This window comes from Mustela erminea, chromosome 17 (assembly GCF_009829155.1).
Source record: "Mustela erminea isolate mMusErm1 chromosome 17, mMusErm1.Pri, whole genome shotgun sequence".
Classification (NCBI taxonomy): domain Eukaryota; kingdom Metazoa; phylum Chordata; class Mammalia; order Carnivora; family Mustelidae; genus Mustela; species Mustela erminea.
This window is the reverse complement of record NC_045630.1, coordinates 65,799,228-65,854,860: the sequence shown is the minus strand read 5'-3', so window position 1 is coordinate 65,854,860 and position 55,633 is coordinate 65,799,228. Positions and strand designations below refer to the sequence as shown.

Below are 55,633 nucleotides of genomic sequence, written 5' to 3'. Positions count from 1 at the left end.
TCCTAAGGTCTTCCAGCTTTGAGCGCTAGCAGTGCAGAGAAAGGTGGCTCTGTCCTTGCGGTTGGTTAAGTTAGAATGGGCAACTGTGAAGGATGAGCTTCAGTGTCAGAGAAAAAAAAAATCTCATCAGGGAGGAGCAGAAATCCCAAATAAGTGAGGAACTGAGGGTGAGAAACTTCTTCCCTTGGGACTTCTTAATCACAGGGTTGGGTGAGAAGGTATCAGGACTGAAAGTCCGAAGATGTTGATATGCTGAGAGGACCCTCAAGGGAGAAGCACGCAAAGGTACTTTTGAAACATTACTATTCTAGGTAAGCGCAGGGTTGCGCAGCAGTAATAGGATAATATAATAATACTTAAAGCTTTTGCTCACTCCAAAAGGAATAGGGACTTCCCACAACCCAGGCTTTCATGATGGGGGAGACTGTTGGTGGGTTCGGAGCCCCTGGCCCGCTTCATGAAGCCCAACTGGTTCCTTGAAATGCTCCAAGGCAGAAATGCCCCAGTTGTGTGGGATATTTTGTGATACCTACAGTCTCTGTCTAGTACCCCAACTCCAAGGTATCTGAATCCCCCAGGGTCCAGAGCTTGTGTGATTGGGCTTAAGGACCTGATAGGCCTTTGGAGGTTTCCTGGGAGGAGCACCCCTCTCCCCTCCATACAAGTTCCCTGTCCCCGCGCCTCCCCCGCCCTCGCTCCCCCAGGGCAGGGTTCCCTTTGTAATTAATCCCTACGCTCAAACCAGAGGGGAGGAAAAAAGTGTTAATGAGGGAGCGTCCCATACTGACTGGGCGGTCGCCGCTCGCAGCTAGAACACCGAGTAATTAAATTATTTTTGGAAGGGGGGGTGGGATGCGGTGGTGCTGGTGTCAGGGAAATCCCCGTATGCACGGGAAGCGGGGAGCGTCTCCTGCCACTAATTAAAATCAGAAATTACCCTCCCTTCTCGCAGCCCTGGGGGGGTGGGGGAGGAAATCAATCTTCCCACGTCCCAGATTGGACTCTGTGTCGCCGGGTCTGTGGCCCGCAAGAACGCACACCTCCATCCCCGGGGGTCCCGGGGGCTCCGTCTCTCACCGGCGGGTCCGAAAAAGGCGCCCCGGGAGGGAGGGGCTGTGGCTGGGCCTTGGCCGGGGATGGAGGCCTCCCGGGTCACCGCTCGGGGCAGGGGTCGCCGGGCCGCGGCCTTCCTCCGGGGTCGGGAGGGCCCCGCGCGTCCCGGGCGGCCCGCCGGCCGGGGAGCGGCGGCTCCGGGAAGAGCCGGGCCGCAGACAATGGGCGCGGCGGCGGGAGGGGCGCGGCGGCGGGAACAGCCAGGAGGCGGCGCCCGGGAGCGCGCGCCCCCCGCCCCCGCCCCCCGCCCGCTCCCCTGCCCGTCCCCTCCCAGCTCCGCCGGCGGCTCCGGTGCGATTCCCGGTCCCCGCTTCCGTGCTCCTGGGCCCCGCCATGGGAGCCTGAGCGCCCCCATCCCCGGCCCCTGCCCCCGGGGCCCCGAGGGGGACAGGCAGCGGTCTGGGACGCAGAGGGGGTGGCCGGCTCCGGAGCCCCCTCCGCGCCGCCCTCGCCCGCGCTGCCCGTCCGCGAGCACGGAGTTCGCCGCGACCCGGAGCGCTGCGGATACAAAGGCGCCGGGCCGAGCCCACCGGCACTTGGCGGCGGCGGTGAGTGCGGGGCCGCGGGGGCGCGGGCAAAGTTTGCCAGAAAAAGAAAGGAGGACGAGAAACAGGAAAGGAGGACGATCGTGCGGGGGCCCCGGGGGTGCCCGGCCCGTGGGCGGGCGGGATGGCTGCTGGGGGACGGGGCGGGGGCTCGGGGCACCCCCTTCCGGTCCGTTTTCCCACCGCACGGCGGAGTGCCCCCCCAACTTTGCGGACGGCGGGGGGCTCGTGGGGAGGGGGCGGAGCCCGGGCCTGGAGAGCCAGGGACTTTCCTGGGCCCGGGGCCCCGGCGGGGGCCTTGATGATCCCGGGGGAGCCGGCTGAAGCCGGAGACCGGGAGTGTGTGTGGAGGTGGGGGGAGAGGCAGTGCGAGGATCGGAGTCTGGAGGTACTGGAGGGGGAGGTGTTTAGGGGTGCAGACACACCTTCAGGAGTGTGGGAGGGTCGGGGCAGGTATGCATTCGGGGTGTACTGTGGAGCCTGGGACCGACCGAGGAGAGCAGAGGGGGCGTGTGTTGCTCGAGGCCAGGGCTGGCGGGCACCGTGTACAGGGGGCCCAGGGACAGGCGCCGGCGACCCTCTGCCCACTCAAATGGACCCATTTGGGGGGCCTGGGGGCTCTGCATTAGTGAGTCTTAAAGCATCGGTGGAGGCTCAGTGTGCGTGATTGTGTGTGTGTGAGTGTGCGTGTGCGTGCGCCGGGATGTGCTGCGTGTTTCTGCAGGTGGGCCCCTGGGTCTGGAGGTGTCGGCGTTTTTCTGTGGCGGCGTGTGCACCCGGAGAGCGGCGGACCACAGATCGGCCTGTGCCTGGCTGTGCATTTATGTGGATACTCGGGCGAAGGGGCGTGTGTCTGTGTGTGTGAACTGCACAGGGGTTTCTGGGAAAGAAGGGTGTAGGTATTGAGGAAGGTGGGTGTTTGAGAGCAGAATGGGGCACACCTGGGTAGGTGTGCGTGCACCTGTGCAGCGGAAGGGGGGCGAGCGAATCCGTTCTCTAGTGTGGACCCTGCCTTGATGGGTACGTAGCAGTCTGGGTACTGTCTTAGGCGTGTGTGGGTTTCTGAGTGTGTTTTGGGGGTATATCCTCCTGCCTCTGCAGGCAGATTTTCCTGGGAGAAAGCCCGAAGGGACAGCTGTCTGGATGCTTCTGAAGCTTCTCGGATGTGGCTTTCTCGGGGGTGCGAGGGGAGAGCTTTAAGTATCCAAGAACGGCAAGTGGGAGTGAGTGGGCCGTCGGAAGAGGTGCCTGTTTGGGGAGGTGGGTTTTTCTAGAAAAGGGCGTATATTGTTGGGCATAGAGAGCAGGGGTTCTGGCTGTAGTCCTAGAGGAATCGGAGGCCCTGGAGGGGTCCGGGAGAGAAGGAAGAGGGGCCCCCCTCCCCACATTCTTGGTTCTCCAGAGCCCAGGCTCAGCCCCCTAGGCCACAGTTGTCTTGGAAAGCGCCCTGCCGTGGAGTCCTTGACTTCAGAGCCCACGAACTCCGACCTGCCTCCAGGACCCTACGGTTCCTGAGGACCTGGGATTTTGGTGCGGGCTAGAGGCCAGAGGAGGCCAGAGCAGACAGCCTGCTGGAGGGATGAACAACCGGGGGAGGAACGGGGGGGGGGGGGGTCTGTCCATGGGGTTGAGAAGGGGGCGTGGGAGCTCCGGGGAGCCTGGGGTGGGGGGATGGGGGTTCCTCAAGAGTTTCTGCAGGTGCGTCTGTGTGGATCCTTAGTTTCCCTTTTCCCTGGTGAGAAGCGTGGCGGGGGGTGGGGGGGCTGTGGTCTGGGGCCCGGTCCGAGGGTGAGGACCAGGAGCTGAGGCAGCGAGGGGGCGAATGACTGTGTGTTGCGGGGGGGGGGGCACCCCTTGGAGGCCGTCCTCACCATCCTGGTAGTATGGGGGGGGTCAGCACTGTCCGGGAAGTGGGTGTACCTCTCCCCACAGAAGCAGTGTGTACCCCCTCTGCCTCTCCTCTCTCTTGTCCTTTCTCTTTTGGGGTGAAGGGAAGGGGCGGATCATGCACGCTTTGTTCTGCCCTGCCCTCCCAGACGCTGCCCTGTCGCCCGCAGCAGTGAGGGGGAGCCGCCCAGTTTTAGGGGCGAAGGTGGTGACCGCGCAAGTTTATCAGGGTCTCTGAGGAACTACACTGTTGGAATGTCTGACTCCCTAAAGGGCATGTACCATTGGAATGTTCTTTCTCTAGTCCCCAGGGCTCCCCGGCTTCCCTAAAACTCCGGGATGAGGGTAGTGGGAGTTAGAACATGTTGGGACTAGGGCTGTGGGCAGAGCAGGAAGGACCAGATGCGTGATACCCCCAAGCCGGACACCTGACGGGGCGGGCTCCTGTGGTGAGCAGGGCTCTTCAATCTAGGATGGGGGGTTCGGGCTCTCTGCGTGCCGGTGGGGCGTCCTCCCAAGGAGGCGGTGTTGTGCTCAGAGGCTGGCAGGGGCCTCTCTGGGACCAGTGGCCACACTGGCTCCTCCTGCCCCCTTGTCTTGCTCCTGCACAGTCATTCCGCCGATTCCTCCAAGACAGGCCTCTCTGGTGTGGCCCTCAGCAAATTCTGCTCCTTCAGAGTCTGAGGAAGGGCCCCCTTTCCTGGCCCTAGAGCAGGACAGACTTTTTATCTGTTTATCTGGCTTCCCAGAGGCCCTTCTGGCTAGAGGGGGGTGTGTACTTGGCGACCAGAAGCGTTGTGGGGAGAAGAGGGGTGAGCTCGGGGACGCTCCTCCTCCCCTCTGAGCTGGAGGGACTCCTCTCTGCTCTGCTGTGCCTTCTGCCCCCAGCAGCTCCCTGCACCCTCACGGCGTTGGTTGGAATTAGTCCTTCATGGTGCCCTAATGTGGGGCAAGTTCTTAAACCCCATTCTTTAGCCTGTTATGTATCTTAGGACACAGTCCTCCAACCCCAGATGGGGCGTTCCTGCAGGAACCCCAGGCCCCCGGTGATGTCCTTGCCGGGCTCTCGGCTTGCTTCTGCTTTCTCAGTTTTGCCCCTTTGAGTTCTGAGACCTCAGACAGAGGAGGTAACTTTTTGAAGCCTCACCCGTAAAACGGAGTTAATAGTACACCCTACCTCTTTGGTTTACGAGGCTAAGTGAAGGCACGGAGAGCCTCCGCACGGCGCCTGGCTCCTAGAGAGCGCTTGGTGGAGTGGTTTGGGGTCTCGCTGATCATGGTGGGGGGCAGCACTGAGTTGGGGAGCAGAGCGAGGTGTTGGCCTGGCTCACCTGGCAGACCACGTTGGGCACTGCCCGCTGTCTGCCCGGCGCCGTGGGAAGCGCCGCGGAGAGAGGGGCGGATGAAACGGGCTTTCACAGGGAGACGTGCGGAAACACGTCGAGCTGCTGCAGCCCCGTGAGTGCCGTGTGGAGGTGTGTTCCGGAGGCCTCCGGAGCCTGGAGCCAGAGTGCTCGGCCCTGCCGTGGGTGTCCGGGAAGGCCCTGGGAGGAGATGTGCCATTCGCTGGCTGTTTTTTTGAACAGGTGAAACTCACATAACATAAATTAACCATTTAAAAAACAAAAGATTTTATTTGCTAGAGATAGCGAGAGTGAGAGTGCACAAGCAGTAGAGGGAGAGGGAGACGCAGGCTCCCTGCTGAGCAGGAAGCCGGATGCAGGGCTGGATCCCAGGACCCTGAGATCGTGACCTGGATGCTTCGCGGACGGAGCCCCCCAGGTACCCCTGAAATTGACCATTTTAAAGTGCGCTTTGGCATTTAGTACGTTGGCAGTGTTGTCCAAGCGTGACCTCTGTCTGAAAGCCTTTCCCCCACACCGAAAGGAGACTTGTCCCTGCAAAGCAGTTGCACCCCTGCTCCTGGCAACCACCGGTCTTCATTCATTCAGAACATTTACTTGTTCAGGATGTTTCATAGAAATGAAATTATACAACGTGTGACCTCTTCTGTCTGTCTGTCTGCCTTCGCTGGGCACCTGCTCTTCAGGGCTCCTCCCTGTGAGAACAGGTGTCAGAACCTCAGTCCTTTTCACGGCTGAATCGTATTCCATGGTGTGGTTGGACCTTAGCAGGATGGATAGTATGAGCCGGGCAGACGGGGCGGGGCCCGCGGGGGCTCTGCAGGTCCACGCTGTGCGTGCTGAAGGATCGGGGGTGTTGCTGAGCGGCACGCAGCATGATACTGTTGGATCTTAGGTTACGGTGGGGACCTGGCCTCAGTTTCCCTGCCTGTAAAAGGAAGTCCCCTGAGGTTGGTGGCGTTGGAAGCAATAGGGAGGGAGAGTCTGGGATCCTGTTGCCGCTTCGCAGGGTCTGCGCGGAGGGTGGGACTTCCTTGCCCTTTCCTCATCTTTCCCAGGTGGCTCCGTCCTGTTCACATCTGCCGTCGTCCCTACCTGTCCTTCAGCTCTACCGGACGTCAACTTCCCCATCTCTGAATTGACCTGACATTTCTTCTCTCACCGTCTCCAGGTTGGGAGCCTTGTTCACGGGGAGGTTTTAGTAGCGGAGGTCAGGGAAAAGCCTGGGGGTGAATCCTACTCAACCCCCCGCCCCCCTGCAGACCCCCGCCCCCTCCAGCCTTCCCTGCTCTGGCCCGCCTCCTGGTGACCTGACCCAGACGGCCCTCCTGTGATCCGGAGAGAAGGGAGGTGGGTCCAGGAGCATCTTTCCGTACCTTGCCCCACGCTGCTTGGTTCGGAGTAGGAGGCAGAGGCCTTGTGTGGCGGGGCCCTTTGGAAATGAGGTGTTGCTGTGTCTGTCTGGTGCCCCTGGCGAGGCTGGTAATTACAGACAGGACGGCCGGGAATGGGTTTGGGAGAAGCAGGCTTGGAATCAGCAGAGCCAAGGACCTCGTGGTAATCAGGGTGGGCCGTGAGGGGAGAGGAGGGAGAAGCTGGGGGCTGGGGTGGGGTGGCAGACGTGGGGTCCCCTTCCCCAGCCCCTGCACACACAGCCGGGCTTGGCACCTATGGGAGAGTGGGGGGCGGGGTGACTGGAGCCCGGCCCGGTCTCTGCAACCCGGTCTCTGTAAGTGTGGAAGGAGGGAGGAGAAGAGGGGGATGGGGGGCCTGGGCCAGCCCCGCACCCTCACCCCAGGAAGGAGACGGAGCATGGGAAGAGGGGTTCTGGCTGCTCTCTCAGTCAGTGCTTGGCCGTGGTGGAATTAGGGTGAGGTCCGGGTCCCCGGGGGCTGGGGCCAGCGCTCTAGCCAGAGGGGATTCCGTCTTATTCTGGCTGGGGTCTTTCTCACAAGGAGGCCATGGGAACCACAAGTGGGACCATGGCAGGTGCACCCTGTAAAGGACGAATAGGTGGGAACTGACGTTTTATTGTTCCCGACTCCGTGATGTTCTGTATACGTTATTTTGTGGAAAACTCTTAACCTTCTGCAGTAGGAGCTCTTCCTCCATTTCACTGGCCTGAACGCGGGTTTAGAGAAGGTGAGCGGCACGTCCCCGGGGGCTGCGCTGTGTGCGCCACACTCGGCTCTTCCGTTTTCCACAGCGCCCCTTCGCCCCTGCCTCCTTCCGGTGGAATCTGACTTGCTCATTATTGCCTTTAATCTTGAACTTGAATAGCTGGCCCGTCTCCTGGAGGGTGGACATGAGTTTCTGTGTCAGCTCCAGGAGAGACGGCTGCGCCTGAGGCTGGGCCTAGGGGGTCTCCTGGAGGAGCAGCACCTCCTGGTCACGAGCCGGGGGCCGGGCTGCAGCCTGGGCAGAACCTGTTCAGGGGCCGGCCTCTTCCTCTCTGCGGGCCCCTTCACACGTGGCGGGCGCTGGCCGCTCCAGCCCCGGGGGTCTTGTCTGTGATTGGGAGGGGCCTGGCCCTTGTTGTCTGTAGTGTTTTCCAGCAACCCCCAAAATATCCCTCAGACCCCCACTTTCACCAGAGGGCTCCTGGCTTCCCGACCCTAGGCGGAAGATAGTGTGAGTCTGGGGAGGGGCCTCTGGCTTTTTAGGGTAACTGGGGGTTGGACGGGAACAGGTGCAGAGCCCGAGGTGTGAATGCGGTAACTTAAAAAACAACCGAGTGTGAACAGAGACACTTGTTTTGTCACGTGCTTTGCTCCAGGACGGGAGGTGGCAGATAGAAGGGCTGGGGTCCACGTGAGTTCTCCCGACCCCGGCTCCTTCAGAAGAGGGAGACCTCAGGTGGTGACTTAGTCAAGATGGTGGAGGTCGGTTGGTACGCAGGCCTGTCAGCTGGCCTGGTTTTCCTCTACAGGAGCTGGGTCATTTGCCGGATCTCGGCCCCTGGGTGTGTGTGAGGGGAGGGTTTCCAGAGTGGGGAGAGCCAGGCCTGCCGCCCAAGCCCTCTGTCCCGCCGCTTCACACCGTAGGCCTGCCCTGCTGCTTCTCCCGTACAGACCAGCTTTCGTGGTCTGTGGCCCTCGCTCCCAGCTCCCCCACCACATGTCAGCCCGAGGGCCGCTGGATTCCTCCCCAAGTAGCTGCTTGCCACCTCCTGCTCCATGGCAGAGGCTGGGCGAGCAGGCTGGGGGCCTCCTGGAGTCAGGGTCACGGGGGGCCTACCTGAGACGGTAGGCTATGGAGAGCAGCGTTTTGTGTTCGGCAAGGCTGGGGGTGTGGAGCGCACAGGAGCTGACCTGTGAGTAGCCTGCTCACCTCCCGGGGTCCGCCTTCTCCTGTCCCTGAGGACAACTGAGGTGCCTGTTTTCCTTCTTGGCTCTTCCGCAGCTCACCTGCTGGGCAGGTAGGGGCCAGTCCTTCGCCCCAGCTGAGGGAGGGAAGAAGAAGTTTGGAGCCTGACGGGTGGGAATTGTGGGGCCAGCCTGTTGGGTGGAAATGAAACCGTGATCCGGGCACCTAGAAGCCCTGGCTCCCTTCTCCCCGTGCCTGGCACCCTGTCTCCCCTCTGGCCCCCAACCTGGGACAGGTGCCAGAGTGATTACTCACCCTTTCTGCAGTCTGCCCTCCCCCAGCCCAGGGTACCCTTCTCCGCTGGCTGAGGCTAGGGAACGGGGTGCTGGGGTGTGGGTGCATGGTGTGTTGGGGGACAGAGACTTTCTGCCAGCAGGGTTGGGGGTGGGGGAGCCAGAGAGGAAGCCAAGCAGGTCTCTGCAGAACCTGCCTGGCCGGGGCGGGTGGAGCTGGGTGGGGCAGGCAGGAGCCCGTTGAGGTTTCAAAGGGGGCTAGGAGTGTGGGTGTATGTGTGTGTGCGTGGCAGTGCGTCTGTGGATATGGGAGGGTGCCTACATCTCCCCTGCCTGAGATGGAGGAAGACTGAGGAAGTAGAGGAGCAGCGCTTGGCTCTGGCTCCCCCAGCTCCTCTTCCGTGAGATGCAGCCTCAGGTGTCCTGGCCAGGAGCCCGGTGTGTGGGCTCTCCCCAGTGGGGCTCCTTGCACAGGGTCTGGCCGTGTGCATCTGCGCTAGAAGCACAGTCGCCACAGGGACCCAAGCACAACCATCCCTGCTTTTCAGCCCAGGGAGGAGAAGGGTCCTGCCCCCGCCCTGGGGCTGGGAGGATGGTGAGCTCATGTCTGGGGCTGTCCTGGGAGAGTGCCTGGTTCGTGGGGGTGGGGGGGTGCGCCCCAGGCCGGCCCTTTCCTCCTCCTCAGCCCTCTGAGATCCAGCTGCTCCCTCTGGTCTCACCCAGGGACCCTGGGACCCTTTTCACGTGCAGGAATGAGGAGCAGCCATGTTTTGGTGTAGGGCCTGGGTCTGTTCCTGGCCTTTCTCGCCTTGATTCTTCTTGTGATGGGGAAACCCAGCATGGCCTCCTGGGACGGAGGGCTTGTCCACCACTGAGGACTGGCTGGGGACTGGCTGGGGGAGCGTCAGGAGCCTCAAGCGGGTGGGGCAGGGCTGGGGCGGAAACCAGCCCTTGAGGGCAAGGGCTCTGGTCTGCACTGTCTGGGCTTGGGCCTGTCTGGTCTGTCCCTTGTCCCTGGTGAGAAGAGCGGCTGGGGCAGGGTTCCATGCGAGTTCTCCCCATCCTGGCCTTACAGCCTTGGCCACTCCGAGGACCAGGCGTCTCATGGAGGAACCTGGTGTCGCTCTTGAGAGGAGCACGCAAAGCCAGAGCTTTAGTGAGGTCTGACGGGGGAGGCCAAACAGGCGTGCCCGAGATGTGGCCGAGGTGTCTTTCTCTGGGCTGCGTGTTTTTATCTTGGAACATAGGGTTGCCTCTGGAAGGCCGCCTTCCTCCAGGTTAGTGCTGGATGGGTCCATGCGGTTCCCTCCTGGGAGGAGGGGAGGGAAGGGAGCGGGTCTACATGGGCCCAGTTAGGGGTTCTCGTACCTTACTGTCCTGTGCAGCAGCCGGATAGGTCACCACATTCACTGCCACCCCGGACCCCTCTCCCCACCACCAGTGGTTGCCAGGGTCTGGATTGAGCACACGGATGAGTCTCATGGCAAAGAGGAGACACCACCGGTCTGAAGAAGGATAGTTACGACTTTGCGTCTCTGCCCTGCCCCCACGAGCCTGCTGACAGGGAGGGTGCTCTGTCTTCCTTGACAGATTTCTAGTTCTTTGGACACTGGGTGGGGAGGTAGGACCCTGCTGCCACCCAGGAAGGTGGCCAGCCGGCACTTGGCGTGGAACTCACATCGATGTCCTTGGACAGCGGGGCTGTCGTGGGTGACGCTGAAGGGACCACGGGACCAGGGCACTCACACGTCCACACCTAGCTGTGGGTGGAAGCAGGAGGGGGGAGGCTGAGGCCGTCAGACCCAGGCTCTTGCATAGGATCACAGCCCTTTAAGGGCCAGTGTCCACAGATTGCTCTGTAGGAGGGGTCCAAGGAGGCGATCACGCCCCTTCCTTCCGGGTCTCGGATGGAGAAGAGGAAGGCCCTCTGTCTCAACAGTGGGCCTGTCGAGAGCGCTGCCCCATCAGAGTCAGGAGAGCTGTCGGCATCTGTCCTCTTGCCATCCTCTTCCCGCTGCGGCGGGAAGGTCCAGCCCAAGCACCTTCCGTGGTGCAGCTGGTCTACTGCCCCAGCCCTGTCTTCCCTAGAGATGAGGAATAACAGGTGCTCTCTCTAGTACACGTTTGTGTTCCGTCCCCTCCGCTCGCACCTCTCCTTTCCAGGCTGAGTCACGCCCCCAGCCCCACCCACACTGCTGCCCCGCCTCCGTTCCCCACCCCAGGCCTGAAGGAGCTGGGATGGGGTGGTGGGGTGGCCCTGGTCCAGATGGCGGGTGGAGGAGGTCGTGAGCCTAGCTGCCTGGTGGCTGGCCGTCGGTCCCCAGCACCCGCCCCACAACGGTGTGCCTGTGTCCGTGTCCAGTGCCTTGTCCACCTGAGCTGTGCCTCTGAGGGGGGCAAAGGGGCAGGGTCCCATCTCAGTCTCCCTTTTGCCCAACACCAGCCTCCCCTCTGTAACCCCCCTACCCACCCCAAGGCCTTGTTCCCTCTGCCTGTTGCCAGGTTCTGAGTGTATTTTTTCCAAAGGCCTCTGATTGTTTCCTGAAGAAACCCGATCCCAGGGCTCAGACAAAAGCTGGGGCTGCCAGAGGAGAAACCCCATTCTCTCCCCCTCTGTCCCTAACCGCGCCCCCCCACCTTCACAACCTCTCTCGCTTTGGATGCTGGGTATGGGTTCCAGGACCCGGCTGCCATCACCTAGGCAACAGGGGGCTTTGGTTGCCATGGTGATCAATGTGGGAGAAGCTGGGCAGCCGGGACAAAAGCCCCCACATTCCCCCCCACCCCTCCCCCCAATCCCCTTGGGATGGTACTGAGACACATTCCATTAATTTTATTTCTGAAAGGCCTTTGGGGGGGAGAAGGGTCTTGTTTTTGTGACAGGCTCCCTTCTCTCCCTCTCTCCTCTCTGGCCTCCTTTTAACCCCAGATAATCCATGGTGGGTTTGAGCAGGGAACTGAGTGAGTGTGATGTGTGTCGGTGGTGGGGGCAAGGTGAACGCAGTGGGACACGCTTCCCTTTCCCAGCCTCCCAACCCCAAACCAGTCCCCCCCCCCCACCCCCATCCGCACCGGCTCTTGCTGCCCTCCAGGTCCACCTCTGACATTTCCACTTGTTGGTCTCATCCAGGGCTCCCCTCCCCCACCCTCTTCCCTGGGAACCCGCCCACCCGGGAGACCCTGCAGACCCCCATTCCTGAGCTGATGAAACAAGGGCAACTTCTCCCCTCCCATCCCTCCCCCGGCCTCTCCAGACTCGGGTTAGTTCCCCGGGTGCCCGGGGGGACAGCAGGCAAGGTTCTGAGGAACCGGGCTCGTTCGGGCCACTCTGGTAGGGGAAGGAGGAGCACGTTCCGATGCTTTCTGGGGCATCTGGAGTTGGGTTGGAAGGGGTGGGTGGAGCAGGCCAGGGGAGCAGGGCGTATGCTGGGTCTTTAATACGAGGCTGGGAGGAAGGTAGGGGCTGAGGCTGAGCAGCTCCGAACAAAGGGCTGGGAGGGGCCGGCACCCTTGTCTGGTTTGAAATTTATCTGTAGGAGAAACACAATGGCATCGGCTTCCCTCCTGGGTGTGTTTGAAGTGGTCCTGGCCAGGGCTGTGTGTGTGTGCGTGTGAGTGCGTGTGTGTGCGCGTGTGAGACTTCTTTATTTAGTAGTCCCCACAGCAGGATTTATTTATACCACCTCTCCCCCAAGTCTCAGAGGAGGTGTCTGGGGATCGAGCGTGGGCGACCCTGGAGCCAGAGCGTATTAATTCCTTAACTAATTCTAACTGAGCCGTACGGAGAAGCATTTCACCCCAGGGTCCTCACGGCAGCCCCATCAAACACGCATCCTTGTTTTCCTGTTGTACTGATGAGCCTACCAGGCTGCAGAGCACAGAGAAGTTAGGTAACTTGCCTGTGGTCACGGAGCAGGTGGCCGGGAGAGTTGGGGTTTGAATGCGGAGCCTCGGACGCGCGTCCCCGGCTCTTTGTGCCACTGGCTCCGGGAGACGTGAGCATTAAGGGCAGGACGGAGAGGGTGCGGAGTCCAGACCCAGGCGAGGACAGGTCTGTTCCCCTTCATTCTCCACCCCCTGTCTGGAGCCCACCTGTTCTCTTGAACCTCCCGGTGGAGTTCAGGTTTGGGGACGAGAGTAGGCTGCAGACGGAGGGCGGGTACCTATGGAGACGTGAGCCCGGAGGAAGGGTTCTCGGGAGCTGGGCTGCAGGAGCCCCGCGTGTCGTTTGTGGACAGGGTGCCTGTTCATGGCAACGGTACTGAGTAAGGGTTCAGCTTGGGTTGAGGCTCTGTGTCTCTGTCCCCTAAACGTGTGTCAGTCACGTGCTTGCCTTGACATGGGGCTGTTGACAGGCATGGCGAGGCCATGGGGCTGCCTCTAGGTAGCTGGTAGGGGGGCCAAGGAATGGCGGGATGGATTTCATCTCCCACAGTCGGGGTGGGGTCCCTGGGCGTCAGAGCAGCGGGTGCATTCCCAAGGTCAGTGCCAGTTTCTTGCCGCGTGCCCCTGGGAGTGGGGCGGACACAGCCGGGTCTCGGTCGTGCTTCCCGTGCTCCGGTTGCCGAAGACCTGGCTTAGTTGGAGAAAAGTTCAAGACACAAAGGCAAGCCCGTTTCGGTTCTGAACATTGTTGACTTTATGACAGCATGCGACCTCGAAACGCCCTCCTGTGCTTGGTGCCACGGCATCCCTTCTGGCCCTCCTGCTCCTCCGGCCGTGCCTTGTCAGCCGCTTTGCCTGCTCTTACAGGGCCTCCCAGATCCCCCGTACGCATTCCTCTTCCCAGGGGTCCCACCCATTCCCACCTTGTACCCCGTCAGCACCTCCAGCTCAGACTTTCCCGGGTCTGGCTCCTCAGGAACCCCACTGCCTCCCTGACTGCCTGTCTCGTGGCCTTGAACTCAGCCCATCGGAGACGGAGCTCATGGCCTTCCTCTTCAGATTGGCTCCCCCTTCCCCACGTGACAGCACCGCCATCTACTCTCTTGCGCGGGCACCCCCTGCCCTCAGCCAGACCCCAGTGGCCCTGCTGATCCTACCAGCACGTCTCACAGCCGGCTGTTGTCACCTCCAGGCCTGCTCGCCTCCGTCCGCGTGTTCCCACGTCTGCTCTCTCCCCAGCCCCTGCCCGCGCAGCTAACATCCTTCACGGGCTTCCCCTGGCGCTTGGAATAAAACGTGAGCTCCTCGCCTGGCCCAGGATCTCGGATAAGCTTGGCCCCTGGCTCCCTGTCACCACCCTCTTCCTCAGCTCCAGTCCCACTGGCCGTTGCTGGTCCTTGATAGACACCGAGCTCTGCCGCCCTCGGTCTTCCCGGGCGCGCCTCCCTGCCGTTCTGCACTCTGCCTGGTTCGCTGCTGCTCCCCTTGTAGGCTCAGGTGTCCCGTTCTCTGAGAAGCTTTCCAGAAGCACTCAGTTTCTGGTCGCGGCCCCCCGTGCCGCCCCTCCTGGTTTTCCGCTCCTTTCCTGTCATCACTGCAGTGGTTAGTTACTCGTATTCCAGTTTCCTTGGTCAGTGTGCACCTGCCCCACCGGCCCGGGAATGCGGTGTCAGGTCCGCGCCGTATCCCTGGGGCCTCGCGGGGAGCACAGTGCACGCGGTCCCTGAGAGTGAGTCCACTGGCTGGCGAGTGAGGCTGGGAAATGCATGTGTGTGTGGCAGAGTCGTGCGTGCGCGACAGAGGAGGGACAGAGGAGGGGCAGAGGGGAGATGGCACCATGTTGACTGCTGGTCGCGGAGGGCTGGGCTCTGGGGGCCCCGCAGGATGTGGGTGGGGGGTGGGGAAGCAGGAGAAGGAAATGCTGGCTCTGCTCCGCGGAGCATGGAGGTGACCATGCAGAAAGAGCCCGCCGCCCCGAGCACACACAGCCAGGACCTTGCCTCCACCTTGCCGTTCACGGACGTGAGGCTTTTAGAGAATGGTTCCTGCTGCCTTCTACTCCCCGCTTGCTTCCAACGTCATCCACGGTTTCCATTCCTGACCTTGTCCCCTAGTCTGTGTGCGTGCACATGTGCCGGTGCACGCGCGCGCACACACACACACACACACACACACCCTGTCTCTGACCCTCAGGAGGAGCCGCCAGCTTGACCTGGTTGTGTGATGTAGATGCTGGCAAGATGGTGACAGGAGCCCTCCTTCTGTGGGCATCCTTGGAAGCTGTGAGTCAGGGGACAAGGAGTTGAGGGGGAAGGAGAGGCCTGGACAGCAGCCAGCTGCTTTCTGCTCTGTGAAGTCTCTGTTGCTCCAGCCTGTCAGCTGGCCAGAACCTGCTCTTTCTGAGCCTTGGGTTTCCTGGCTGAGAATAAGGAAAGCGTTGCCCTGGCTCTTGGCCCCGGGGCGTGCAGGGTCGGGTCTTTCCTAGTGGTCTTTGCCGGCCGTCTTTCCTGCGCCCGCTGGCACAGCCAAGGAGTGCTCTTTGTAGGAGGCAAGGTCAGAGGAACTGGGCGCGCTGGACAGAGCGCGAACCTGGAGGGACTCTTCTGAGGTCATGGCGAGGCCATCTGCAGCTGCCCTTTGGGGACGGTCCTCTTCTCAGCCCTGACTTCCCAGGGAGCTCCGGCTGCTAACCAGCTGCTTCCTTTTCTCAGGAACGCCGCTTGATTTTCTCTGAGACAAGCCCACCCGTCCAGCAAGATAGAGTCCCTCAGGGTGACGGTTGATTTCCTGAAGGTGCCCCTTGGCCTGAAGAAGCCGGTGCTGAAGGAGGCGGCTGTGGGGCCCCCCAGAAGGCCCCAGCCCGTGGCCCTGGAGCGCTACAAGGCACGGCGTTCGGACGCCATGGACACCGAGTCCCAGTACTCGGGCTATTCCTACAAGTCAGGCCACTCCCGCAGCTCCCGCAAGCACAGGTGGGCCCGCGTGGGGGTGATGTGCGTGGTGGAGGGTGTGTTGGGGGTGCGTGAGAGGTGGGTGTGCACGGGGGCTGCTGAGAAGACCCAGGTCCCCCCTCTGATCTTCTGTGCCCGCGCGCCTGGCCTCCTGCTGCAGGGACCGCCGGGACCGGCACCGCTCCAAGAGCCGCGATGGGAGCCGCGGTGACAAGTCCGTGACGATCCAGGCTCCAGGGGAGCCCCTGCTGGACAACGAGTCCACGCGAGGGGATGAACGGGTAAGCCTCCGTGGGCACGGGTTCCGGGCTAGGGGACTTCGGGCTGCTCCGTGAAGCGGGAGGTCCACGGATGGGGCGGGGCCTGGAAACCTGGGCTCTTTGGACAGAGGTCCTATTAGGGAGGGCATCTGGTGTCACACCTCCTTCTGCTGGTGTCCCAGGGTAGGACCCTGCTTCAGTAGAATTCAGGGAGTTTCTGTAGAGATCCCTTTGGAAGCAGCAACCTCTGCCTCCCGGTGTCAGAGAGGTAAGGTGACCTGGGCTGTGTCCTGGGAATCGAATCGCCTGGCTCCTCTGGGCTGAGGCCAGCCAGGCGGGTGGGCTGGGAACCGCAAGCAGGAGGGCCCTGCGGGGCAGGTGGGGTCTGAAAGTGTGGGCGGAGTTTCCCTTGAGCCCGGAGGCGTGGGCACGACCGCGCCCTCTGTTGTTCACCTGCGGAATCGCGTCGCCTGGTCTGGAGGGAAACAGGTGTGGGCGGAGTCAGCGGAGAAAAGACCGGGAGGAGGGGGAGAAGGCGGCCAGAAGGACACAGTCATTCCCAGAGGGCCGGTGAGCAGGTTGCTCCTGCTCTAACCTCTGTGGCCCACTGTGCTCGCCAGCAGGGAGGCCAGCAGGCAGAACGCTGTGCTGGATTAGGGCAGAGGTAGGATTTGAGGTGACTCTGGGGTTGCCTGTGTCTCATGTGCCTCCCGAGCTTCCTTCTGGGGCTGGAGACTCCCTGCCCCTTCCCCTCACAAGAAGTTTGTGTCTGATGTGGGGACTTCCTGGGTCTTGGGAGCAGATGAGTACCTAAGGGAAGTATTCTTTCTCCCTCTTTCCCAGTCCTGTCCTCTCCCTGAGACCTGGCCTCCCGAGTTCTTGAAGGGGCCCTGAGACATGGTCAGCTCACCTGCTGTGGGGGAGGAGGCGACAAACCCCTGATGCTTGGAGAGGGTAGGCAGCGTGTCTGCGGGTCAGCCTAGAGTGAGGGCTAGACCCAGTTCCTCGAGCTGAACGTGCTCCGTGCGCACACTTCCTTTCATCAGATCAGACTCCTCCCGTCCTTCGGAAGGCCCAGTCACTGACCCTGCCTGGCATCTTCCACACCCCCCAGTCGGTGTCCTGGTCCTGAGACGTTGTCCCCGTGCTGTCCAGGAGTGAAGGGTGTGGGCACTGATGGCCACTGGGGGACTGGGAGCTCCTCTGTGGGATGGTGTCTGGCCGCAGCAGAGATTGCTTGAGTGAACCCCACTCCGAAGGACACTGGGGCCCTCAGCCCGTCTACCCCCTTGCGTCCAGCAACAGGCAGCTGCTGTGCTGCGGGCCGACCAGAGACCCGGGGTGGCCCTAAGTGTGTCCGTCCTCCATGCCCTACACTGATCACTTGCTTTCCCCTCCTCGCCCCCCAGGGTCCTCTGGCCTTTGCCACGCTGCTTTGTTTCAGGTCACCCCCTTGGTCAGAAACCTAAAGTGGCTCTCGAGGTCTGGGGGGTAGGTGCTTCTAGCTTAGCCCAGTTTGCATGTGGTCTGCTCCCGCTCCAGCTGGCCGTGCCTGACTCTCCTCCTGGTACAAACACCTTGCATGTCCTCGGGGCACCTCAGCTCCCCCTGCCAGCCCCCGAACGTTCGAGTGGTCCACGGGGGCCTTGTTAGAATGCAGGTTCCCGCACAGTCGGCATGGGCTGGGGCCTGAGACGCGCGTTTCCAGCAGCTCCCAGGAGGTGTCCGCGCTGCTGGTCCACAGACCGTGTTATGGATATACAGGACTTAGGGATTGTTGAGTGAATTCAGTGATTCTCAGTTTTGGATGAACGTGAAAATCATCAGGTTTTTGTTTTTTTTATTATTTTTTAAAGTTTCTGTTTATTTGAGAGAGAGTGTGAGCCAGCGTGAGCCGGGGGTTGGGCAGAGGGAGAGGGAGAAGCCGACTCTCCACCGTGGGCAGGGCTGGACCCCAGGATCCAGGGGTCACGACCTGAGCTGAAGTCAGATGCTTAACCGACTGAGCCACCCAGGCGCCCCCAAATCATCTGGGTTTTTTTAAAAAGGTGGTTTTCCTCTTGGGTGAGATCTGGGCATCGGTGTTCTTTCCCGAGTTCTCTGCTGTGTGCCCTTTGGTCCAGGTCTCAGAGGTCCCAGCCCTGCAGGGGCCAAGCTTGGCCAGAGTGGATCTTGGTAATGCTTGGGTGGTTGCACACTGGCTGATGGCCGTCTCTTCTCTCTTGTGCTGGCTGTCTGTCCGCCCTCCCTGCCCCTCCCCTTCTTCCCCCTCCCCTTCCCCACCTCCCCTGTCCTCTCCTTCTCCCCTCCTCCTCCCCCCCTCCATTCTCTTCTCCCTCCTCTTCTGCCTCCGGCTCCTCCTCCCCAATCCCCCTTCGATGCCTCCGCCCCTCCTGCTGTAGGATGACAACTGGGGGGAGACGACCACAGTGGTAACGGGCACCTCAGAGCACAGCATCTCCCACGATGACCTCACGCGCATCGCCAAGGACATGGAGGACAGCGTCCCGCTGGACTGCTCCCGTCACCTGGGTGTGGCGGCGGGGGCCACGCTGGCACTGCTGTCCTTCCTCACGCCGCTGGCTTTCCTGCTGCTGCCCCCGCTGCTGTGGCGGGAGGAGCTGGAGCCCTGCGGGACGGCCTGTGAGGGCCTCTTCATCTCCGTGGCCTTCAAGCTGCTCATCCTGCTGCTGGGCAGCTGGGCCCTGTTCTTCCGGCGGCCCAAGGCCTCGCTGCCGCGTGTCTTCGTGCTGCGCGCGCTGCTCATGGTGCTGGTCTTCCTGCTCGTGGTGTCCTACTGGCTCTTCTACGGCGTGCGCATCCTGGACGCTCGCGAGCGCAGCTACCAGGGCGTCGTCCAGTTCGCCGTGTCGCTGGTGGACGCCCTGCTCTTCGTGCACTATCTGGCCGTGGTCCTGCTGGAGCTGCGCCAGCTGCAGCCCCAGTTCACGCTCAAGGTCGTGCGCTCCACCGATGGCGCCAGCCGCTTCTACAATGTGGGCCACCTCAGGTGTGGGCGCGGGCCTGGTGGGGAGGCTGGGGGTCTGCAGGGGGCATGGGAGAGAGCCGGGCGTGGGGGCGGCGGTGAGGAGCTGGGGGGCCGCAGGCCGCAGTAGGGACTTTGCACGTGGTAGGTTTTCAGCAGCTCAGGATCCCGGGGCAGGTGGGGCTGAGACTTGGGAACCGGGAGAGAACAAGCAGTGAGCCACTGGGGACCTTAGAGAGGGCTGGACCAAAGAGGAAAAAGGTGTGGGGCGCGAAACCAAGGCACAGCCTTGGTGAGCCCTCAAGTGCGCAGTTGCTGGGATGAAATGACCAGAGGACGGTCTCGCAGAGGGAGAGATAACGGGGGAGTTCCTCTGCCCCTCCCCCGGCCCATGCGGAGTTATCTGGAGCACCTCCTGGTCCCGGAGGGAATCTTGGGGGACTCTTGGTGGTCCTTTGTGGGGATCCAGGTCCCGTGCCCTTTCTTCCCTGGGCTTCAGTGCAGCAGGGAAGGACTAGCAGGCCCTGCCCCCCAGGGAAGGCTTGCGAGCCTAGTAAGTCGACCTTGGGCCCCGAGCCAGGCTTCTTGGAAGCAGCTTGTCCCTGTGCTTGTCCTTTCCTGCCCTGCCGACCTGCCCTGCCGTCTCCCTCCCCGGCCCCCCTTGTTGGTCCCTTCTCCCTCCCCCTCCCGCCGTCTCCCCCACAGCATCCAGCGAGTGGCAGTGTGGATCCTGGAGAAGTATTACCATGACTTCCCTGTCTACAACCCCGCCCTCCTCAACCTGCCCAAGTCCGTCCTGGCCAAGAAAGTGTCTGGCTTCAAGGTGTACTCCCTCGGAGAGGGTGAGCGGCCCTGCTCCCCTGCCCTCCCGTCCGTCCCAGGCAGGGCGCGGTACCTGCTCCCCGTTTCTCTCAGCCTTTTCCCTTGCTTTCCCCGGTCCCTTTTCTTCTGTCATTTCCCCGGACGCCAGGTGGCTGCTTGCTGTCCCCCCCGTGCTGTGGCGCGCTACCCCCCGTCCCCCCATTCTGACTTCTCTGCTCCCCGGCCCTGGTCCTGAGCCCTCAGCTTTCTGAGCTCCAGGTCCCCCTGCACCGGGGGAGCACGTGCAGGACTCCTGCCCTCCAGGGCCCTCCTGGTGGCCGTCCTGTGGGCCTCTCCCAGCCGTGGCCAGGAGGGTTGGGGGTGCCAGCAGTATCGGGGTGGGCACGTCCTCCTGCGACGTGTCAGGTTGCCATCTCCAGACTTCCTGGGTTGGGGAGCGAGCGCGCTGGGAGGTGACTGTGCCCGTCTGTCCTGCTCCTGCGCAGAAAACAGCACCAACAACTCCACGGGCCAGTCCCGGGCCGTGATCGCGGCGGCTGCTCGGAGGCGGGACAACAGCCACAACGAGTACTACTACGAGGAGGCAGAGCACGAGCGGAGGGTGCGCAAGCGGCGGGCCAGGTGGGTCTGGGCGCCGGCCGGGTGCGGGTGGGCATCTGTGCCTGGCACGAGGGCTGTGGACTGAGCGTCTGGTCCCGCGGCTGCCGGGACAGACCCCCGCGCTGTGCGCTGTAAACCCGCGCAGCTTCTCAGCTCACAGTCCCGCAGGTCAGGTCCTCGGTCTGTGGCAGGCCAAAGTCAGTAGCTCTTGGAGGCCTGCTCAGCGGATGGTACCTTTTACCCGCAAAACATGAGGTTCTGGCGCTCAGATCTGGTACATTCTGCAGTACTGTCCTCACTCCTCCCTTTGTCCTGTCCGCATTATTACGTACGCTTCAGTCAGGCCTGAAGAGTCTTTCTTAAGTACCTGCTGCTGCCGTGTCCCACCGCGGCTTGTTGGGATTTCCATGGGGCCTGCGGCAGGAGAGCGCCCCAGGATCTGACCACCCACTGTGCCCTCTGCCCCTCCTTCAACGGTCTCCAGGCTGTAAGGGAGGAAGTTATCCCTTCTGTCCTGACATGAGGCTGGTGTCCCCTGCCATAGGTTAAAGACCAGCAGTGCCATTTCTTTTTTTTTAAGATTTTATTTAATTATTTGACAGAGAGAGGGAGAGGGAAGCAGCCCCCCGCTGAGCAGGGAGCCCAGTGCTGGCTCGATCCCTGGACCCTGAGCTCATGACCTGAGCCAAAGGCACGTGCTTCACCGACTGAGCCACAGGGCACCCCGTATGCTTGTAACGCAGATTGACTTCTTTCTGCTGCTTCCCCTTAACACAGTCCTTGAGACGCACCCCTGCTGCGGCGGGGCCGGCGTGAAGCTTCTCATCGCCGCACCCGCCGTGGGTCACGGGTGACTCCCGCCTCCTCGGCCGTATTTGGATTACAGTCCTCTTCCCTCTTTGCCTGTCTCGATGGACACGGACGTTTTCATTCTCTGTCTGGTGGCCAGGTCTCTAGCCACCAGTCTAGCCACTAGTCTGTAGCCGTCCGGGTCTCTTGGGAATGGTGGGCTCACCTCGGCCATCCGGCCCTCGTGTTCTTGCCTTTCTCTCTTCCTGGTTTGTAGTCAGTTCCTTGCAAACCCACCCCCCAGACGGATGTCAGTGTTGCCCCTGCTCTGTGCCTGTTCATTTGTTGCCCAGCGAAGTGTGACGGGGGTTGGGGGGGGTTGTCTCGGACAGCACGGCGGCTGCCCGCGAGGCTTGCTGCTCTCCCTGAGCCCGGGCCCTAGCGGTCTCCAGCTCTGACACTGGACTCCCTGCGCTCCGCTCCTGGAGCTCTATAGCTCTTTCCTGCCTTGCCTCCCACCTGCCACCGCACCGTGTGTGTGCACGCCCCCCCCCGCCCCCATAGCCCAGCCCTTGGCTCAGGTGGGTTTGTGTGCTTCCGGGTCTCCACCTCGAGCCCTGACCTCGCGCAGGCTGCTGGAGGGCTGGAGCCGAGGGAAAGATGGGAGGTGGGCGTGTGGTCCAGGCCCCTCCTGTCCCCCAGGCTCGTGGTGGCGGTGGAGGAGGCCTTCACGCACATTAAGCGGCTGCAGGAGGAGGAGCAGAAGAACCCCAGGGAGGTGATGGACCCCCGGGAGGCGGCACAGGCCATCTTTGCCTCCATGGCTCGGGCCATGCAGAAGTACCTTCGCACCACCAAGCAACAGCCCTACCACACCATGGAGAGCATCCTCCAGCACCTGGAGTTCTGCATCACCCACGACATGACGCCCAAGGTAGGCCCACCCTGCCGCCAGCACCCCGCTGCCAGCACCCCGCTGCTCCCTGCTCCGCCCACCTTCCCACGGTGCTCTCACCGCACCCGCCCCACGGCCCTGCCCCCCCCCCACCCCGTGGTCTCGTCTGTCATCCCTGCCCCCCCCCATCTTGGCTCCGAGTCAAGTTCCCAGGTGCTGAGGAACAGGGGTGGCTTCTGGACTCTTCCGGGGCCGCTGAGACCTGACTCCCATCTCTGCAAGTTCTGTGCGGTCGCTGCACCGAGTCCCCCTGCCCCTTCACCAGCCCCTTTGAGCTTTTTTTGAGCCATTACCCCCCCCGCCTCCACTGTATGGTCAGCCCCTAGAACTGCCTCCTGAACCGCCCTCGGCGAGCAGGGTGACAGCCTCCGTGAGAGCTGATGGCAGGGGAAGGAAGGACCAGGGAGGGCTTGTGGCCTACCCTGGTGCAGGCAAGTGGCAGGGCGCAGGTCCTGACCCTGGGGCACACCCCTCTTCTGTGGGCCCCGCTTCCCCGTGTTTCGTACGAGGGTCTGAAGCAGAGGAGCTCTGCCCCTTTCTGCTCTGTTGTAGACGGTGTGGAAGCAGAGCGTGAGCTGGGGGACGTCTTGGTTGTCTCTGGAAGCCGTGCCCCGGGCTGGGGGCATGAGGCGGTGGGGGGGTGGGACAGACACCCATGCAGCCCCTGGCCCCCCGCAGGCCTTCCTGGAGCGGTACCTGGCGGCCGGACCCACCATCCAGTACCACAAGGAGCGCTGGCTGGCCAAACAGTGGACGCTGGTCAGCGAGGAGCCGGTGACCAGTGGGCTCAAGGACGGCATCGTTTTCCTCTTGAAACGCCAGGACTTTAGCCTGGTGGTGAGCACCAAGAAGGTCCCCTTCTTCAAACTCTCCGAGGAGTTTGTGGACCCCAAGTCGCACAAGTTTGTCATGAGGTTGCAGTCTGAGACCTCGGTGTGATGGAGCCGCAGGGCCGGGGGCGCAGGCCCTGCGGGCGGGGGCGCGCTCGGCCCCCGCTTCTGCCGCCCTTCGGGCCCTGCCCCCGTTTCCTTTTACTTGAATTGACCCCCCACCCATCTGCCCCCTTCCTCCTTGGTTGCCCCACGGGAGCCTCAAGAGGCCCCTGCGTCGTCAGCAGAGCCTGGGAAGCTCGCCCTCCGTCCCCAGCCCTCACTTGGTGTCATCGTGCAGGAAGCCCTGCCTCTCCCTCTCTCCCTCCCGGGTGGCGGTCTCTCCTGAGCCCCCAGCGCCCCCCCAAACCAGGTTCTGGTAGCAGTTTCCGCCTGTGGCCCCGATGAGGTGTCCCGGGGGCCCAGACATGACTCCCGAGAGCCACTGTGCCAAAACTCCTCCAGACGGGGGGTCGTCCGCTCCTCCTGCCCACTCAGCCGGCCCGGTACCATCGCTGAGTCCTCGGGACAGGGTACCCGTGCGTCCCCCAGACTCGGCCCGGGTCGGGGGTCTCCCTGCCGTGGTCATCGTCGGAGCCTCCCCCGCACAGCCACACACATTTAGAGCAAGGGGGGATCCTGCCCTTCACCCCTGAAGTGTCTGCCTTCCGTCTCTGAGTCATACGGTCTTCTGGGGCCATAGCCAGACGAGGCGGAAACCCTCTGTGACCACCTTTCCTGGGCCGTGGGGGCCGGCGCCTTCCCTCACTGGGTCGTGCTGGGCAGCCTCTGAGGGAAGGATGGGAGCGATCTGGGGAACATCGCGGGTCCCCACCCTGAATCTGCCTGTACCCTCGTTCCCGCCTCGCTGGGCCAGGCTTCCCCTTCCGGGGGCAGGATGGCGAGCAGACGCCAGCCCTGATTCAGGGGCGCGCCGCCCACGACCCGATGACCCCTGCGGTCTTAGACCAACGCTTTTCTTTCCTCCCCGACCCCTCCCACACCCCCGTGTGTCTTCTCTCCGCACCAGGGACCTGTTGCCTCATCTCGTTTGGGGGGGAGCCGGTAGTTCCTCCTCATCCCCTGCCTTAAGCCCACTTCTTTGCCTCAGGGGTCTCTTTTCCTTGGCTGGCCAGGGTCCCCTCCTGTCTCCCTGCCTGGTTCTCTGGGCGCTCGTCTCTCTCAGTGCTGGGGGGAGGGGCCAGGATCGCTGCCTTCGTGGGTTTCTGTCCCTCGCCCCGTTGAGCTTCTGTGGTCTCTACACCCGATCTGAATTCTCTAGAGTTTAGGTCTCTTTTTGAGCAAAATTCACTGGTCTTCTAAGACATATTTTCAGTGTAAATCTGAGCCTTTCATTCAGACGTGTAGTTTTAGCCAAGGGAACTGGAACCTCCAGCCGGGATCCCCGTGGCGGACCATTGGCGGCAGGGCTGGAGGGTGGCCCCCGGGCCGGGCCTCTGAGTAACTCGCCGGGCCCCTTCCTGGTCCCATCCTCGGGCAGACTCACTGGTTCTGGACACGCGGAGTGCCCCCTGGGCTCAGATCCCCACTGGTCTCTGGCTGGGGAGGCTTCCCGCCCGTGGAGGGGCAGCCCTCATGTTGGCCATCCTCTCTGAGAAAGCACATCTGTGCACGCACCGCCTCCCAGACAAGGGCTCTTGGGTGCATGCTGACCGCTGTCCGCCCGGCAGTGGGTTGGGGCCTGACTCCGGCAGCACCTGAGGGAAAGGCGTCCTGTCCTGGGGGTTGCGGGAAGGTATCTTTTCTTCTCTGCAAGGACTGGGTTTCAGAGGAGTCTCTCCTGGGTCGCATTTCTAAATACCTCACTATCCTGGAGAATGGGGCCTGGATGGTGGGCAGGAGCGGGGGCTGGTGCGACGGGCGGACCCAGCTGGGGCGGGCGGACCGAAGGTGGCTGGGATCCTCGTTGTGGCCCTACGTTAGCGGTGGGGGAGTGTTTCTTTTCAGAACCTGCCATGTTTTTAATCACTGTGATTTTTTCATTCCTTTTTCTGAACACAAAAAGCAAACTTTCCCCCAACTCTCTAAGCACTAAGGGCTGTGACTGAGAACGGTAGCGTTTTGGTCCTTTGCGTCGGAACTGTGGTATCTTTGTCTTCTTTGACGATTATTATAATAATTATTATTATTTTTTGAAATGTCAGGATGAGTTGTCAAGTGTTCGGCTGTGTGTGTCTTTTGCTTCTCCGCACGGGGAGCTGTCTTCATGCTGTGAACTGCTGCGGGCCCAGGCCCTCTGGGCACTGTCCCGCCTGCTCCGCCGCTCCTGCCATGCTGGGGTTTCTTCCTCTTCTCCTGTGGGGGCCGCACCTACCTGTGGCCCCTCACCGCTCCGCCAGGACCCCGGGTGGGCGTGTGGCCGGGTCTCCAGCATTCCCCAGCTGCCCCGCCCCCCCACCAGGCCTTCCTTGTCATCACCTTGGAGCGCCCCGGGGACGCTGCACGTCAGGCCTTCACCTACCTCGCCACGCCGCCTGTCCCCATGGGTCCCATTTCTCTTACACGACCCTTCACGCTCCGTTGACTCGTTTTTTCTTTTTGATCCTTCTTTGTTTCTGCCCATCTCTGTCCCATCTGAGCCTTTCATCTCGCGCTCCACATCCCAACCCCGCCACGGTACCTGTGAAGAGACAGTGGGACCCCTCAGAACCTTCTCATCCTAAATACCCGTTCCCAGAGTCTGCGCTTCTCTCCTCTGTGGGGCCCGAGGAGCTCCGTCACCCCTCCGCGCTGTACGTCCGTGCGTCTGTCTGTCTGTCTGTCTTCTCTTTCCCCTGCCCTTCCCCCAGGGCAGCATCTGCTGATGGATTCGGTCCTGGTGTGTGACTGTTGTGGTCTGTTGTTCTGTGCGCGAAAGGAAGGGGGCTTGTTTTGGGTCCCTTCCAAGTGAGATTGTAAATGTAGAATTTGCCACTGTTGAATCTAGGTTTTTCTTTTATTCTTTTCTTTTTCATTTGTTTCTTTCTTCTTCTTCTTCTTCTTCTTCTTCTTCTTCTTTTTCTTTCTCGTTTTTCTTTTTTTGGGTTACAGAGACCTTGTGCATGCATGTAGAAAATTGTAAAATGTAAATTTTTTTTTAATATATAAAAAGCTTGTTTTTACAGTTTGCAGTGGATCGAAACATAATGGCAATTTTAGTTTTTTTTTTCTTAAACATAGGAACTAAAACTGTACAAATTTTTTTTATATAAAATAAAGACATTTGACTTTGGTGGGGGCATTCTGCTGTTTTTCTTTTTCTACTGGAACAGGAGAAGTTGTTGGGCAAGTATGTGCTCCGCGTAGGGGGGAGCGGCCAGCAGGGGGCAGTGTGAACTCACCATTGCTCTGCTGTCCACCCCCCCCCACCCCTCACACCCCTCCCCCCGCACCCCCCCAGGCTCTTGAGACTGGAAACTACCCGCTCCAAACCCAGATTCCAAGAAGGGAAGATTCCGCTCCTCCCTGGGGGTGGGTAATCAGGATAGGGAGGAAGGAAAGATTACCTTCCGGGTGGACCCGGAGTATTTTCAGGAAGTTGGTGATTTCAGTCAACAGTGATACCTCGTCAGATCTCACTGGGAAAAATTCCTGAAGTATCTCTCTTCTAATATCTTCTCTCTCTCTTTTTTCTTTAATGATTTTTTTTTTTTTAATTTGAGAGAGAGAGCACAAGAGGGAGGAGGGTCAGAAGCACTCCCCACTGAGTAGGAAGCCCGATGGGGGGCTCGATCCCAGGATCCTGGGATCATGACCTGAGCCCAAGGCAGACGCTTAGCCCACTGAGCCCCCCAGGCGCCCCTCTTCTAAGCGTCTTCTTGTTCCTGCCATTCTCTAATCTTTCAGGCATGGCACAAAAAGAATCTTACAGCAATAGTCATTTATTAAAGATGGAAGCATTCAGTTGGCAGGATGCTTGTAGCCAAGCACCAGAGTCGCTATTAGGAGATCAGGGTCCTTCTCTCAGCTCTGCCCAGGCCCCCGCTTCTCTGGGACTTTGGGCGCCAGGCTTCGCCCACGAGCAGCCTTCCGGGATTAACGAAAAGCAAGCAAGCAATTGTAAGCTCTCTTGGGAATTGACCCATTTCCCAGATTCCATCTTCTTCTCCCCCGTGCACACTTTGCCAGGCTGAGGATGCAAAGACAGAAGACTCGGGCCTTGTTCTGCAGGAAGAGCCAAGTGCACACGCGGCCCCAGGCTAGATCGCTCAAAGTACCGGTCCAAATGCTGCGTGCCTCGTTCACTGGCAAAGCACACACAGGCGCCGGCTGGACTCCGAGCAGCTCAGGGAGCCTTCCTCCAAGAAATTTCCGGAGTTTGCTGAAGAATCAAGTTTGGGTGACACGGTCTCCTTGAGCGAAGGGGCTTTCTCTGTTTCGTTCACCAAAGTATTCCTGGGATCTACAGCGTTCCTCACGTACGGTTCACGCTCAATAAAAAGAAAATTATTGAATGAGTAATGAATTCAAAGAGCTAACCAAATGGTGGGTCACATGACAGGGGTCGTCTTTTTCTTCTCCCTTTAAAGTTGTGCTCCCATCTTTCTTGTGGGAAAATGAATAAAAACACTCACCTCGAACTGCCATCCCCCGGCCTCGTGACTGTCCCTCTGGGAATTAGACTTGTACTTTCACTTACGGTTTCCAGTTCACTTCGAAGCCAACTTTTGACTTACTGTGACCAAATTTCTGCCCTTGCCTGCTTCTGAAATTATTCTCGCTCTTCGAGGCGAAGCACAGCAAACACCTTGGTCTAGTGAGGCTTTATTCAGCGCCGGTGATGCCCCCAGCCGTGTCTTTAACCTCCCAGACCTCCTTCTCCACTAACATTGGCCCCAGGAATGAAGAGATTTAAGGCCAGGTCTCAGCACTTGATCTGCGGGATCCTATCTTCTCTTGGGGTTTGCTGAAGGAGGAAGTGATAGCCCTGACCATTGTCAGGGCGCAAAGGGCTTTTGTAACTGCTTAGAGGACGCACTTTTTCCATGGAAGTGCTTTCCAAATCACTCAAGACAGAGAGTCAGCTCGGGCGCTGTCGGGATAATACCGGACTTCTGGACATTTCTGGCCAGACGTGGTTTTCCAGCCTTTGCCCCTGAAATGAGGCCAAAGGGAAAACCCAGGGCTGGGGCTCTGGGCGGGGGAAGACATGAGAATCTTTAGATACAGTTGTCTGCAAAACCTTATATACATTTTTTGTTTGGGTTCATTTAAATGTCTTCTAAAGAACTAAAAAAACAGCAGCCTCACAGAGCTCCTGACTTTTTATATGTTACTTTAAGCATGGATGGAAATACTCCTCCAATTGCTGGGAAGACTAGGTGGAGGAAGTGAGCCTTTGGAAAACTATCACAGCATAGCGCACAAGCGGTCATGGAAGATGCTAGAGAGAGAGTAGAGAACCACCCGCATTGTAGAAAGAACTTGGGGACCAGTTATCCCTGTACTAGCTCTCCATTTTCTCTGTAGACGGAGAATGGGGTCTGTTTCCCTCATTACACAGCTCAGGGCGGACGTGATATCCTAAGAACCCATAACAAGAATTGCGGAACTGAATTACGTGTGGAAAAGGAAGCAAAGGTACTGGCCATGTTGGGAAACCCGGGAAGGCACTGGCTTCTCTCATTCCTGTCCGAGCAAGTTTGGGGGACATGCTGTATGCTCGGCAATGACATACAAAGATAAATAAAGCCTCGCCCCTCCTCTAGTTCATGGGACTTTGCCTAGTAAAACCACAGAAATTTTATTATTTTGTCACCTGTTTTCAGCAACCCAAGGAAGTCAACTTTACCTGCAGATGGGACACACTGAAGCCAAGATTTGGGGAGAGTGTTGAGCCTGGTGTGTAAGCCGCTGGATGTCATCACTGAAAAAGAGCCATCTGTACCCTCCAGTGTCCCGTAATGGGGACCACTTAGGCAGAACAGACCGCTTAGGGTTAGAGGACTAGGAGATCTTCAGTTGGGTCCTGTCTTTCCTGCTTGCTTTATGGGCACAGTCCATTCTGCTCCCTCACCCAGGACACTGTGGTTGCAAGTGAAGGAATTTTTAAGTGAAATTACTCTGTATGAGACTCTAGTCATGGATATGTGTCCATATAAACGTGTTCAGATCCACAGAAAATCCCAACACCAGGAGTAATATCTAATGGAAGCTGGGGGACTTTGGGTAATAATGTGTCACTATAAGTTCAGCAGTTGTTATAAATGTGCTGCTCTGGTGGGGTGGGTGGATATGGGGGGGCGCCTCTACCTGTGTGGGAGGCAGGATGCCTTTGGGAACTCTCTGTACCTCACCAGTTATGTTACTGGCAAAAGATGAGTCTGAGAAGAGCAGAGAATTGCAATCCAGGACTAGCGAGCTGTGGTGAAAACCACAGGTGAGTCCAACAAACCTAGGGGAAAAGCATTATTTTTATGGAGAAGAGGGAGGAGTTGGGAGGGGTTGTTTTGAACAAAAGTCCATTGGAGAGAAACAAGAGTTTAGGATAATGATGGCTTCTCATTGGCTGAGTTGCCGGGGTGGTCGATTTCTTGTAGGAGATGCAAGTCATTTTTCCCACTGAGGCCTGTCATTGATAATTCTTTCCAATTTTTTAAAAAGGTTTTATTTATCAATTAGAGAGAGAGAGAGAGAGAGAGAGAGAGCACGAGCAGGGGCAGAGGGAGAGGGAAAGGGAGAAGCCGCTCCCTGCTGAGCAGAGAGCCCACTGTGGGGTTTGATCCCAGAATCCTGAGATCTGGGAGCCACCAGGAGCCACCCAGGAGCACCGAGGGAGACACCCAGGAGCCCCTCTAGTGAGATTCTTCTGTTAGGGTCTGTGAGTGACAATTTTTCCCGTAATTGACATTGAGCGGTAGGGCTCCCCCCACCACACCCTCCTTCTAGCCCCCAGAGTCCACTTCAGTGAGGTATCTCTTTATTAATTTTCACACTGTGAACCTTAGACTGCTCTGGACAATAAAGTCTGGCCAAAAGGTAAAATGTCCAGTCGTAAGATAAGTAAGTAGAGGCATCTAATCCCAGCATGATGACTACGGACAACACTGCTGTATGATGTATTTGAAAACTGCTAAGGAAGTAGATTCTAAAAGTTTCCATCCCAAAGAAAAAGTCATTTTTCTTTTTTTTCCTCTTTTCTTTATTCTTGTGTCTGTGTGAGTTGATGATGGGGGTTGACTAGACTCCCTGCAATCATCATTTCACAATACACTGTCGGTCAAGCAGTTACGCCGGGCACATTAAACTCACATAGGGCCACAGGTCCTCTATATCTCAGCAAAATGGAAAGGAGAAGAAATAAGATCTATTAAAGAAACCCAAAGCAAGCCTACCGTAATTTAGTTCCAGATATGGATCTAGTAATAAAAGTAGTAGTATGGGCTCTTGTGATTCAGGGAAAAAAAACGTGAAAGTGTCTGCTGTTTCCGCGGGATCCCTGGAGGTGTGCCGTGGGTGCGAGGAGCTTGGAACTCCGATAAAACCTCCGGGAAAGGAGGGTCTGGTGTTCCATCCACACATTGACAGCTGGAAATTTGCATGAATGGGCTTGAATGTGTCAAGGAACAGGTGGTTTCTCTTAAGGGCAGTTTTTGTTCCTTTCAAGTTCCTGTTAGTGTTTGTTCTGTTTAACACAGAATGTGTGATTTTAGGGTGAGATTACTGGCTTAAGGAGGTGCTGCTGCAGGAATAAGCTTTTGTTATCAGATGAGTAAGCCCCGGGGGTCTGCTGCTCTGCCTGGTGACTACAGTTGAAAACACTGTGTTGAGTACCTGAAATTTGCTAAGAGAGTAGACCTTCCGCGTTCTCATCACTCTTGTGCGCGTGCGCGCGCACACACCCACACACCCACACACACGCGCGCGAGGTAACAGTGTGGTGACCGATGTGTTAATCTGATTGCAGTCATCATTTCACAAAGTATACATGTGTCAAAACCTGCTGTACACTAGAATACAAAGAATTTTGTTTGCAATGATAAGTGCGAGATGGAGCCCAAAACAACCTTGCCGTCAAAGGACTAGTTTTTGGAATCTTTTTTAAAATTATTTTTGAAATTTAAAATCAATTTAAGTAACATAGAGTGTATTATTAGTTTCAGAGGGAGATTTCAGGGATTCGTCAGTTGCATATAACACCCAGGGCCCATTACATCACGAGACCTCCTTGATGCCCATCCGCCAGTCTCCCATCCCCCCGCCACCTCCCCTCCAGCACCCTCCATTTGCTTCCTAGAGTTAAGATCAAAGGACTGCTGGTTTACATTCTAATATGGAACCTGAGACCTCAAAATGAGACCCAGTTAAAAAGGAAGTGTTCCCTGAAGATGTTCTTTTCAAGGACTGGTCAGCAGTTGGGCCCTTCTGGTTGGGAGCATCTTGAAGAGTCTGATACCAGTGAACCAGTTGGCTGGGCTGGAAATGTTCCGGTGATTTTTGTTCTGTCTTGAAGTAGGTTCTGATGCCGATTCTGATTCAACAGGTTTGGGATCAGGTGTGAGATTCAGCACTTCTAACAAGCTCCTTGGTGTCTTAGACACCAGGTTATCAGAAAAAAATAAAATAAATAAATAAATGAAATAGACTGGTGGCTAAAACAACAGAAACCTATTTTCTCAGAGTTCTGAAGATGAGAGGAGGGTGCTGGTGAGGACTCTCTTCCTGGCTTGCAGACGGCCACCCTTTCTCTCTCTTCTCACTTGGCGGTGACAGGAAGCTCTGGTCTCTTTCTTAGGAGGACACTAATCTCATGTGGGCTCTAGCCTCATGACCTCAGCTAAACCTCAGCTAAACATCTCCTGGATGTTCCAATCCAAAACCATCACAGATGCTTCAACATCGGAGTTTGGTCCCAACACCAGATGCTGCCTGGTGATGTTCCACAGAACTTCTCTGACTGATAAGGCCCTCAGAGGCACCGTATTCCTGTGACATTTTGAGGGGCCCAAACTTGCCTTACTTAACACTCAGGTACTTGATCCAAGAGATCAAAATTGTTAAGTGACCTAAATTTCATGGATGTAGTAAATAGTTTGGTAAAGTCGTTGTTGTGCCTATTGTAAGATGGCACTCTGTGTCTCAAGCTGTCATTTGTGAGATTCTCAGATGTTGTGAGATGGCCTTCTGTGTAGAGTTTACACATGAGTGGTCCCATGGATCTCTTACTGATTCAATGAGATGATCATAATGACATAAACAAGGGCCAATCTGGTGAGATTTTAACATTAAAGCTCACAGAAATGAAGGGAGCAGCTTCCAATATCAATTATCTTTGACCTCAGATTTCTTGCCAACATGATCAACAGAACAGAGGAAATTCGGTTTTACCAAATATAGAGAGCTTCAGATAAGATGCCCTAATGTGTTACGTATTTATATTAATTGCAAAGGCTATAGGATGAAAGTAAACTGTCATCCTATATCAATAAATTGGAAATACCTTCTCGAGTTTCTTTGTCAAAGTCATTGTGATTGTGACACAAACTTCAAGATCATCGATCACAGTTGATGCTGCTGCCTCATCTGTGTCCACTGTTTTTCACTCACTGAGCCATTCAACGAAGACTTGCTGAGTGCTTTATGTGCTCAGGGCTACGCTAGGTGTTAGTGATAGGGCAATGAAAAGTACAGATGTGGTCTTCATTCACAGACATGGTACCTGAAATAAAAGTTATAAGTGAATCTATTGTTCTAAGAATAAAAAAAGAAAGAGAGAGGAGGAGTTGGAGCATCAAATGCATCCTGCTGATATACACACCAATTAGTCAATACTAGGGAAAGGATAAACTTTGTGGCAATGCCCCATGTAAGACCATGGAGTCCATCCCTGTCTTGGCTCCTGCTCAGTGGCCATGATTCGTCCTGAGAGCACGGTCTCCGCCTTGCCAAAGCTTGTGCGTAGCTGAAACATATTTGACCTGTACCATTTGAGGAAAATTCTCAAATGTACCATTTGAGGAAAATTCTGAGTTACCCATTTGCAATTCAGAATTTTTTTCCCCTTGAATTTTTCAGCAAGCCACATGGAAACCCTTCTTCCCAGAATTCCTGGCATGGCACGTATGGTGGTTAAGGAGATGCCCAGGAAAGCCTGCTGGGTGCTGCTGGTAGGACCCCCACAGAGTGTTAGCAGCTTGGAAGGTCATTGTTTGTCCAGACATTCTACTTCTATCAGTGAATCAAAGGGAGACAAGGTTTGGGGGATAGAATCAAGCCAGCCACAGGAGAGCAGTTACAGATAAGAATGGGATTCTATTCCTTTCTAGCACCCAGTAGATCTGGTTTGGGGACTGAGGGTGGTCATCTGTATGGGAATATTCCTTTTTAAAAATACTTTATTTTAATTCAATTTAGCTAACATATACTGTATTATTAGTTATTATTAAGGGTAGAGTTCTGTGATTCATCAGTTGCATATAACAGCCTCCTCAATGCCCATCCCCCAATTACTCCATCCCCCACCTCCCCCCCCTCCAGCAACTCTCAGTTTGTTTCCTCAAGTTAAGAGTCTCTTATGGTTTGTGTCCCTCTCCGTTTTTATCTTATTTCATTTTTCCTTCTCTTCCCCTATGTTCATCTGTTTTGCTTCTTAAATTCTACATGAGTAAAATCATATGGTATTTGTCTTTCCCTGACTTATTTCCTTTAGCATAATACCCTCTAGTTCCATCCACATCATTGCAAATGGCAAGATTTCATTTTTTAAAATATTTTATTTATTTACTGTGTGAGAGAGAGAGAGCAAGCAGAGGGAAGGGCAGAGGGAGAGAGAGAATCGCAAGTAGACTCCACACTCAATGCAGAGCCCAATGCAGGCTTTAATCTCACAACCCTGAGATCATGGCCTGGGCTGAAATCAAGAGTTGGTCACTTAACTAACTGAGGGGCAACCAGCTGCCCCAAGGTTTCATTCTTTTTGATGGCTGAGTAATATTCCATTATGTGTGTGCGCACATGTGTGTGTGTGTGTGTACCCCATCTTCTTTATCCATTCATCTGCCAATGGACATCTGGGCTCTTTCTATAATTCGACTATTGTGGGTTTTGCTGCTATAAACATTGGGGTGCAGATGCCCCTTTGAATCACTATGTTTGTATTTGTATCGTTTGGATAAATACCTAGGAGTACATAGGCTGGGTCATAAGTTAGCTCTATTTTCAGTTTTCTGAGGAGCCTCCATACTGTTTTCCAGAGTGGCTGCACTTCCCACCAACAGTGTAGGAGGATCCCCCTTTCTCCATATCCTCGCCAACATCTGTCATTTCCCGACTTGTTAATTTGAGCCATTCTGACTAGTGTGAGGTGGTATCTCATTGTGGTTTTGATTTGTATTTCCCTGATGCCGAGTGATGTTGAATACTTTTTTCATGTGTCTATTGGCCATTTGGATGTCTTCTTTGGAGAAATGTCTGTTCATGTCCTCTGCCCATTTCTTGATTGGATTATTTGTTCTTTGGGTGTTGAGTTTGATAAGTTCTTCATAGATTTTGGATACTAGTCCTTTATCTGATCAGACATTTGCAAATATCTTCTCCCATTCTATAGGTTGCCTTTTAGTTTTGTTGACAGGTACATTCTTGCTGAGACAGGTCAAACGAATAAATTAGCACCCTGTCTGTTAAGTACAGAAGTAGATCGAGGAAACTGGGAGTTCTGAAGAGACAGAACCAGATGTTGTCCCTTCCCCCTTATCTACATACTATCCCTGGGGAACCTCATCTGGTCCTTTAGCTTTAAATGCCATCCTACACCAGGTAGCCCAGCCAGGTGATAAAGAGCTTAGGCTCTGGGATCAGCCTGTCTGGGGTTTTCTTCTGGTTTTACCACTACTGGTTGAACAAACATGGGGAAATTTTCTGTTTCCTCATCATTAAAATGAAGACAATAGTACAGTGCCAACCGCATAGGGATTTTGAGAATATAACTAAGGAAACATTCATAAATTGCTTAGAGAGTGTCCAGCACCTTATAAACACCCGATAGATGTTCATTGTATGCCAAGTCCTCTCAAATCTCTATTTCTTGTCCTGATTTCTCCCCAGAGCCTGGATCCATAAATCTTAGTCACAAAGACATCAAAGAGTTGTTTCAAACTCAATATGGCCGAACAGACTGGTTCCCTGCTTACCTCTGCTTCTTCCCTGGTGATCCTGTCTCATTCAACACACCTCTGTCCATCTCCTCACTCCAGCTAAAAACAGAGGAATGATCCTTGACTCCTGTCCTCTCTTCTTTCCCCACATTCATGTCCCTGGAACACGCCACACTCATTTTCAGTGAAGGGCCTTCCCATTAGGCATTCTCTGCCTGGAATGCTTACCACTTGATCTTTACTTACAAGGCTCTTGTCATTCAGCTGTCAGCTTAATGTCACCTCATAGAGAAGCTTCCTTTAAACAACTGTCAGAACTGTGAAAGATAAAGATAGTGTTTCTCTCTGGGGCAGACTGCAATGACTCAACCAGACTCTTGAGGATGGTTCTGTGCCAGGAAGCAAGGCTTTGCACTTATTTTAGCTTTAAGTGATGCTGGTGGCCCAGGCTCAAAGAGCCAGACTTCCAGTTATGTCTACCCAAAGCTTGATTTCTCTGCTCCTGATACCATGACTTTGAGCTCTGGGGGTATCTCGGCTAAGTGGCTGCTGCTGGGGGGCTGCTGGGACACTGCCACCACCACACCCTTCTTCCTCCCACTCAGAGGAAGATGAAGAGCAGCTAAATGACGTCGGGCACCTTGCTTCAATCTTAACTCTTGACCCTCAGCCCCACTGACAGATAGAATAGTGGGGACCCGTGCTCCCCACCTCTTGCCCATCAATGGGGTGAGAGCGTTTGCTTCTAGATCCCAGGGAGCCTCTCTTATCTCCTGACCCAGCCCACAGTGGGCCCTCGGACTTCCTCCTCCAGGAAGCCATATTTCTGTCAGCGTCTTGTCCTCTTTGCCGAAACTGTTAACAGCTGTCAGGATCTGAGACTTTTTTCCGCTCACAAGCTAACGAGTTTGCCTGCCACTGTTTCACAGACGCTGACAGAAGATACAAGTGTCCTGGATCAGAGACAAAGGACTTGATCACTCATGGCCCAGCTGGAGGCAGGAATGCACGTTTGCATTGGCTCCCCTTGCCTCTGGGGCCCACGGGCTGATGCTGAGATGTCCCGGCAAGTACTCTGCTTGTCGTAGTCGCAGGTGACAGCTGAGGAATCCCAGTGTTGTCAACCACATGTATATGAGAGGGTCTCCATACTCTGACCATTTCACATAGTTTCCTAGTCTTTCTTTACACCAGTCTTCAAGGTTCTTCTTTGACGTCTCCAACCAGAGGGCCCACCTGTTAGATGTTACTCATGGCTCGTGCAGGTAAGGACCTTAGGCGGTCTCCTTCCAAACACCGGACTGTCCGGTGTGCGAGCTGGGGTGCTTCCCAGCGGAGAGGTTTTCTCTCATGCCTGACCTCGAAGCTGTCCCCGAGTGGGCTGGAGCGGAGCGGCCGTTCTCTTCCCTGGGGTCGGGCGCGGAGTTGAGTCAGCCCCGCGCATCCGCTTCCTCCGTTACCGATACTCACCAGGAGCCTGTCGGTGTGCGGGGAGGGCAGAGACGGACAAGCGGACGGAGCCCTCGCTAAGCCGCCTGCTGACGCGGCTCGCCCCGGCCCTCCGGCCCTCCGCACCTGTTCACACCCCGTCTGGCACCTTCCACTTCTGGTTTATAATGGATGATGTGAGGCACATTCACGTGGATCCTCAGTGGGGAACGTTCGCGAGGGGCAGTTTGTGTCATGTGACACAGCCCGCAATGGGCCCTCGGACTTCGTCCTCCAGGAAGCCATATTTCTGCCCCAGGGCAGATACCCAGTGTCCAGCAGCTCCCAGAAGCAAGCCTGCCACGGCTTTTCAGCGGAGAGGGGATGTCAGCCCGAGGGGCCAGCAGTTCACGGCAAACCTCTAGGAATTCAGACTGCTAAGGGCGGGGGACTCAATCTTAATTCGATTACAAATTAGTTGAGAGACTTCAGGCCCAACTTTTTATTTTGTAAAAAAGGCAACAGAGACGAAAAGTTTTAGTTATCATTTAAAAAGTTGGAAGAAATTATTTTGTATTCTCCACAAAGTTTTTTTTTTTTTTTGAAGATTTATTTATTTATTTATTTTGAGAGAAAGAGCAGGAGAGCGCAAGCAAAAGGGAAGAACAGAGGGAGAAGGAGAAGCAGGCTAGCAGGCTGCCCGATGGACGATGGGCATGGGGCTCCATCCCAGGACCCTGGGATCACTACCTGAGTCAAAGGCAGATGCTTAACCAACTGAGCTACCCAGGAGCCCCGAAACCCCACAAAGTTTTAATATTACTCGGTAAAATAAAAACAAGAGAGCCAAATTTAAATTCAATTTCACTTACACTTCTAGAATTAAAATGGACTTTATAATAAATACAATTATTTTGTGAATTTGGGGTTATATTATGACTCCTTCTTTTTCTTGTGTTTGCCACAGTGTGAAACAAAAACACACAGCATGTTAATTAATTCAAAACTTTGTGTTTCTATTTTAACAAAAAACTAGATTGTATGGAACGATCTAAATTTCTTACACTTGTCCTCTAGGTCAAGTACCCATTATTTAAAAGTATGTAAATATAAACATAGTTATAAGCGACTACATTGGATTACAAGTTAAATAAGCGATATCTCTTTTTAAAAGATTTATTCATTTATTAGAGAGAGAGATAGAGAACATGGCGGGGGGGGGGCAGCAGAGAGAGAGGGAGAGAGAATCCCAAGCAGATTCCATGCTGAGTGTGGAGCCTGGTGTGGGACTTGACCCCAGGACGCTGAGGCCACCACCCAAGGTGAAACCAAGAGTCAGGTGCTCAAGCGACTCTGCCCCCCAGGACCTTCTAAATAAGTGGTATCCTTATATATTGGTTCTTTTATATAAACCTTAGACAACATTGTATATTATGTGGACCTAGAGTTAACCCAATTTCATGATTCTGTGTAAAGTTTTAAGAAGTTGTTGTATTTCTGGTAATTTCTTAATAGTAAGTTAGTGTGTTGCACTTGAATATATTAATTAGTTATATTTTCTACACTTCTTAGTTAACTTTGTGCTATCATATTGCATTTATTAGTTAATAAATTTTTGGCAACTTTTTTTTTAAGATTTTTTTTCTTTATTTGACAGAGAGAGACACAGCCAGAGAGGGAACACAAGCAGAGAGTGGGAGAGGGAGAAGCAGGCTTCCCGCCAAGCAGTGAGCCCCATGCAGGGCTTGATCCCAGGACCCTGAGATCATGGTGTGAGCCGAAGGCAGATGCCTAATGACTGAGCCACCCAGGCGCCCAATCTTTGGCAACTCTTATTTTTTTTTTAATTTTAATTTTTATTTATTTTTTTAAAATTTATTTATTTATTTATTTGACAGAGAGAGAGAGAGAGAACACAAGTAGGCAGAGCAGCAGGCAGAGGGAGAGGGGGAAGCAGGCTCCCTGCTGAGCAGAGAGCCCGGCGTGGGACTCGATCCCAGGACCCTGAGATCATGACCTGAGCCGAAGGCAGAGGCTTAATCCATTGAGTCACCCAGGTGCCCCATTTTTTATTTTTTTAAAGATTATTTATTTATTTATTTGACAGCGATCGTAAGTAGGCAGAGAGGCAGGCAGATAGAGAGGGGGAAGCAGGCTCCCTGCCGAGCAGAAAGCCTGATGCAGGGCTCGATCCCAGGACCCTGGGATCATGACCTGAGCCGAAGGCAGAGGCTTTAACCCACTGAGCCACCCAGGCACCCCTTTAGCAACTTTTAAAGAAATTAAAATTGAGAGAGATTCAAAAGAAAATAGTGCCTAGCCAGCACCCAGTGCTTGTGCGTGTTTTTAGCCTCTACATTCTTATCTACTAGAAGCACTTCTGCAAAACATTCACATTAAGATAAGAGTATCAGTCACTGTATTTTCTTCTAAAACACTTGATAAGATTATATTTTGTAAGTGAGAATTTGAAAGGTTTAAATAAATAGTCATTAAAAATATTGCTTTGGGGGTACAGTCGGTGCTCAGTCGGTTAAGTGTCTGCCTTTAGCTCAGGTCATGATCTTGAGGTCCTGGGATCGAGCCCCATGTCTGTCCTGTCTGGGGTCCCCGCTCAGTGGGGTGTCTGCTTTTCCCTCTGCCTCCCTGCCACAACTCAGGCTCTGTCTCTTACTCTCAAATAAATAAATAAAAACTTTAAAAACTATATTGTTTGGACTACCAGATAATGTGACAATCGTACAAAGGTTGTGAAGTAATAGAGAAAATTGTGTATATTTACACAGGCCTTGCCCCTGGTTCCTGACCCAGAACTCCTAAATCCCTTGGAATTTCCTGGGTGACAGGAGTATCTGTTCTAATGAGGTGCTTGTTGGGGGTGGCTCCTGGATGGGGCCTGTCACCAGGAAGACAGAGCCCTTTGTCAGCCCCACTCCCATTCTCTGGAGCAGGGAGAGAAGCTGGATATGGAGCTAATGGGCCATGATGCCTCTGTGATGAAGCTTCTGTAAAAATCCCAAAGATACAGGGTTCACAGAGCTTCTGGGTCGGTGAACACGTTCGTGCGTCGGGAAGGTGGTTCCCTCAAACTCCACGTTCACAGAAACCGCCCCCCACCTCAGTCCCATAGATCTTCATTGGGCTGTTTTCATCTATATCTTTTAGGATCATCTGTATTCCCTAATAAAGTGGTAAATGTAAGCAAGTGTTTCCTGAGTCCTGTGTGTCATTCTAGCAAATTCTTGAACCCCGAGAAGGAGTCCCGAGAACCCTGACTTACAGTCGACGGGTCAGAAACAGGGCTGAAATCCCAGGACTCGGTGGGCCGTCTTGTGGCCTCTGCCCTAACGTGGGGCATCTAGAGCTGCCCTCGGGTAGACAGAGCCAGCCCTGGGCTCCATCTGGAAGCTTCTTCGCTCAGCTGCTGTCGGGGAGGACTGCCCCGCGGTGGGGAACCCCACATGCCTGGTGTCAGAGGTGAAGGACTGTGAATGTGGCGGTTTGGGGAGTGACAGATAAACAGAAGGAGTGGGGTTTTTTCCTTTACAAAGTTCACTGAAATTTTTTTAATGCATAAAATTAAATGTTTTTTAAAACAATTTTTTTTAATTTAATTTTTTTAATGTGTAAAATTAGGACTAGCCGCTGAAGAAAATTCCCCTGTGGTGTGTGGTTTGTGCTCGTGGGAGGTGGTTCAAAAGAGTCGTTGTGATTGTTTGTGCCTCTGGATTCTTCCCTGGGGGGCAAAGCGCAGCCTCACTGGCCCCAGTGCTTTTGAGACAGACTCTGGCTACGGGTCGGGGCACCTCGTGAATTGTGAAAAACAGGCATTTCTCATTTCTGGGTGAACGAATGTGGCTCAGGCTCCTTTTGGACTTTCTGTTTAGGTTGTTATGGAGCAGTTAGTGTGGTTAAGGACACCTCCGGGGCTGTGGCCATTTCTCTTCACAGTTAGCGTCCCACTTAGCGTGACAGCTCGCCCGGTTCCCGTCACCACGCTGTCAGATACTGCTCTCCTCCAAAGCCAGATGCCGTATTCAGAATTCCTGGAGGTTAATATGGTGTTTGGTCTCATTTATTTTATTTTTTAAAGACTTTATTCATTTATTTGAGAGAAAGAGAGCACAAGCAGGGGGGGCGGGAGAGGGAGAAGCAGGCCTCCTGCTAAGCAGGGAGCCCTGTGCGGGGCTCGATCCCAGGACACCAGGATCATGACCTGAGCTGGAGGCAGAGGCTTCACTGACTGAGCCCCCCAGGCTTCCCTCCCTGCCTGTTTCTCAAAGGAAGGCAGCAAATCATCGACACAGAATTTGAAAAAATGAGCTGGCCAAAGGTTGTGCCAGTTTCCTTATCCAAACGACAGAGGCCAGATGTTCCGCCCGTCATCTTAAGAAGCATGAGTGTTAGAACGCCTAGAAGGCTCGGCCTCTTTCCGCACCAAGTATGAATGGGTAGACCCATGACCGGTGTGGTCAGTAAAGGCCAGACACTGTGAAACATCCAGGGGATGGATAATATGGGGGTCAATTATTATCAGCCGTTTAGGGCAATTCATGCACAGGGTCAGGAAGCCCTGATTCGGCGCGTTCAAATCCATTTGCATTCCCAGAAAATACGGCTCAGGTTCTGCAGGGAGGGAGGGAGGACATCTAATCAAGTCAAGCTTTAACACGGCCTCTGTTTTAATCCATGCCTGTTGTCCTAAGGCTATTAATAGCGTCCCTAGCCATCTAAGCAACTGATTGTTACTCATTTCATTTTTTTCTTTCAATGCTGAGATTAACAACCCATCCACATTTTCCCTGAGATTCAGACCCGTGGGGAACTTAGAGGAATCTGGAAGAGTGTCCCGAGACCCAAGGACAGCTGGGAGATGTCCTCTAATCCTACCAATAAAATCCAACCACTTTCCAGACTCGTTCCAAGTAAGTACCATCCTACAACAGCTGCAGTAAGAAATCCGCAGCCGGACAGCACTCCCCTGCCCATTCGCTTAAAAGAAAGTCTTGTTTCTGACTTCATTTTTGTGTCCCTAAAAATCTTTTTTTTAAGATTTTATTTATTCATCAGAGAGAAAGAGAGAGCACAAGCAGGGGGAGCTGCAGGCAGAGGGAAGAGACCGCCTGCTGGGCAGGAAGCCCAATGCGGGACTCGATCCCATGACCCTTGGATCATGTCTGAGCTGAAGGCAGTTGGTTACCTGACTGAGCCCCCCAGGCGCCCCAGTGTCCTTAATTGTAACCTTGAGTTCAAGAGTCTCAGGGTCGTGCTAGGAGGCTGGGCCTAGGAAGACCGTGGTTTAATTCCTTGTTGAGAAGCCACGGTGCTGTGTTAGCAGCTGACGTGTGTGAAAGGAGGTGCTGATTCTGTCCCAATTCCTGGTGGCTGCTCGGCCTCCCAGGCTGTCCTGGTGCTCAATGAGGACAGACAGACGTAGACACGGAAGAAGATGAAATAGCCGTAGGGCTTTGCATAGAATCATGTGCATTTTCAGAACATGCTCAGATAATTTTCCTTTTGCCCCTTTCTGGAACTCTGTGAAGAAGTGTGGAGGAAGAGGAGGAGACCAAATCACGTGACTAATGCAGACCGTTATTTACGAAGGGCCAGGCATGGTCCTAAGCTATTTCTGTAGTTACGGCGGCTTCATTTAAATTCACAGATGCTCTTTACGACAACTCTGCAAAGTAGGAACCACTACCCCGGCTGCTTTACAGATGAGGAGACCGATGGGCCAATAAATTATTTAATCAGGTCACAGAGGCGCCGCTCCTAAGTGGCAAGGCTGGGATTCAAACCCAGAGCCCACCTGTCTTCGGGCCCTGGCACGGAACAACCGGTCGACGTTGGGTCTATAGAGACAGGGGTAAAGGTCTTAGAACACAGTTTAGAACCCAATGAGTTATCTTAGAATCTAGGTTTCCTGACTCCTATTCAATAACTTCTTTCTTTCTTCTTTTCATTTTTTAAAAAATTATTTATTTATTTTAGAGGAATAGAGAGAGAGAGAGAGAGAGCGCATGGCAGGGGTGGGCAGGGGCAAAGGGAGGGGGAGAGAATCCCCCGCAGACTCCCTGCTGAGCACAGAGCCTGATGTGCGGCTCCATCCTCACGCCCCTGGGATCACCCCCTGAGTCCAAATCAAGAGCCCGAGGCTCAACCAGCTGAGCCACCCGGGCGTCCCCCCTTCTTTTCGTTTTTTTTATTATGAAATATGTCGTACACAGATCATACTGTATAAACACATATAATTTTATATCGAAGCATTTGAAATTGTCAATATTTGCTTAGATTTGACACATAAAAATGGCAATGTCATGATTTGATATGCTGTACGCTATTTAACGACTCCAGTGACCCTTTCTCTGCTGGAAAAAGTTAAAGCAAACAGGAGTATAAACACCGTCCAGTTCAAAGAGAGCCTTGCCTCCACGTACGCCCCTCCGCGGGACACGTCCCTCCGGTCCGTCTGGGTAACACCGCGTGAGTTTTGTGGTAAGCATTTCTTTTCCTCGTGAAGGCAACCTTAAGGAACGTAGCTTGTTTGTGCTCCCTCCGTCTTTATATAACTGGATCGCACCACACGTGTTCTTTTGAGACTTGCTTTTCTCATTCATTACTATGTTGGTGCAAATGAGCTAGATTGCTCGCGCAATTATAGTTTTTTGGGGTTGTTGTGTAATATTACATTATATGACTAAATGACTGTTTATTTATGCAGTCGGCTGTTGAAAAGCATTTGAGCTGTTCCTGGGTTGGAGCTAACGAGCGCGGAGTTTCTGTGTACATTCTTGCATCCGGCTCCCGGTGCACTTGGCAGGGATCCGCTCAAGTGTACACTTACGGATGGAATTACCAAGTGCAAGAAAAGACTAAACGATTTATACCGGATTGTTTTGCACGCAGCAGGTATAACTGCTCTGTGTTTCCACTGCTCTGTGTTCTCGCTTCCATGCAGTATGGTCAGACTTTAATATTTCATTTTTGTTATCCGGGGGTGTGTAACGGCACTTTCTTGCGGTTTTACTTTGCATTTCTCTAGTTATTAAAGAGGCTGAGCAATATCTCGTGTCTTTATCGACCATTTGGATTTCCCCTTAGCCCTTTGGGAAATGCCTGTTCATGTCTTTGCCACTATTATTTAATTTAATTTAATTTAATTTAATTTAATTTCTCTCTCTTTATGTACATCTGTGTTCACAGGAATTCATTAAATGTTACCAGATGTCAGTCTTTTGTCAGTTACAATGTTAAAAATGTTTGTCCCCAGGTTGTGTCTTGGCTTTTCACTTTCTTTATAATGTCTTTAGGTGAACAAATTAAAAAAATTTTTTTTAACAGGGGAGTATGGTTAGTACTTTTTGTGTCTTGTTTAAGAAATCCTTTCCTGCATTGAGATCATGAAGCTACTCTACTATATTGTCCTTTAAGATCTTATATTTTTGTGTCTCATGTCTAAGCCTTTAATAATCCTGGAGGTGAATTTTGTGTCTGGTGTGAGGTGGCCGCTTGTTTTGCCCCAGTGTGATTCCTTTAAAAAACCCTTCCTTTCCCCACTGATACACACCATCACCTCTTTTATATATCCGTTTTCCGTTGTTTTTCTCTCCTAAAAAATTTGCTCCCCGTACAAATTTGAGAGCAATGGAATGAACCACTTTGTATACCCTTTCTTCCCTCTTCCCACCGATTGTTTGCACGTGGCGGTTTCACGGACATGGAATCGTGAAAACACTGCAGTATCACCCGTATCGAGTATGGCTTGGGTGGATTCTAGGCAGACTGGCACATTGACGACCTCTACGTTCCCCAGGACCTCGTGGCCCCAGTGCTGCCTTGCTCAGGGCCCCGAGGTGGCTGCCGCTGTTGATAACCGATTCTCAAGGTTTTGATGCTTTGGGGAAACAAAAGGATCATTTGAGTCAGCAGGGGAAGAACTGGGCAAGTGAACTGGAGGAGATCCCCCTGCACGAGTTGGATACTGGGCAGGAGGCAGATTACCTGAGTCCTTTGGGTGCTAGTCTCTGCTCTCAGGCTGACCTGCTTTCTGAGTCGTTGAACTACGTGAATCCAGTGACTCTTTCTCTGCTGGGACGCAACGGACTCCGTCGTCTTCTTTCTCTGTGACCGTGTGTATCACACATCTATGGACTCCAGTTTCTCCTCTGCCTCCAGTGTCTCTTACAGTGCCCATCTGGACGGACGCCGTGCTTCATGGATAACTGAGTCCTTACTCTTGAGGAGGAACCGGAAAGAAGGTGCCCCGCGTGGGGAGACTTGGTGAGAAGTTGGTGGTGAAGGCTGGAGGTCCATCCAGTCTTCCTGTAAACCCTATAACAATACCTGTGCCCCTTCGAAATGGTTTCCTTCACTACTGACCTCATTTACTCTCTACACGTGTCAGGAAGACCAAATGAAATAACATAGATACAAATGATAAAGTTTTTTTTTTTTTTTTTTTTTACAAATAATAAAGTACTTTTAACAATTTTATTTGTTTATTTTAGAAAGGGAAAGAGTGAGAGAGTGGGAGGATAAGCACGAGTGGACGGAGCAGAGGGAGAGGGAGAGGGAGAGGGCCTCTCCAGCAGACTCTGTGATGAGCACAGACCTTGAGCTCATGACTCTGAGATCACGACTTGAGCCGAAATCAAGAGTCTGTTGCTTAACCAACTGAGCCACCCAGGCGCCCCACAATTCTGTAAATTTACTAAAAACCATTGAATTGTATACTTAAAATGGATGAATTTTTGGTATGAGTACTATACCTAGAAAAATCTGTTTCTTAAAAGTCTCTTAAGACCATACACTGTCCTATTTTTAAAAACAATGTATTTCTATAGGGGAAGAGAAGATAAAATGAAACAAGATGAAATCAGAGAGGGAGACAAACCATGAGAGACTTAGTCATGGGAAACAAACTGAGGGTTGCTGAAGGAGTAGGGGTGGAGGGATGGGGCAACTGGCGGATGGGCACTAGGGAGGGCACCGGATGGAACGCGCACCGGGTGGTGATGAGTCACTGACCTCTACCTCTGAAACTAATAATACATTATATGTTACTTGAATTTAAATTTTAAAAGTTAAAATAAAACAATTATTTGACATTGCACCTTAAATGGTTTAAAGTATATGCTAAGAACTGGGATATTTTCAAGAGACTTTAAGAGATTTTAGGAATCAAATAAGAAGTTAAATCAATGCCTGGGAAATGATCTAGGCTGTATTAAAATGATGTAAACTTTAAACACCATGAATCAACTCTGAAGCTATTAGCTTATTCTTTTAGAAACTATTTAGTTTTAAATTTACATAGAGTAAAGTTCATTTTGGGGTGTACCATTCCATGGGTTTTCACAAATGAATGCACTGTCATATAAGCACCACCATAATCCAGATATGAAACAGTCCTGTCACTCCCAAATTTCCCTTGTGCCACCCAATTATAGTGAACCCTTCTCCCCACCCACAAATCCTGGTGATCACTCACTTGCTTTCTGTCTGGAGGTGTCTCTGCAAGGACATTATATGATGTGTAAATTTTGAGAAGATTTTCAAACCTACCATTATCCTTTTTTTTTTTAAAGACCTTATTTATTTATTTGACTCACAGAAAGAGATCACAAGTAGACAGAGCAGCAGGCAGAGAGAGAGGAGGAAGCAGGTTCCCCACTGAGCAGAGAGCCCAATGTGGGGCTTGATCCCAGGACCCTGAGATCACGACCTGAGCCGAAGGCAGAGGCTTAATCCACTGAACCACCCAGGCGTCCCTCCATTTTACTTTTTAAAATTGAGATATAATTTACAGATATTATGTTCATTTCAGGTGTGCACCATAGTGAATTAATATTTGTATATACTGTGAAATGATCACCACGAAAAGTCTAGTTAACATCCATCACCACACACAGTTATACAACTTTTCCTTGTGATGAGAACTTTTAAGATCTACTCTCTTAACAACTGTCAAATATGCATTAAATATAAATTAAATACATTGATGCTGTACATTACATCTCAGTGACTTCCTTATTTTATAACAGAGTTTGTGCCTTTGGATCGCCCCCACCCATTTTGCCCACCCTTGTCTCCGGCGGCCGCCACTCTGTCCTCTGCAGCCACCTGCTTGTTTGTTTTGGTTTGGGTTTTTTAGAGGGAGTTGTTCAGATTTCATATATAAGTGAAATCTGGTGGTATCTGTCTCTCTCCGGCTGACTTATTTTACTTGGCATAATAAGCTCAAGGTCCATTTATACCGTGGGATTCGAACTTCTGAATGATAAAAGTAATGGTTATTTTGGGGTGGCAGGAATTTCCCTGCTCATAATTAGTCAGATCGAGAATGGCAAGACAGTGACAGGATGAGACTGGTCTGAATTCAGTTACACTCACAGGCTCACAGGCAGTCGGGACCAGAAAGAACTTCAGGGTCATTTAACCAAAATCTCACTTATAAATACAGAGAAACTGAGTCTCAAGCTTGGGTCCCTCCTTGCACCGTGGGCCCAGCACTCAGCGTGTTAGGAGTCCGCGTCACTACACTTCCCGCCGCTGCACACCGTGCTTGGGCTGTGGCTTTGTCCGTCAGTGGTATCCGTCATCAGCAGTAGAAGAAAGGCTGGTTCTGAGAATCGTCTCATGAAGTTAATTTCTGACGCTGCAACATGGAACTGTCACATACTCACTAGTATTAATTTGATGGCTGTTCATTCTGTTATTAGGCAAAATTCCCAAGAGAACACATAATCTGGAATCAAAATCAAGTCTTTTTAAAAGGCAAGAACTGGAAGGGTCTTCAGAAATCATTTGAGGTGGTTCTGAGGTGTCCTCAGGCATCTCTAGAGTTCCCGCAGGGAGCGAGCGTCTCAGCGGAGGGGCAGGGAGGGGCTCAGCGTTAGCTGTGCTACCTCCTCTGATTAAACTATTATTCTTCTCGAAGGTCTTTTTAAAACATTTCTTATGGCGCTGATCTGCTGGTAATGAATTCTTTCAGTTTTTTTATGTTTGAAAAAGTCCTCATTTTCATCTTTGTTTTTGAAGACTATTTTCACTGGGTATAGAATTCTAGGTTAACCCTTTTTGTCCCTCACTCTCAAGATGTTGCTGCGCCGCGTTCTGGCTGGCACGGTTCTCCCCAAGAAGCCTGCTGTCATTTTATCTTTATCCCTCTGTACTTTTTTTTTTTTTTTGGTAAACATTTTATTTATTTATTTGAGGGAGAGAAAGAAAGCATAAGCATGGGTGAGAGGCAGAGGGAGAGGGAGAAGCTGACTCCCTGATGAACAAGGAGCCGAAGGCAGGACTCGATTCCAGGACCCTGAGATCATGACTAGAGGCGAAGGCAGACGGCCCCACTGACTGAACCACCCAGGTGCCCTATTCCTCTGTACTTAATGTGTCTTTTATCTCTGGCTGCTTTTAAGCTCTCCTCTTTATCACTGGTTTTAAGTAACTTGATTATGATGGATCTTAGCATAGTTTTCTGAAGTTTCTTGAGGCTGGGATTTATTGAGCTTGGATCTTATTCTTGGATTTTTTTTTATAAGATTATTTATTTATTTATTTGACAGACAGAGATCACAAGTAGGCAGAGAGGCAGGCGGAGAGAGAGGAGGAAGCAGGCTTCCTGCAGAGCAGAGAGCCCGATGCGGGGTTCAATCCCAGGACCCTGGGATCACGACCTGAGCTGAAGGCAGAGGCTTTAACCCACTGAGCCACCAAGGCGCCCCTTATTCTTGGGTCTTATTCTTGGATCTATCTTTGATAATTTCATCAAGCTTGGGAAATTTGACCCTTATTTTTTCAAACCTTTCACTTTCACGTCCCTTTTCTTGGACTCCCATGAAATGTATGTTGGTCCATGTGAAGTGCCCCCAGAAGTCAGTGCTTCCAAGTTATCTTGTTTTCAGTTTTTCTTTATGTGTTATTTTGAATAGTTTCTATCACTCTGTCTTCCAGTTCATGTCTTTTTAAAAAATACAGTGTTTAATCAGTTCTTAATTCTACCTAGTATATATTTTGATGAGAGACATTGAATTTTTTTATTCTCCAGAAGTTTAGTTTGGGCTGTTTTATATCTTCCAAGCTTCTCCTTAATATGCTCTTATTTTCTTTTAGCTTCTTGGACATATAGAATGTGTCTATAGTCATGGTTTAAATGTCCTTTTCTATGACTTCTGTCACCTGTATCTTTTTTGGCTTCTGTTTATATTTAATTTCTTTTTGTCCTCATTATGGGTCATATTTTCCTGCTTCTTTATGTTGTCTGGTAATTTTTAAAAAAGATTTTATTTATTTATTTGACAGACAGAGATCACAAGTAGACAGAGAGGCAGGCAGAGAGAGAGGGGGAAGCAGGCTCCCTCCTGAGCAGAGAGCCTGATGTCAGGCTCGATCCCAGGACCCTGGGACCATGACCTGAGCCGAAGTCAGAGACTTTAACGCACTGAGTCACCCAGGCACCCTGCCTGGTAATTTTTTTTATTGGGTTCCAATTATTGTGAATTTTAGGTTATTGAGATTCTTTGAATTCTTTTAAATAATTTAAAGTTGTCTGTGCAGTTAATTTATTAGGGAAATTTGATATTTGAGGCATATTTTCAAGTTTTGTTAAATGAGATTAGAACCATTCTTCTTTATTCTTTTGTACGTATCTAGGCTTCCATTTGGAATCTTGGTATTTTGATCTTAAGAACTTCTTTTAATATTTAGTTCTGGTCACGAGTTCTTTGAATCTTTTGTTCTTCTTTAAAGGTTTTTATTTTGCTTCCTTTCCCTGAATAGAATTCTAGATTTTGTGTTTTTTTTTTTTTTTTTTCCCTTTCTTTCTTTTAACACTTTAAAGATGTTGTTTGTCTGCTGGCTTGCATTTTTTTGTTTGTTTTTACTAGAAGATTGCCATAAATCTCATCTTTCTTTTCATGTATATAATGTTCCTTTTCCTCTGCCTACTTTAGTATTTTATTTTTATCACTGGTTTCCAACAATTTGGTTATGATATTACTTGAGTAGTTTTTATATTTATCTTGCCTGTGGTTTGTTGAACTTCCTGGGTCTGTAAGTTTATAGTTGTATCAAATTTAGAATACTTCTGGTCATTTTCCTTGAAATAGTTCTCTGCTGTCCCTTTCTCTGGTACCTGACAACATTTGCATTATACTGTTTAACAATGCCACCCTTTACGGATGTACTTCCTTTTCTCTCTTTTTCTTTTTTTTAAAGAGTTTCTTCCTCCTACTTCTGTTAGGATGGTTTCTATTACTATGTCATCAAGTTTGTTTATCATTTCTTTTGCATCTGTTTAGCTCAGCTAGTGAACTGTCATACCAGGTATTGTATTTTTCAACTCTATAACTTCTCTCTGGTTCCTTTCTGTATCTTCCATTTATTTCCACATAAACACAATAAAGAGAGAAGTGGAAGATACAGAAAAGAACCACGTTTGCATCTTCTGTTTAATTTTTTTTTTTTTGAGGTTGCCATGAAGTACACCACTCATGTCTTTTGTTGCAGGAAACCTAATTGATTGATGACTCTGGCAGTGTTCTCTGAATCCACCATTGTATCTGCATGAAAGCCTCCCTTTTCATGGGCTGCCTGTAGTCATTGATTGAATGTGGTATGAATACTAATGTAGGTCTTTTCCTGCAAGGTACAGATTCCTCTGATGGGTGACTCTGGTTTGAGGACACATCAACCCAGATGAAACTTTCTTAGAACTGCACAGCTGTCTGAGACTCTACTCTTCCAGTCCTTCTTTTCGTCTTTTTCCCAAGGGTCGGAGCCACATCATGGTCTGAAGAGTCCACCTCTCCAGCTTATCCTCTTTTTTTTTCATAGGCATTTCCTCCAGTAAACCTTTGGCATCTTGTTTCTTGAACTATCCTAATTAATATATTTATTATTATTGATATATATTTGGTTCTTATTTGCAGTCAGTATAGAATTTCATTTAAATAAAAGGTTGAAGATTTAAAAGTGTTTGAGATCTATGGTCTGTTTTATGTCATTTATGATTGAGGGACTGAAACTCAGAGGTTCTTCTGAACATTGAGTTTGCGAACTTAAACCTACCTATATTATGGCATTAATCAAGGTCATAAAGGCTTGTCCTTTCGCCCTGGACAAAGAATCAGGAGCCCCAATAATACTACTAACTCCTTTTTGCCTTGGACAAACTACTTGACTTCTCTAAGCTTATTAAAGTTGTTACGGTAGTTCATCTATATAGCCTCCTTAATTTTAAAATGTAACTTTACAGATAAGAGAATTGATATAATTTACCTCACCAATTATCCAAAAAGTTGTTAGGGAATATCTAGATTGGATTTTTTTTTTCTAAATAGACAACAAATGGCCCAAAGCTTTGTGTGTGTGCGTACTGACCTGTATTTAGGAAAATGCCTTGATAAGCCACTTACGGTAAAGGATGTGATCTGAGGACATGGATTTCAGGACCAATATAGTGAAAAAGGTGGCTGAACTGTTTGACATATAGAAGGGAAGAAATTTACTTTTCATTCTAGGAAGCAACAGAAAAGAGAAGACAGAAGGGTAAGAGCAAGGAAAGAGAGTGGAACCACCGTAAGAGTAGAAAACTAGAGATAGGCATGGGTGAACATTTCTAGAGGCAGAGTAGGGAAAGGGCATTTAAAGCCAGAGATACCCATCATTTAATTGGAAGTTTTCTGCTCTATTAATCAGGCTTATTATGTTTGAAAGTGACACAAATCCAATGCAAAGAATCTAAAAAAAAAAAAAAAGGATCTTAGTGGGTCACAAAGTTTGGTGAGATACTGGGAACTAAGCAATCAAGGAAGAACTGCAGACACCAGTGCTGCAGGCACCCAAAGTAGCAACTTGGGTTAGCAGTGCTAGATCTCTCTTTCTCTTTTCCTTCTTCCCTACTTTCCTTTTGGTCTGGCCTTGCTTGTCTCTGTTTGGCTCTGCTTTTCTTTGACTTCATTCTTTCCTGCAGCAGACTGGTCTTGGCCATGTGGCAGGAAACATGGCTGCTGTCAGACCTAGCTCAGCAACCATAAAGAGAGAGTTTGTTGAGGGAGGAGGGAAAGGAGTTCTGGTGTGCATGTAACAATTCCAGGGACATGTTCTAACTAGCCTTGGTTGGACTCTGTGTTCATCCCTTGCGCCCGTCATCAGCGCCAGTGAAATAGGGCCCTATGGTCAACTAACACAGGTCGTGTGACTACATTTTTGCCTGGGGTGAGGGAAGGGTCTAGTACTAGAAAAATGAGGATAGAAATACTTCCTGTAAAGATAAAAATAATAGCTGATTCTGTGTTGTTCTGGTGTAAACCAACCTTTCTTCCAAGAATCTTTCTTTTTTAAAGATTTAGTTTTTTAAAGGAATCTCTATACCCAACTTGGGGCTCAAACTCACAACTCCAAGATCAGGAGCCACATGCTTGATGGCTGAGCCAGCCAGGTGCCCCCAAAAACCTTTCTTACAATTGGAATGTTGTATCTATGCGACAGCTTTGTGTAAATGAGACTTTGTGGCAGACATTTTGGGAGTGATCTGAATCCTCCTTGGATTTAAGGTAGCAAAGAACAGGGAAATACACATGGGTGGTCAAATGATCCATAAACTGAATTTGGCAGAAACAAGAATTTGGAGCCAAAAGTGACTTTGAGAGCAATGCAATAAAAGAGGGCATTACCTTGACGAAGGATGCAGGATGGAGGTTTGAGCCTATTTTTATATCTCTGTGATCTGGATTGGGGCAGATTAACATTACTGGCCATTTTGTAAGTTCTTCAAAGATTCCCCTACTGGGAATATTTAACTATAATTCCTGAGATGTGAATGATGCTTCTTATCAGATTGGCTGGTTTTAACTTCAACTCTCAGGACTGAGCTTCCCCAAGTTGGTCTTGGGGGACCTCTGTGGAGCAATGAGCTTTCAGATTGGCTCCAGGTCAGCTCCACCTCTGAAAGCCCATGTTTGTTCTGGGGAGACACTCCTGGATCTGTCCCCCGCATCTGCAGTTGGTCACCTGTCCTCTGCTCTGTGGCCTTAGGCCTGTCTGTCCACACACAGCCTCTCTTCACAGCCCTTACTCCTGAGACACATGTCGCTCTGAATGACCTGCCACTTATGATTCTATTGGAGTCTAGCCAACCGGCTTGAGGGGAGGGGTCATCCCCTGCTCCATGCTGTGTAGAACGCAACATTCCCACAACTTTTTGCAGAGAAAGTCTGTCCTTTTCTCTTCAGCCTCAACTTCTGTTAGAAGTGAAGTGTTAAGGGCCACAAAACCAGCTTTTTCTCATCATCTTTGTAGATTCCTGAAAAAGTGGGCCAGCCCTGTCATGTGGGAAGAACTTAGCATCTATTGTCTTATTTATGGTTTTTGGAGGCTTAGCCCAAATTTAAAAAGAGAGAATCTCATTTTAAGCTCCTTTTACATATACACTATCCCACTGAAACCTTTAGATATGTTAGTTCCATTTTACAGATGAGGAGACAGGTTTAGTGAGGTTATATGACTTTTTCAAGGTCATACAGGCAGTAAGTGACAAGGATAGAATCTGAACCCAGATTTTTCTGACTCTAAATTTCACACTCTTTCCATTTTAAAACAGTTAACTGATGACCAGACAGACCTCAATTCTTGCTATTAACACTCTGAATTGGGCGTGAGGAGCTTTGATCAAGTGTTGGTGGCTCTGACTGATCGTTGTGATCTTAACCCACTCACCTCTGTGTCTATGTTTTCTGTTACGTAAGCTGTGGAACATAATAGTAATATATAAATAGATATATTTTTACTATTTCCTTCCACAACTGTGTCGGTGACAATATTTGGGGGTGGGCGGGTAGGAAAAGAATTGACAGAACTAAAATTACTGAACATCCTGGACTATGTTCCAGTCACTCTTTGATCGGTTCCTCATGTACACTGTTCAGTCAGGATTGACTAAAAACATTTAGCAATGGGTAAGCAGAGTCAGCCACCAACCAGGACGCTGGCGGTTAACAGTCAGTAGGCTGTGCCCATGAGGTCAGCCCAAGTGTGGGCCTTGGGGACGCAGGCTTCGCACCTACACAGGTCACACAGCCAGTGAGGGGGCCCGGCCTGCCTCCCGGCCTGCCCCCCGAGCGACTCCACAACAAAGTCCATGCTCTTTCCAGCCACTACAGCAAATACTTCAGAAGAAAGTCGCCACACAGTGGAACTATTATTATTCTCAGATGTAAGTACTCTGATGTTATTTAGAAAAAGGTAAACAAGGCCTTTAAGTTTCATTTTTACGGTTCCTCTTTCAAATGAACACTGTTTTGCTCCTTTGTCTTATCTGTCTCTTTCTCATGCCTCCTGTAGACCAAACTTAGTTCAGTTATGAGCCTCAAAATCATAAGCTCAGACTCCTTTTTCCTCTCCTCGTGATAGTACCCCCTAATCAAGATGCATCTGAAGTACTGAGAGTAACACTGAAGAAGAAAGCAAGGAGGAGGGGGAGGAAGGGGTGGGGGGCGGGTGGCAAAAGGTTGTGGGGGGAGCAGGTCAGAGAGAGAGAGGGAGAGAGAAGGAAAGAAAGAGGGAGACAGAGAGAAGCCAGGATGAAAGAATGAAAGGGAGAAAGAAAGAGAAAAAGGAAGAAAAAGAAAAGAGATGGAGACAAAAAGAAACAGAAGGCATTCAGGCAGAGGCTCCCTCGGAGCTCATATCTACATAGTCAATCAGAGAGGCTCACAGCCACCGGAAAGTTTGCAAATTTAGATGTCATTTTAACAGCTTTGAACATCAAAGTGCCCCGGAGTCCCTGCCATTCGCCCAAACACCAGGACTGCAGTCATCAGGACGCTGGAGGGGTGGGGACGGTGGAAGGGCAAGCCTCACTGGGTACTTGTGGAAAAACCAAGGACAAACAGGAAGAATTAAACCAGGAAATGACTCATAAACCCTACAAGGGGGTGCGCCCCTCCCTTTTCTTACCCCCCTCACAGAAAAACGTGTTTCCATTCGCTTTGTTTTTAGGATTTTTCCCTCAACAACAACTCTGTCTCTCCTGACTCCTTCCTGGGAGGGAGATTCAGTTTTTCCAGTCACTTCTCTGCCATCTTCTCTCACTGATTTCTCATAAGCCATTGTGATACTGAACACTTGCGCTCTCGATCTGCTATTGAAGAAACAGGGTTAGTCAGATTTGTGAGTGCACGATTTAGAAAACCCACAGCAGCAGATGCAATTTATGGATGGCAAACTCACCTTAGGAAGTCTTCTCAGGAGGTCTTTCTTGTTCAGCTCTTGGCCCCAGAGCCTGCTCAGAAAAGGGAACTTTGGGGAGATGGGGTTGAAATTGGTCTTCAGGTAGAGTAACAGGTGTGTTTCAGTTTTCCCGTGGGAGAGGGGAGGGAAGCACTGGTAGGTTTAACAACCTCCTCTCCAATAAGAACAACAAACAACCCTGCCCCCCCACCCACAACACCCTAACTTGCAGCACTTGCCTGAGTCTGTGGCGGTATTTGCATAGAGATCGGCACTGATATAAAATATTTCCACCGTATGAGAGCAATAGATGTAAATCATCTGAGGGGCATAGAATGTCACATGTAGTCAAATAATTAGGAAGTGATGTATTTTGAGTACTTATTACCTTTTTAAAAATCAGCCTATTTACATGTAAGCTTATACAATTTAAATGGCTGCATTTAACAACAGGTTAGCAAAATTCCTGAAACGTGAACAGTTGACTTGTGTGAACCTGTATGAGCAGCTTGCGGCTTGTGGGCCCGGGGACTCGGAGAGGATGAGCGAGACCACAGGAAGGGCACATGCTGGAACCCATGGAGGGCGTCACCAGTGGGAACGTCTCTCTATGTGACTGGCCCAGGGACCTCAAAGGTCGTGATTTGAAGGATTCCATTTTTTTTTTTTTTTTTTTTAAAGATTTTACTCATTTATTTGCAGAGAAAGAGAGGTCACAAGTAGGCAGAGAGGCAGGCAGAGGGAGAGGGGGAACTAGGCTCCCCGCTGAGCAGAGAGCCCGATGCAGGGCTTGATCCCAGGACCCTGGGATCATGACCTGAGCCGAAGGCAGAGGCTTAGCCCACTGAGCCACCCAGGTGCCCCGAAGGATTCCATTTTCATTTGTTTTTTATTCTGCATCATGCACTCTGGCCCTTTCCTTCAAGGTTTTTTTGTTTTGTTTTAAGATTTTATTTATTTATTTGTTTGACAGAGAGAGAGAGAGAGAGAGAGAGAGAGTGCACAACTGCACAAGCCGGGAGGTGGGGTGGAGAGGCAGAGGAAGAAGCAGGCTCCCTGCTCAGCAGGCTCAGTCCCAGAACACTGGGATCATGAGATCATGAACTTAGGGGAAGGCAGACGCTTAACCGACTGAGCCACCCAGGCGCCCCTCCCTCAAATCTTTAAGTGTTTTTAAAAAGGATTAAAGAAGACCATGTAGGTGACCCAAACTCTATCTAACACTTCATGAGGCGGACCGTTTCCATTCAGAGC

At 52.4% G+C, this 55,633-nt stretch overlaps 1 protein-coding gene and 1 long non-coding RNA gene across 13 annotated transcripts; one reads left to right on the top strand and one right to left on the bottom strand.

Annotated features, from left to right (window-relative positions):
- Positions 1–204: 204 nt before the first annotated feature.
- On the top strand, positions 205–25,868 carry VANGL2 (VANGL planar cell polarity protein 2). 12 transcript variants are annotated; one of them, XM_032317483.1, is made up of 11 exons: positions 1,349–1,661; positions 5,968–6,080; positions 6,172–6,259; positions 6,865–7,051; positions 15,105–15,365; positions 15,505–15,625; positions 18,007–18,614; positions 19,296–19,432; positions 19,898–20,033; positions 21,504–21,735; positions 22,435–25,868. In XM_032317483.1, the coding sequence occupies exons 5-11, from the start codon at positions 15,295–15,297 to the stop codon at positions 22,693–22,695; spliced, it is 1,566 nt and encodes a 521-aa protein (XP_032173374.1). In that variant the 5' UTR covers positions 1,349–1,661; positions 5,968–6,080; positions 6,172–6,259; positions 6,865–7,051; positions 15,105–15,294; the 3' UTR covers positions 22,696–25,868. The 12 variants fall into 12 exon arrangements, with proteins under 12 accessions (XP_032173383.1, XP_032173374.1, XP_032173373.1 ...); XM_032317484.1 differs by lacking the exon at positions 1,349–1,661 and adding an exon at positions 9,584–9,785 and having other exon boundaries at positions 5,266–6,080; XM_032317485.1 differs by lacking the exon at positions 1,349–1,661 and adding an exon at positions 5,312–5,327.
- Positions 25,869–30,803: 4,935 nt separating this feature from the next.
- On the bottom strand, positions 30,804–54,683 carry LOC116576513. The gene is made up of 3 exons (XR_004280187.1): positions 54,380–54,683; positions 32,065–32,283; positions 30,804–31,156 (listed from the first exon to the last, which is right to left on the bottom strand). It is a non-coding gene; the product is annotated as an uncharacterized LOC116576513 (long non-coding RNA).
- Positions 54,684–55,633: the final 950 nt, after the last annotated feature.

Excerpts from the sequence above, each read along its gene's own strand:
- VANGL2 (XM_032317492.1), top strand. The coding sequence starts at position 15,295 with ATGGACACCGAGTCCCAGTACTCGGGCTATTCCTACAAGTCAGGCCAC. Across the intron at positions 20,034-21,503 it reads GTGCGCAAGCGGCGGGCCAG|GCTCGTGGTGGCGGTGGAGG; the intron begins GTGGGTCTGGGC and ends CCTGTCCCCCAG. Across the intron at positions 21,736-22,434 it reads CCCACGACATGACGCCCAAG|GCCTTCCTGGAGCGGTACCT; the intron begins GTAGGCCCACCC and ends GGCCCCCCGCAG.